Source organism: Siphateles boraxobius, unplaced genomic scaffold (assembly GCF_051911475.1).
Source record: "Siphateles boraxobius isolate OS27281-9 unplaced genomic scaffold, OSU_SipBor_1 31, whole genome shotgun sequence".
NCBI lineage: Eukaryota > Metazoa > Chordata > Actinopteri > Cypriniformes > Leuciscidae > Siphateles > Siphateles boraxobius.
Window position 1 is genome coordinate 4,343,728 of NW_027508931.1, and position 65,044 is coordinate 4,408,771.

The 65,044-nt window shown below is 40.8% G+C and overlaps 2 protein-coding genes across 2 annotated transcripts; both read right to left on the minus strand.

Moving 5' to 3' along the window:
• Positions 1-15,424: 15,424 nt before the first annotated feature.
• alx1 (ALX homeobox 1) lies at positions 15,425-20,577 on the minus strand. The gene is made up of 4 exons (XM_077193402.1): positions 20,207-20,577; positions 18,729-19,021; positions 17,258-17,386; positions 15,425-16,215 (listed from the first exon to the last, which is right to left on the minus strand). The coding sequence occupies exons 1-4, from the start codon at positions 20,409-20,411 to the stop codon at positions 15,877-15,879; spliced, it is 966 nt and encodes a 321-aa protein (XP_077049517.1). The 5' UTR covers positions 20,412-20,577; the 3' UTR covers positions 15,425-15,876.
• Positions 20,578-24,059: 3,482 nt separating this feature from the next.
• Positions 24,060-56,544, minus strand: lrriq1 (leucine-rich repeats and IQ motif containing 1). Its single transcript, XM_077193406.1, is given in 26 exon segments — positions 24,060-24,600; positions 27,616-27,733; positions 27,878-27,938; positions 28,080-28,179; positions 32,539-32,637; positions 33,768-33,856; positions 33,992-34,048; positions 34,150-34,277; positions 35,308-35,397; positions 36,030-36,149; positions 36,705-36,873; positions 37,145-37,456; positions 39,835-40,005; positions 42,643-42,736; positions 43,395-43,468; positions 43,713-43,840; positions 44,338-44,531; positions 45,002-45,152; positions 45,439-45,591; positions 45,675-47,000; positions 54,546-54,617; positions 54,714-54,931; positions 55,104-55,197; positions 55,527-55,627; positions 55,745-55,856; positions 56,209-56,544. Coding segments are annotated over 26 exon segments (4,476 nt in total). The 5' UTR covers positions 56,320-56,544; the 3' UTR covers positions 24,060-24,466.
• Between the last annotated feature and the right edge of the window lie 8,500 nt (positions 56,545-65,044).

A 65,044-nucleotide genomic window follows, 5' to 3' on the forward strand; every position in this document is an offset into this window, starting at 1 on the left:
TCTTTTTCGAGCGATTCTGTAATTTAAACTAAAAAGTAATTTGGTTCACACTTGTTTTCTTCTTCTTCGTTTTTTCATATAGGCCTACTTTTTTTTTAGCTGCGTAATAAGCTAAAGTTAATTTAATGTGCTATTTAAAGTTAAGGTTTTATTTAAAATATCATCTTTAATTGGATATTTAGCATGCTGGAAGAGAATTGAACTATATATATATATATATATATATATATATAACTCCATATTAAACTGTGTGTGTGTGTGTGTGTGTGTGTGTGTGTGTGTGTGTGTGTGTGTGTGTGTGTGTGCGTGTGCGTGTGCGTGTGTGTGTGTGTGTGTATGTAAACTAAAGTTATCATCATGATTCTGAATATTAATGAGTGCTATATTGTTTAATATACTGAAGTAATTTAATGTTGACGTCATTTGGTCCTGTATTGAGTTTGTTTGTCTCTGATGGTTAATTGTCCTGTTTATTGCCTCTGTTTGTCTTGGCATCAGTAAACATTGTTATCTCAACGGGGTGCCACCACATCTGACTATTCATGAGCACGTTACACGTCAAGCCTGACACTCACGATGACTCACCAGCCACAACAAATTAAGGTAAAGGCTTTCTGCCCACTGATTGAATGGACTACTTTGCTGCGTATTTTTGTGCTCCTTAAAACACAAAAAATTGCTTAATGCTTAATTTCTTAATCATGGGTGAGTTACAAATAAAACTCAACACTTAAAATAGTTCCAGACAGTTTATTATTTACTTGTATTTTTTATCTCCTGATCATTCTTTCTGTCCTCCTTTGTTTTCGGGTCTCAGGTATAACATTACTATTTGTTAACGTTTACATCCATCTTAGACGTTAACATTGTGGCTTCTCCTCCTGATCTATATGACTTAATGTTGCTCTCTGAAACAGCCCAACTCTGTGTGAAAAGGTAATAAAAAAATCACTTCGCACACAATAACTCACAGGGCTTCTTTTGCGCAGGAGACTGGGTTCAGGGAATGCTTTCATTAATCATGAAGCCCAGTACCGACTCTAGCACCGCTGTTCCTGAACATACATAACTGTCCTGGCAGGAAGAGCGATCGCTGGCCCCTCGCTCGGCACAGGGCTAAAAACATCACGACCCGCTGCATGCTGGGAGTTTTTGTGAATGATGGGACCCGGCTGAAATGTCCATCAGAGAGTGTATGTGGCATTTGAACAGAAAGAAAACAAGAAGTGTGACATTCTTAAGCAAAGAGCGGTGTATTCTTGTCTAGCTGGTCTTCAACTCATAGCACACGGGCCATAAGTGTCCCAGAGGTCCTTAATGTTGCATTATCCAATATTTCACAACAACCCATGTTGTTAATGATTCATATTAAGTTTAAGAACATTCAGTGCCATAAAGAGAATGAGTATCGCAGTGATCTGAGCTTATGCTGTTGTTTGCTTTATGAGCTCATTGTTTGTACTTTGTTTCTGAGAGTCGATAGAGACAGGTCTTATAATGGTAATATATGTAAAATAATATTATAATAGATAAGCAGAGAATATGATGACCAGCACACATCATCATCTAACAATACAACAGACAAGTTCTTTTTTAAACTCAAACTAACAAACATACATTCTGTGTAATTCAGCAGTCTTCAGTGTCACATGACCCTACAGAAATCATTCTAATAGACTGATTTGGTCCTGAAGAAGCATTTCTTATTATAATCGATTTTGAAAACAATTGTGTTGCTTACCGTTTTTCTGAATCGCTAAACACTAAACCCCATTCTCTGAACCAAATTCTCAATAGTCTAAACCAATCTGTCGAATAAATCACTCTTTCTGTATGTGTATGATGTGACCAAACCAACTATAATACAAGTCAGTTCAGAGTCCCAAAATTTACTCAAAATGTTGCACTGAATATTGATACCAACAATGGATGGAAACAATATAAGAGGGAGAAGAGGAAGAGGATGAGTAAGAGGTGGTGAACAAGGATGAGGAGGACGAGGAAGAGCAGGTGTGGAGAATGTTGTCAAGCCTGGATCTGCTTTAGGGTTTTTCTCTTTTCCTGCAGAGATAACATTTTCTGAGACGTGGAGAAACTCCTCCGGCCTGACCAACATGAAGACATTATACTGAAGCAGAATAAAATCTCTCTCACTGACCTTGATTCTGCAGTTGCACAACTCTTCTGAGTGTACTTTACTGTAACATGTTTACAGTGTCATTTAGAGATTTTTACTGTAAACCTTTGGGCTTTTGCAGTTGGGTCACTGTATTTTCACAGTATGCAAGTGGTGATACAGACATTCGATAGGCCTATTATTCGATATTCAGTACTGTACTATACTTGCAGTGGATACAGTATACAATTTATTCACCATACTACTGTAAGTTGTCATTACTATACATTTTTATGTAATTGCAAAAATTTGTTTATTCTGTTACAATATACTTTTTTTCTGTAACTACATGCTTTGGATTCTGTGTTCTCCATTTTTTGTTGTAGTGTCTAATGAATGATCTGAAGTGTTTTATAATTTTGACTCGCTGTGTGTATGATCTGAGAGCATTGTTTGATTTTGAGCACAGATAAAATAGTTTTGAGGCAATTGTTTGATTTTGCCAGAAGAGTCAGAGGTTCTGTGAATGTGGTTTGAAATGTGGTTTTGTGTTTAAGGTTTTGAGAAAGTGAGTGAGGGTTTCAAGAAATGTGTTTTAGCAATTCAGAAAAACTAATATTTTTGTGGAAACCGTGTTCCAAAAGAACAACATTTATTTGAAATCGAAATCTTTTGTAATAATATGAATCTCTTTAGTGTCACTTTTGATCAATTTAATTCATCCTTGCTGGATAAAAGTATTAATTTCATTTTTCAAAAAATCATACTGACCTTAAACTATATCATCATATTTTTGCTAGATGTCGGTCGGGTAAACAAGAGAACACAATAAAACCACACTGGCTTATGTTAACAGGAGTCAATTATATTAGTGAAAGTAGATTTGAAATAAAAGGTTCAGCTGTGTTCTCTGGACCAGGGCAAAATTGTATTAAAGTTTGTTATGCATTTATACAGTTTATTAAATATGAGTGAGGGAGTACGTGAGTGAGTGATTATGTGAGTGAGTATGTGAACGATTGAGTATGTGAGTGAGTGAGTACATGAGCGAGTGAGTACATGAGCAAGTGAGTATGTGAGTGAGTGAGTGAGTGAGTGAGTGAGTGAGTGAGTGAGTGAGTGAGTACGTGAGTGAGTACGTGAGTGAGTACGTGAGCAAGCGAGTGAATGAGTATGTGAGCAAATAAGTGAGCGACCACATGAGTGAGCGAGTGAGTATGTGAGTGAGTACTACTTCTCCAGTTGTGTGTGTGTGTGTGTGTGTGTGTGTCACTTCTGCAGTTGTTGTATACTGGACTTCATGATTATTCCCTACAATGCCCAGAGTGAAATGTGTAATGTGGGCGATTAATTGCACTGGCTTGCACAAAAATGACCACTGGAATATAATTGCCCCTGATACTTTTAAATCAAATATACAAATAAAAAAAACGATGTCAGAATTAAAGTTAGAGATTACATCTGACAGTGACATGACATGTCTGACATGTGCTATTTCCTTTGGTACAGCACCAGTTGGGCCTGTTGGCAGGGACGACTGAATAAACTATCCACAAGGAATACAAATGTGTTTACATGCATACTGTAATTATAAAGACCACATTGTGCTTGATTGCAGAGTTGGGCCAGAAATGTCCATCAAGTATACAGGGCACGGAAAATCTATGAGTCGTCTAAAGGAGAGCCATTCAAAGTCGAGGCATAAACTGTTGGACAGGAGGCATCACATAATTTTCCACACAAAGTCCTGTGTGCCTTGTTTTTGTTTTTGCCATTGCTCTTGCCATGCTTATCTTTGAAATATCTTTCACAAAATTCATGCCTGCTTGTACAAAGCAAGATTGTTTTTATTCTTTATGCGTTGACTGGTTAGTGAATTACAATGCATCCTTTCAATGATTTTATATAACTAAATAGTGAGCGCAAATGTAAATATGGCCAAATAATTTTTCAATACAACATAATCACAATGCCGGAAATATATTTTTATTTGATTTGATTAAAGGGGAAATAATTAATGCACGGTACATTTTTGTTATCCATAGTGTTTTAAAATGGGATTTTTTCCCCCTCCCATCTGCAGGTCTTGAGTGTTGGGCAGCAGAGACATCTCTCTTTCGCATGTTTCACTCCCCCAAGCGTGTGAGGGTCTTTATTAATGAGCGTGGCTCACCCCAGAGGGTCATTCGGACTGAGGTCTTCTGCCTCACATGTGCTACACCATCAGTCTTACTGTGAAGCTGTGGATTCAGAGAAATTATAGACCAGTGACCAAGAGATTGATACAGAGATCACAGTCTAAGGGGCCGTTAACACATTACCATTTTCAACTAAAAACGGAAAACTTTTTATGTGTTTTGGCCTTACACTTACATTATTATTTTGGGGGCCTGAATACGGAAACTTTTTAAAGAAAGTTTCAAAGTGCAAGTTTTTGAAAATTATACCGTTATTTTCTCTACGTAAACTACGTACAAAAACATGAATTTGTGAAAGCGGTGACGTCATGCACATGCATACTATGTGTTTAGTCTATCCACTTTATTTTTCGACACAGAAGTAAGGTGTTTTCTGTGAATGTGCGAGACTTCCAATTTATTATCCGCTAGGGAAATAACAAAAAAATAATATAGTAAGAAATGGAAGTTCCCTTTCGTTGTCACTTCGAGTTACGTCGGATGACGACGAATGGGGTTTCGCTTAGAAAGCCTATCAACTTCGAGTATTACAAAACGAGCCAATGGCAAAGAAATGCCATGGGTCTGCGGAATTTGCATGGCGTGAGCCAAGTGTATTCTTCTCTCCACAAGCCATCTCTGAATTGTCAGCTTTACAAACGAGTACCTCGAGTGTTGGTGTGACGGCGATCTACGGCGAGAGCGTGCTTCCTGCTGATCTGTTGCAGTGGTCTGCCAGTCGGTGCGTTCTCCCCGGGTGCTTCAACACTTGAGTCTTCTCTCACAAAAAGAGCTTACACTCGGCACGTCTTTTTAAAGATGTCTCGCCCGTGTACTTCTGGTTGCGGCAGATTGGTATCGGACTCTGATGGGCACGAGCGTTGCATAGTATGTTTGGGCATTGATCATGCTAGAGCAGCGCTCGTGGATGACTCATGTTCTCTCTGTGGGAACATGACCATCGCGTCATTACGGTCGAGACTCCGTGAACTCGCAAGAGTGAGAGTCCCCTCATCCACCCCCCGCCCTGCGGCTGGTGGCCAGGGTGACCTGAGGGTTACGGTCTGGAACAAGGCGCCGACTATGTGTCAGCGACCCCAGCCCCCCTCTTCAATGACGGTGCCCGCTAGCGAACTGCTGATTCCCGCGGGTCTACCCTCTGGTGGCCCGCGTGCTTCAGTTGAAGCTACAGAGGAAGATGCCATGTCTGTTGCAGCATCACTAGGCGTGTTTGAGTCTTCTGGAAGTGAGGGCTCGTCACAGCTGCCACCTTCCGGTGTGCATACGGCTGTGCTCGAGTCTGATCCAGAGATGACGGGCATGCTTTCACGGGCAGCCGCGAGCATCGGACTTGAGTGGAGGCCTGAGCGCTTGCGGCTGGACGATTGGTTTTTGGGTAAGGCCGCCGACCCTCGTCCTCGGCAAACCCCAATATCTTTCTTCCCGGATGTGCATGATGAGATCTCGAAGTCCTGGAAGACCCCCCTTTCTTCTCGGGACCGCTCGCTGGTCTCATCCGCCTTTCCTCCCCTCGATGAGGCAGCTGCCCGTGGGTACACTGAGCTTCCCCCGATTGAACGCTCTGTTGCCATGCAACTATGTCCTCAGAGTGCTTCTTCTCGGGGCGAGCCTAAGCACCTATCCAAAGCCTGTAGATTTTCGTCGACCCTGGTGGCGGAGTCTTACAGAGCGGCGGGACAGGCGGCTGCTTCACTGCATGCTATGGCCACTCTGCAGGTCTACCAGGCCCAGATGCTCAGAGACATGCACGAGGGGAGGACAGACCCAGGGCTCTTTGATGAGCTGCGCGCCGCTACCGACCTTGCTCTCCGGGCGACGAAGGTTACCGCGCGCTCCCTGGGTCTGGTGATGTCCACAGCTGTGGTCCAGGAGAGACATCTGCGGCTGAACCTGGCTGACATGCGGGACGCGGAGCGGACCCGTCTGCTTAACGCCCCCTTGTCCCAGGCCGGCCGGTGGAGGGCCGGGGGAGAATCTTTTGTTCTCCACTCCCCGCTGCTCACCCACGGGTGGGCAGCACCCTAATGTGGTTAAAGACAGAAACAATCCCCTCATCCCTGAGCTCACAGAGTTCTCGGGGCGACACAGAGCGCCGCCCACGAGCCGTGCTCTCCTCGCCCCCCTCTGTCCCAGAGGCGGTTGACACGGCGTGCCGTCAACGGACCGCTTCGCCCTTGTCCCCCTCTGTCGCTAGACCCCTGGCAGAGCAGGCCCCCGCGGGACGACCAGCCTGGTCCTCCCCTGGCCCCCTCTGCCAGGGCGCGGTTGCTAACTGTGCCCCCACACCGGGCCGCTATGCCGTCCACGTCTGGGCCAGTTACTCCGCTTCGCTGCCCCTCCGGGGGGACGCCTGTGGTTCGCATGGTCCCGCTGGTTCAGTTCCTGGGAGCCTGGTTAGAGCTTCCCCGTCTGTCCCGCTGGATCGCGCGGACCATCAGGCTCAGCTATGCGATTCAGTTCGCACGGTCTCCTCCCCGCTTCAGGGGAGTCCGCTCCACTTTGGTCGGTGGCAATGCCCCCATCATGAGAGCAGAGATTGCCACCCTGCTGGCGAAGGGTGCAATCGAGAGTGTCCCTCCAGCCGAGATGAGGATCCCGGCTTCTACAGCCCCTACTTCATTGTCCCCAAGAAAACCGGTGGGTTACGGCCAATCCAGGACTTGCGCGTGCTGAACCGCTCCCTTCACAGGATGCCGTTCAAGATGCTCACCGCCAAACGCGTTTTCGAATGCATACGGCCCCAGGATTGGTTTTGCAGCGATCGACCTGAAGGACGCCTACTTTCATGTCTCCATTCTTCCTCGACACAGACCGTTCCTCCGGTTTGCTTTCGAGGGGCAGGCATACCAGTACGCGGTTCTCCCTTTCGGGCTAGCCCTGTCTCCTCGCATCTTCACGAAGGTCGTCGAGGCTGCCCTTGTTCCCCTTCGGGAACACGGGGTTTGCATCCTGAGTTATATCGACGACTGGCTGATCCTAGCTCACTCTCGAGATCAGGTTTGGGAACACAGGGACCTAGTGCTTCGGCACCTAGCTCGTCTGGGCCTTCGGGTCAACTGGGAGAAGAGCAAACTTTGCCCCGTGCAGAGGATCTCTTTTCTCGGTATGGACATCGACTCGGTCGCCATGACCGCGCAGCTTACGAGCGAGCGCGCGCAGTCACTGCTGACTTGCCTGAGACAATTCAAGGGCAGGAGTGCGGTTCCACTGAAACTCTTTCAGAGGCTCCTGGGGCATATGGCATCTGCAGCCGCGGTCACGCCGCTCGGATTGCTTCATATGAGACCGCTTCAGCTTTGGCTTCGCGACCGAGTCCCGAGGTGGGCATGGCAACACGGCACGCTCCGAGTACCAGTTACTCCGACCTCCCGTCAGTTCTTCACCCCGTGGTCGAACCTCAGTTTTCTCAGGGCAGGTGTCCCCCTGGAACGAGCTTCCCGGCATGTTGTTGTCTCAACAGATGCCTCCACCACGGGCTGGGGCGCCATGTGCAGTGGACATGCTGCTGCGGGCTCCTGGACAGGACCCCAGCGGCTATGGCAAGTCAATTGCCTCGAGTTGTTGGCAGTACGCCTTGCCCTGCACCGCTTCCGGGCGCTGCTCAGGGTTCAACACGTACTAGTCCGTCAGACAATACCGCCACAGTAGCGTACATCAACCGTCAAGGTGGTCTACGCTCGCGCCGTATGTCGCAACTCGCCCGCCACCTCCTTCTATGGAGTCAGAAGCATCTGAGGTCGCTTCGAGCCATTTTTATTCCCGGAGCGCTGAACTGTGCTGCCGACGAGCTCTCACGGCTTCAGCCACTCCCTGGAGAATGGCGACTCCATCCCCAGTCGGTCCAGCTGATTTGGGACCAGTTCGGGGACGCACAGATAGATCTGTTTGCCTCCCACGACTCGACCCATTGCGCCCAGTTTTATTCCCTGACCGAGGGCACGCTCGGCACGGATTCTCTAGCGCACAGCTGGCCGCAGGGCCGCAAGTATGCATTTCCCCCAGTGAGCCTTCTTGCGCAGATCTTGCCCCCGGAGGAGGCAGACCCAGCCTTGGCACTGCTCTGTCCAGTACGCGCTCTCCGCGCCTATGTAGACAGGACGCAGTGTTTCAGGACCTCAGACCATCTCTTTGTCTGTTATGGTGGGAAGCTGAAGGGAAAGGCTCTCTCCAAGCAAAGGTTGTCTCACTGGATAGTGGACGCCATTGCTTTGGCATACCAGCAGCAAGGTCGACCGTGCCCCCTTGGTGTGACTGCTCACTCCACCCGGAGTGTGGCATCCTCTTGGGCTCTAGCGCATGGCGCCTCGCTAACAGACATCTGCAGAGCTGCAGGCTGGACGACACCTAACACATTCGCCAGATTCTACAATCTCCGAGTGGAGCCAGTGTCCTCTCATGTACTCGCTTCAACCAGCTAGTACTGGACCCGCTCAGGTGCCTTTGCTTGCTCCCCATTCCACTCCACGGACTGGATACGTGCGAGTTTCTCCTCAGGTGAGCTTCCCCGAAAGCCCTGAGTTCCTCCAGCACTCCTGACGTTGGGGCCAGTGTCTATTGCCTGTGCGTTGGCTAGGTGCCTCCCGTGTGCATGGTCCCTCCCCTGAGTGACCCCCACATGTGTATTTCCACTGTAAGCCTCTCGGAGCATGTGTCTTTCCCTTGGCAAGCCACCTTGCCACCCCTGGGGTTGAAATATTCCACCTGCGGCTGGATACCCCAGTGTTCTCCATATGCTCCTTCGGGTCATATGTGTATTCTCTAAGTCCCCCCACTTCCGGGCTGGCATTAATTGCATACTTCCCCCTGCTTGGGATATGCTTCCCAGTGTACCTTGGTATTCCTGTGTTAAATGGAGTCCTTCGTCCAGTCTCGACAGGGATCTCGATTTTCACAGGGCACTGGAAGACAGCTGAGAAGGTGGCGTGATTAGACTGGTAACCCCATTCGTCGTCATCCGACGTAACTCGGAGTGACAACAAAAGGGAACGTCTACGGTTACGTATGTAACCCTCGTTCCCTGAGTAGGGAACGGAGACGTTACGTCTGCCTGCCACTTTCCGCTGTACCGCGGGGATCGCCTGAGCTCAGTCTTGGCTCCTCAGCGAAGAAACATATCTGCTTGCTGCCGGCTTCCTCCTTTTATACCCACGAGGTGGGGCGGAGTCACGCCATGCAAATTCCGCAGACCCATGGCATTTCTTTGCCATTGGCTCGTTTTGTAATACTCGAAGTTGATAGGCTTTCTAAGCGAAACCACATTCGTCGTCATCCGACGTTACGTCTCCGTTCCCTATTCAGGGAACGAGGGTTACATACGTAACCGTAGACGTTTTTCAATATCAAGCAGCGTAACAAGCTGTTTTGTACAGCTAAAATAAACTGGAAGCGAATGACACCAGAAGCCAGACACATTAAAATAACACCTGCTCTTACCTGAAAAATAAGGTGGATAGGCACTCAGTTTCTTTACAAAGTGACATCACCAACTACTGGCCTGGCATGCATAATACAGCATTTTTAGTCATTCACAAACATGAAAATAAGCTAAAACAAATCAAGATAAGTCTTATTATTTGGTTATGTTTTATAACAAACGTACATCTTCCTATAGTTATGCCAAGCTCTAAAATATTTTATCAGGTAGAATTTGTGAGTCATTGGAGCCTTCAAATATTGTTGTAGACAGACAAGCAGTAACTGGCCTTGAAGTCAAAAAGGTTTGAGATCCAGTGGTCTAAGTAAATATACAAAATATTAACAAAGGATTAATATTTCGTAACTCTTTCGTTGTCACTCCGAGTTACGTCGGATGACGAAGAATGGGGGTTTCGCTTTGAAGCCTATCACCTTCGAGTATTAAAAAACGAGCCAATGGCAAAGAAATGCCATGGGTCTCCGGATTTTGCATAGCGTAGCTCCGCCCCACCTCGTGGGTATATAAGGAAGGACGCTGGCAACATGCAGATATGTTTTTGCTTCGGAGCCAAGAGGTCCTCTTCACTCCTACAGCCTGAATTCTCTCTGAGTGTCATCGAGTATCCTTTGAGACGAGCAGCTCTCCAGTCTGTGTTGGTGCATAGGCGATTTTCCAGCGAGTTTCACATTCCTGCCTGTTGATCTGTGCAGTGGTCTGCATCCAGCATGTGTGTTCTCCTGGCCGCTTCAGCACAGGCTGCTGAGCGTCCTTTCACAAAAGAGCTTGCACGGGCACGTCTTTTTCAAGATGTTTCGCCTGTGTATTTCTGGGTGTGGTCGTTCCGTCTCTTTATCTGATGGGCATGATTGTTGTCTTGCGTGTTTGGGCTTAGAACACGCAAAGGCAGCTTTCATGGATGAGTCATGTTCTCACTGCGGGAACATGACCATCGCTGCGCTGAGATCGAGACTCCGTGACCTTATTAAACGTAGAGTCCCCTCTGCCACACCCCGATATGTCCCCTCCATGAGAGGCGACACTTTGGCTGGTGGCCAGGGTGATCTGAGGGTTTACGGTGTGGAATTCTGCCCCGGCGATGCGTCCTCGGACCACACCCCCCTCACCAGCGCAGCAACCTGCGAGTTCCTCGGGTGCAGCCGCGGGGCCATCTAAGGATGTGCCCCGTGTCTCATTCGGTGCTCCAAATGATGAGGCGATGTCGATCGCCGCATCACAAGGCGAGCTGGTATTTTCTGTGGATGAGGATGAGGATGTGCTGCCGCCCCCCGGGGTCGTAGCATTGTCCGAGTCCGACCCGGAACTAACAGCTATGCTTTCCCGGGCCGCTGCGAGTGTCGGGGTTAGTGTGGTACTCTCCACCCTCTCCTGAACGCTCGCGTTCGGATGATTGGTTATTGGGGACTGCACGCGCTGACTCTCGGCGGCGCACCCCCCCAGTTCCTTTCTTCCCGGAAGTGCATGAAGAGGTCATGAGCTCCTCGGAGGTCCCCGTTGTCTTCCCGTGATCGCTAGGCAACCTCCTCCACCTTCTCTGCCCTTGATGAGGCCGCGGTGAAAGGGTACACTGGGGTTCCCCCTGTCGAACACTCTGTTGCGATGCAACTGTGTCCACAGAGTGCATCGATGTGGCGTGGTGACCCAAAGCACCCCTCCAAAGCCTGTAGGTTTTCGTCTACCCTGGTGGCGAATTCCCACAGAGCTGTGGGGCAGGCCGGCGCCTCTCTGCATGCCATGGCCATCTTCCAGGTCTACCAGGCAAGGATGCTCAGGGACATGCACGAGGGCAGAGCTCACCAAGGGCTCTTTGATGAGCTGCGCGCCGCCACCGACCTTGCTCTCCGAGCGACGAAGGTGACCGCATGCTCCCTTGGTCAGGTGATGTCCACAGCTGTGGTCCAGGAAAGACTCCTGTGGCTTAACCTGGCCGATATGCAGGATGTCAAGCAGACACGTCTCCTCGACTCCCCTATATCCCAGGCAGGCCTTTTTGGCGGCGCGGTCAAGGACTTCGCCCAAAAGTTCTCGGCCGCCCACAGACAGACCGAGGCTTTTAAGCATATACTGCCCCGGCGGCCAGCTGCTGCCTCCACCCAGCTGCCGGCACAGTTCACTCAGTCTGTTTGCCGTCGAGGGCGCCCTACTGCGTCTCCCGCCCCTCCCGCTCGGCCCCAGCAGCAGCCTTTACCGGGCCACGCCGTGGAGGTAGCTGCAGGAAGGTGCCCCAGTCCGCTCAGAACCCGCAGCCTGCTACACACCAGGCCAGGCGGTGCTCCTGATGTGGACAGCTCAGAGATGGCTTAAAGTTCTGTCAAGGAGGTGGTAGCAGGGCCACTCCTTCCCCTGGTGGAGGGCTGGGGGAGAATCTCTTGTTCTCCTGCAGCTGGCCGGCCGGTCAGCGGCCCCCCTATGTGGCTAAGGACAGAACTAACACCCCCATCTCTGAGCCCCCAGAGTGCGCGGATGACGGTGTGTGCCGCTTACGAGCCTCACCACTCTCGTTCCCCTCTGACCCAGAGTTCTCGGATGACAGTGCGCGCCGCTCACGAGCCTCGCCACTCGCAATCCGGGCCTAGTCATACCGCTTCGCTGCCTCACCGAGGGTATGTCTGTGGTCCCCATGACTCCGCTGGTTAAGCTTTTTGGGAACCTGGCTTCAGCTTCCTTACCTGTCCCACTGGGTCTCCAGGACCATCAGGTTCGGCTATGCGATTCAGTTCGCACGATCTCCTCCCCGCTTCCGGGGAGTCCGCTACACTATGACCGGTGGCAATGCCCCTGTCATGCTTGCGGAAGTCGCAACCCTGCTGGCGAAAGGTGCTATCGAGACTGTCCCTCCAGCTTAAATGATGTCTGGGTTCTACAGTCCCTACTTCATTGTACCGAAGAAATCCGGTGGGTTACGGCCAATCCTGGACCTGCGCGTTTTTAACCGATCCCTTCACAGGCTTCCGTTCAAAATGCTCACGGCCAAACGCATTTTCGAATGTGTTCAGCCACAGGATTGGTTTGCAGCGATCAACCTGAAGGACGCCTACTTTCATAACTCCATTCTTCCTCGACACAGACCGTTTTTTCGGTTTGCTTTCGAGGGGAAGGCATATCAGTACGTGGTTCTCCCCTTGGTGCTAGCTCTGTCTACTCGCGTCTTTACGAAGGTCGTCGAGGCAGCCCTTGTACCGCTTCGGCTACACGGGGTTCGCGTTCTGAACTATCTCGTCGACTGGCTGATCCTAGCTCACTCTCGAGACCAGGTTTGTGAACACAGGGGCCTAGTGCTCCGGCACCTAGCTCGTCTGGGCCTTCGGGTCAACTGGGAGAAGAGCAAACTTTGCCCCGTACAGAGGATCTCTTTTCTCGGTATGGAAATCGACTCAGTCGCCATGTCCGCGCAGCTTACGAGCGAGCGTGCGCAGTCACTGCTGACTTGCCTGCGTCAAATCCAGAGCAAGAGTGCGGTTTTACTGAAACTATTTCAGAGGCTCCTGGCGCATATGGCATCCGCAGCGGCAGCCACACCGCTCAGTTTGCTTCATATGAGACCGCTTCAGCACTGGCTCCGCGATTGAGTCCCGAGGTGGGCATGGCAACAGGGCACGCTCCCAGTACCAGTTACTCTCTGACCTGCCATCAAACCTTCACCCCGTGGTCAAACCTCAGCTTTCTACGGGCCGGTGTGCCCCTAGATCGAGTTTCCAGGCATGTTGTTGTCTCAACAGATGCCTCCACCACGGGCTGGGGTGCCATGTGCAATGGACATGCTGCCGCGGGCTCTTGTACAGGACCTCAGCGCCTTCTACATGTCGATTGCCTCGAGTTGCTGGCAGTACGGTTGGCTCTGCACCGCTTCCATGCCTTGCTCAAAGACCAACACGTACTAGTCCGTTCAGACAATACCGCGACAGTAGCGTACACCAACCGTCAAGGTAGTCTCGCAACTCGCCCGCCACCTCCTCCTATGGAGTCAGAAGCATCTGAGGTCGCTTCGTGCTATTTACATTCCAGGAGACCTGAACTGTGCGACTCTCCGGCGAATGGCGACTCCATCCCCAGTCGGTTCAGCTGATTTGGGAATGGTTCGGGGACACTCAGGTAGATCTATTTGCCTCCCACGATTCTTCCTATTGCAGCCTGTTTTATTCCCTGACCGAGGGCACGTTCGGCACCGATGCACTGGCGCACAGCTGGCCGCGGGGCCTCCGCGGGGCCTCCGCAAAATATGCGTTTCCCCCAGTGAGCCTTCTCACACAGACCATGTGCAAGATCAGGGAGGATGAGTAGGGAACGGAGACGTTACGTCTTCCTGCCTGTTCCGCTGGAACGCCGAGTTCAGTCTTGGCTCCTCAGCAGGAAAACATATCTGCATGTTGCCAGCGTCCTTCCTTATATACCCACGAGGTGGGGCGGAGCTACGCTATGCAAAATCCGCAGACCCATGGCATTTCTTTGCCATTGGCCTGTTTTTTCGAAGGTGATAGGCTTCTTAGCGAAACCCCCATTCGTCGTCATCCGACATAACGTCTTCGTTCCCTACTCAGGGAACGAGGGTTACATACGTAACCAAGATGTTCATTCTACAACAGTCAATACAAAATAGTTTGTATCAAGCAAGTCATAAAATAAAATAAGAAATCAATAAATCCTCATGATTATTATTTTTTAACTCATTTTAAATCTCCTTACATAAACATTTACATTTAACACTCAAATGATTAATTTGCTTTTAATTGAATTAAGATACTCTTCCAGTTAGTTCATTTTTTTAAACTCTGCATCCCTTTTATCTCGATTTAAACAAAAGTCTAAAATTTCTACAGTCTTAAACACCTCGGTGCTACTTACAAACTTGTGGACAAAAAACATGAGAACAATAATGAAAAAAAGAGGTTGTCTATTTGGCAAAAGCCACAGTTGAGTAAGTTGGTAAAGTTGTGTTAGTCTCAAAAGGAGAAATATGTCTAACTGTCAACAGAGAAGCTGAAAAAGGATCAGTACTAAACCAGGAAATTATTTAGCACTGCTTATTTTGTCAATTTACTCAGAAATATGAATATAAGATCATAACCGTTATACAAACAATTGCCAAAAACGTACACAACTGTTTAAGAGTTGCTGTTTTTAAAAAAATGAATACTTTTATTCAGCGAGGGCATTACATTGATCAAAAGTCCCAGTAAAGACTTTTACACTGTTACAAAAATATATATATATTTCATATAAATGCTGTTCTTTTGAGCTTCTGTTCATCAAAGAATTCTGAAAAAATGTATCATGGTTTCAACAAACAAATTAAAAATAAGCAGCACAACCGTTTTCAACATTGATAATAATAGTCATAAATGTTTCTTGAGCACCAAATCAGCCTATTAGAATGACTTCTGAAGGATCATGTGACACTGAAGACTGAAGTAATGATGCTGAAAATTCAGCTTTGCCATCACAGGAATAAATTATCTTTAAAAATATATTTTTAAAAACAGTATTTTAAATTGAACGGTAGTGTACCTAATTCATAAAACAACAAAAGACTGAACTTTGAAAAAAAAGAGTGTTACAAATGTGTACTCATGACATTTTTTAAAAGCAGCTAATATGATTCAAAATGACAATCTATTGCTGAATCATGTTCTATCAAAATAGAGCAGGAGCTAAGAGAGTGAAAAAAATGGAAACACATTGCTTATTTGAATGAACTTTTATTTCCATAAAATAAAAAATGTGCTCCTCTGCATGTGGCACTGCTGACTAGCCACAGCTAGAGAGCGTTAATACAGCTTTGCTGCAAAGCACACAGACATAGTGTTAGTATGTCAGCCATAACCTCTCTGTTAATGTCATGAGAGTATAATAGCTACTGTTGAGTTCTGCGCCCCTTCATATTCATGACAACAAGAGATGCTAAAACAAAAGAAGAAAAAACACTATTCAGAGATTTTTAATTAAATAATTTTTTTAAATGTCTATAATCACGGGCTGAAATCTTTGTTGTTCCAATAAAAATATATGAAGAGTAATAATATAAACTGGGCAGCCACTATTTCATGAAAGTAACTGACTGTATTATTATTATTATTATTATTATTAGGCAAAAACAGTTCCGATCATGACTATTAGACTAAGTTCAGAGTTCACATGGCCCAAGTTATGTTGGCTGCATGTTCTTTAGCCTTCATGCGCAGTACAGCAATACTGGAGGACCTCCGTTCAAACTCGGGTTTGGTTTCAAACGCGGCGTGACTGTTCGGTGAAGGAGCCAGAAGTGAGTCGGCGAAGAAGTTGTTGAGAGACACGTGATTAACTCCAAACTGATTTTGCTGGTGATTGGGGAAGCCCACGTAACCGTGCTCACCAGCCCTCGGTGAGTGGGGGTAGGGTGATGTCACGCAGGGAGGGGAACCTCGCGGGATCATGCAGGACGACACTACGGAGCTGCCTGGAGTGGGACCTGTCCATAAGTTGTTGGGAATCTGTGTGGTCAGAGAATGTGAGGCAACAAAAAAAAACACTGTTTGGTACATGTGATGAAATGGAGATGGAAAAAACAACAACAACAGGCTTGAATAATAATCAAAATAAAGAAAACCAAATGTTTGAAAATTCATGGCACATCAATATAGATTCCGATTTGGAAAGTTAATTAAATTTTAAAACATAAATGCATTTTTGTGTGCCTGAGAAAAGTTTTTGATAAACGAATGACATCATGTCAGATACACCCTCAATCTGCATTAAAATACAGTGACGATTATGTCCAAGACTTTAAATGAATCCAGACCAGGCTTTTAAAAACAAACCCTGCAGTCCACAAAAATGCATCTGTGTTCACCACAAAAATCTGAGTGTACACATGTCATGGGCATAAGACAAACACAAGCCCTGCAGTCTGGTTTACAACATGCCTAGTGCAATAAGGACCTGCTGTAATGTCAAATTAAGGCAGAGGCTTTTTTTTAAATGACTATGGAAAACGCATGAGTAAGGAATCTGCTCTCGGATGAAGGAAATTGAGGTCCCGCGGTGCCATGTAAATCTTCCTCTCCTATCATCCAAACAGGTTTTGTCAGTTACTGTGAGACGGCTCTCTGCAGCCTGACTGACCGCCCACACTCACCCTTCACAACAGATCCAAGCTCTAAAGCCTAACGCTTGCTGTCAACAATTCATGCTTTGTGTTTGGGTCAGTAAGGACCATATGCTATTTGCTGAAATTACGTCAAATGTTTTGTGACTTTTAAGTCATATTTTGTAACCAGATCAATACATACTGTCACCTTGAATATATATATATTTTTTATATAAAAAGATCATGAAATATACTTATACAATGTATGACAAATATGTGATTACTTCCGAGACATATAGTGCAAAAACACTGGATTAAAGACATTCAAACAGTGTAGAACAACAACACAGGGTTGCCAAAACAGGTAAATATGCCGATGTATTTTTAATTAACAGCCATTCATTAGATGATTATTATTATTATTATGATACAAATAAGTGAATCACCTGTGAGTAGCTGTCTGTCCGGGGCAGCATAGATATGTCATAGGTTGCTGCAAAGTGGTTTTTGGCCTGTTGGATCTGTCCATATCTTTCTCTCTTCCTCCACTTGGCTCTTCTGTTCTGAAACCATACCTTGAATAGAAAGAGGAAAGTTTAGTTATTTTTCCATGATGTTTAATGATTGAATGAATCTGAGTAGGTACTGAGTAACAATAATTAACTACTTGTACTTACTAGGATTATGGTTCAAATTAGGGTGTGTTTTAGGGTTAGTAACAAGTAATTATGCATAATTTACTGTTATTACTATATTAATGACATGTAACGTGTGTAACAAGGACACTGTAAAATAAAGTGCTACCATTTATTTTTATTTAAATATTTGTAAATGTGATTAAATGTTAAGTTATAATTAATTACAAGGCTGTGACTTTAAATTCATGAATTGTGACATAGGAAGGGTTACTAAGTTTAAATTGAAAACAAATACAGATCTAGAACTAAATAAAGGTAATAAACGCCATGGTACACAACACTTTTAAAAAATAACAGTTCTTTATTAGTATCTATGGTTATTTGAAAAAAACATTTTATATCTATGGAACCTTTCCATTGGACAAAAGGTTTTGTATATACGTTATTAAAATAGTCTTTACACAAAGAATTAAAAAATATTTATTTTAGGAACTTTTTCACTGAAAGGTTCATTGGGGAACCAAAAATAGTTATTCTAGTCTAAATAACCTTTTTCCACAATAAAGAACCTTTTGTGCAATGGAAAGATTACATGGATGTTAAATGTTCCTCATGGAACCATCAATGCCAATAAAGCACCTTTATTTAACCCCCTTTTGAAACCTTTATTTTGTATATTTTAGTGAGCACTGTAAATATGTTTTCATCAGGACAGCATCTTTATTTCCATCATTTCATTTGTTTCAATTTCTGTCCTTCCATTTCTTTTTCACGAGTTTTCAAGGATTAAGCTTGATTTTGTTAATCAGTTATTAAATTCAAAATGGTCGAAAAAGCGCAATGAACCAACACATTCTCAACCAGCAACTCGTCACATCGTTCAGATAACATTCCCGTACCCAACGCGTCTATGTATGAGGCCATAGGTTTCTCGTTGAAAGCAATGGATTATCCTGCATGTCGAAAAATGTGACGCGAGCGTCAAGCGCCAAAACCAAAGCGTATAGTTAAATGTGTTGTTGAATGAACAGGTTATTGTACCTCTGTCATTTGAACTTCAACATTTCAGCTTGAAATTCATGTACCGTTTTCAATCATAGTTTGTTTTTATTTGTTTACGTTGAGGAATGCTCAACGCAAGTTTGAGGAATCAATTTTGATTGAATGTTATATGGTGAGTAAAACGTCCTCAAACATAATGACGTTTTTCTCAGACTAAGTTCTTGAAAAGTTCCTAAAAAAAACCCCCAAAAAATTCCAAATGAAAGTGAGCCGTTACCTGAACTCTTGCCTCTGTGAGCTCTGTTCTCATAGCCAGCTGTTCTCTCACATACACATCTGGGTAATGTGTTTTCTGGAAGACTTTCTCGAGTTCCTCAAGTTGCGCGCTGGTAAAGGTTGTGCGATGGCGTCTCTTCTTGCTGCTCGACACGTTGCTGTCGCATTTTTCGCCGATGTCGTCCAGCTCAGTTTTGTCTGGTCCGGTTGTGGCCGGTGAGACTCTGACACTGCAGCAGTTCTCCATCGCGTGCAGGCTGCTGTCCTCCGTTTTTGGAGCACAGTAATTTACGCCTGTGATCATTATTAAAATAAGGGTAGTTGACATAACATTGCAGTTTCAGCATCATCTAAAACTGTATTTAAAAAAATGTTGCCACATAGAGAAACTGCATGGAATAAAGTTGTAGGCTGTAAATTTTTTCCAAATATTTTTTTACACCGTAGCCTAGGCTATATGATGATCTTAAAGGGTGTATACAAAAAAACAACAAAAAAACAAGACCTTAAATATACACTTTATTCATCATTTCTATATAAATAAATAAGAAGTTTATGTTAGTCCTGTCAACTGCCTATGTACCTTTATAGCGGAAAAAAGGATGGAATGCATAGCCCTGTATTAATGATCCATTTAGTCCACGTACAATCAGGGAGAAAAAATGGCATTCATTTATTTTCATATTGATCTTTTAATGAAAATAAATCACTTATCTGCAAGTCTGCAACATTGTTTTAAAATGACTTTTTAATGAAAAGTGTTACCAAAAGTAGCCCATTAACCGATAAAAGAGCAATGCTTTTAATAGAATAATGTATTTTTAAAGGCCAAAAATGTTTATTTAGAATTATAAGGAATTAGTCAAGGGAAAAGTTTCTTAAAAATATAGGCTATCTAAAAGAAAACAAAAGAAACAACTTTTTAGCTTTTTTTGTTAGGCCTATATTTTTAAATATTACATCATTCAAACGTTTGAATTGTTGAAAAGTTGTAACCTTTCAAAAAAAATAAAAAAAATAGGCCAAGCTAATAGGCTATTTAAATAGCCTATTAGTTAAATCTGCATATGGGCTACATATGTATTTTTCACATTTAATTCTTACATAATCTTTTTCGCTATTAACGTGTAAATAAATAAAAACATCTATCGTTGGAATATGCAAAATTTTATGTTTTACACATTTAAAAAAATGGTTTTATAGCCTGATGCCACAGGAGAACATTCTGACACAAATAATTGTTCACTTTTCACCACATAAATCGGTGCTTTAAATGAAATGAACGCACTGACCTGAAGAAACTCTTAATGACTTTACTTTTAAAACTTAATCTGAGAACCACATAGCAACTTACTTAACCAATGTGTTGCAAAGAAACACGGAAGAATCTTTAAATATTTTACAAAATGTTTTGATACATTTTACAAAAATGGGTGGGGGGGGTGGACTTTCTTATTTTTTTCTCAAAGCCAGACTTACTGTTTTGGTTATCACACGGAGACGATCTGTCCATCGTGCTGTGTTGCTCATTGTTCTGCATCGAGAAGGATTGGACGCATTTCGGTGATGTCTTGTTGTAGTACGGCACATTGTCTAAAGTCTCCATGACTTGGTCCATGTAGTAATCGCTGCCTTTAATCGCTTGACTTTTCAAGGAGAACTTGTCGCTCAAGTACTCCATCATGGTCCTCTGGCCTCTTCTCAAGCATGAAGAGCGTCAATGGACACCATAAATGTTTTAGCGATGTCAAAAATGAAGCAATGCAGACAATTATTTGTAGTTACAAGTCGTTAATTTGTCTTGTCTTATAGAGACCGAGGGCCACTCTTTATACGGCAAAGAGTGGGAGATTCAAGCAACCACCCAACTTCTGAATATGGAGAAGGTGAAACTCCACCCACCCACACAAGCACTAAATAAGATTTATGAAACTCTCTGATGACCAGAAATGAAACAGTAACACTTGCTTTCGCTTTCAGTGTGTTTGGATATCTCTAATGATCATTTAACTGATAAATCCGACTGAGCCTGATTCGCGATATTTAAAGCGTTAAACCATTTGTAAATATTAAGCATTTCACTAATCATATTAAATTTGGATGAATGCTTAAAGAACACTATAAAGTAAGTTGTCTTTATATAGCATATATACGCTTTACTCATTTTTTACGTTAGGCTATTTAATAAAACGAATAAAGTTATTAATAAATAACATCACGAGGAAAACACCAAAACGTTCGTGTAACTTTCTTATTATTTAATTCAGTATGCAAAGCGTAAAATGTTCCAGCGCATTGGCATCTAAGCTATTGTAGGCCTATAGGCCAGTCACGCATTATAGCATTTGGGATAAAAACATTTATTTTACAGTTCTGTAAATGTCATTAAATTATTTAAGAATCTTATTTGCTCTATATCATTATATGAATGGTTTAAATGTGATAATACGTTTTATTTATTAAAACAACCCTAGAAATATTTTTAAATAAATGCAAATTGCCTTGTGAAATATAATGTACATTTTCAATGAAATTATAACATACTTTTTACTTATTTTAAACGTTTTTACAATCCAGTAAAATGACAGGCTAGCCGTATGGTCTTTATTTAGGCCATAACATTTTTAACGTCATACGTTTCAGAGAACCATGTAGCCTAGCCTAAACAAACATTTGCTGCAGCACTTTTTTAAAGATAATTTTTCTTCTAATAACATTATTATAGTTATTTATATCGGCACGACAAACCTGTGTTTGCAAGTCTCATGAAACTTTAATCTGAATCTTCCAATCAATAATTCGACGAATAATATCACGACGGCACGCAGCGTTTGCTGACCGGTCACACTCATAACTTAACTGTGAAGAAATGCAGACATATGTGACCTGAATAAAAATAAAATAATCACCTTTTCCACACCATTTTAAAAGCTAGGTCTATATCCTCTCAAAGTTCAAGACAACAGATCATAAATATGCTTTAATTGTCACAAATAATCAAGCTTGATGAGAGTTATATAGTTTTCTTCAATAAAGGTGTGATATTAAAAACTATCAGAGTATTTGTTCTGTACTTTTTCGCTAAATTGGCACACTTGGCTTTATCCAAAATCCACTGACGCAAACGAAGAGCTTCACATTCCCGACAGCAACAGTTGTGACACGCGCAGAAAGCATTTGCAAGAGTCATTTTTGGATGCGAGATTATAAAGCTCGGCCTCCAAATGATTTTGCGACCACCTAAACGTTTGTATCTCAAACAGGAAAGGCGTCATCCGATACCACCCTCACTCCAAAGTGTGTGTAAGAGATCACCGTCTTCTCTCTGCCAGCAAACCTTACCACCTGCCAGGCTAGCCATATCTAAGGGTCACTTACAATGCTTGGGGTTTGATGGTGCCACTCCGAGAAAAAATGAAAATAAATAGGGGTTCTCTTAAGTAGCAGGGGTTTCTTATTAAGGCTCTGAAATGACCTTCTATTTAGACCTCTTGCTGAGGGGAAAATGTGAGAAATTCTGTGTGGTTTGTTGAAATTTTGTCTGCGCATTAAGCAAAGTACATGAAAGCGCAGAAGAAGCTATATTACTTACGATCTAATTTCACTCAAAATACACGCGATACTGCAAAATCAACTAAAATAAGTGAACATTAAAGCAATTAAGTATTTAAAACACTTGATCTGTCATTTGATCCTTTCAATACCAAATAATAATAATAAAACAACATTATGCAACATTATGGGAACATTGAGTCTTTAATTTTGTATCATTATTGTTTATTATTTTTGATGTTGCAAGCATCCATGCATTGTAGCCTACTCAAATCTTTAAAATACGTTTTAACTAATTATTAATTCAATCGTTTTAACATAATATATGAAGTCTTAATAACACACAATATTCATACTGTCACCTATAAACTGTGAGGGCCCTTGCATGTCCTTGATATACTATAATATAATATAATGTAATGTAAAAAGCAAATATATAATAACAGCACTGATATTTTAGTATCATTGATAGTTTTTATTAATATTTTGAATTACATTTTATATTTTTATATTTTTCCGTTTAATTGAATGTTCAGGTAAACTTTTATTAATTTTGTTTTGTTTTGTTAATCAAGTTTTTTATATATATTCATTTTAGTAAATCAAGTTGAACTTTAAATTAAAATGGAAAATGTTTTTTTTTAATGGTTTTAGTTTTAGTTTCAGTTATAATAATAACCCGGAATGACAGAGGGATCTCCCTAAAATGATATCTGTCAAATTGGTACATAGATGATTTTCTCTTTTATGAAGGTACATTCTTACATAATTTTAATGCTTTTGTAAATTCCACATGAGGCTTTCAGGCCAATGATATGTTTGCCATTGTTTATTGCCTCTCTCTGTTTCTCTCTATCTCTTTCTTATGTACTATAGAAGAATGAATCTCTGGTGAAAGTCAGAGTTCAGTAGAGAGTGTCAGCTGGGTTTGTGTACATACGCCTTTGCAGTCACTTAAGTAATTAAAATGATAATAAACGGTTTGTGGCCACAGTCACTTCGCTGTGATTGAGCTGCTCAGGTCAGGCCAGATGCATTGAGCTTGCAATGTGAAATTTGGTTTGAAAGGCCTTTTCATTTTAGTGTGAAGGATTATTCAATGAGTATTTATTTTCCCCATAATGCGTTCCTGGGTAGTTAAATACAACGTAGTCTATTAGAAACCCAAACAAACCAATAGGTTTTATATGGCTCTGAAGGGTTTTACTAACCTATGCAGATCTGCTCTTGCTGGCAGTTGAAAAGATTATCTCTCAGGGTTTGTCTATGTTTTCTGGGTAACAACTGGCATGAATTACCTGCTGGCATCAGTCTGCAAATTCAGTCTGTTATTCTGAGATTCAGCAGAAGTGGAAACTTGGAAATGTACTCTATATGGGACGCATATCCAAACACGATGCCAAATAAGACACCCCATTCTCAAGATTTAGGCTATTTTATAATTTCTAGGCATACAAAATGAACTCTAAGCTGGTGCCAGAAAGTTAAACTATACAGAAAGAAGGATATTATCTGTTATCTTACACTAACACTAAAGAAAAAACATCTAACTCTGATGTATGCATTTCTTTTTCACCTATTTTCAGACTGTTTGCCAGAGATGTATTTTATCAGAGATTTAAAAAATAAAATAGGTGTTTGAAGCAGAGTTGAGTACAAACCAAATACTTCATTGACAGTGATCTTTGATATATTATTTTCATTAAATGTGCATCATTTTATATTGAGCTTTAGGAACAACACAAATTCCCAGTATAAGGAAAGACAAAAGTAAATTAAATACAGGAACAAGCTGTTTTTTATTGCCTGTCATTGTCTGCATATTAAGCATGTCATTTGTAAATGGTTTCCACCCATTCCATGGCTCGCAGTGCTCATGTTAAATGGAGTGATACTTGAAAGCAATACGTATCCTGTGACCGCCTGCAGATATTTGGGCTATATCTCATCCATTGCTTCTAATTCATTTGTAGAAGAGGAAGCTGGATTTTAGTAAAAACAGCAGCTGCAAGGAATTTCAGCGGAGATCAAATGTGCATTGTAAGTCTTGTTAAGGGCTTACATCAACAAGACATCCATCACACTCGGAATATATAAATGGCCGCAAATACGAAGGGTGAAAACAAAAGAACAAACTGAATCAATATTGTCTCAGTGCAACAAACACAAGCTGATGTGGTTATCTTTTTACTTCTTCACTTTGGCCCTCTTCTTTCCTCCACCCCAGCCTCCACTGTGTCGCACTGGGTTGTCACGGAACGAGATGCGTTCCTTTAGGATAGGAGCTGAATTGACTCTGGTGGGTGATGGCACTTCTGTTTCTGTGAAGACAAAGATAATTTTGTAAAAATACACCTTCAATAATGCTAATCCATTCCAATTACCTGTTAAGACTTTGGACTGACATTTCTGGTGTTTCTAACAAGCACAGTAATTTCAAACACACAGAACAATGCAAGCTTTTTTCTGTAGCTGATCTGTTCCACGTGTAGAACCCATGGCTGCACTCAGCAAGCAGTCATACATGGCAAAACGAAACAGCAGGTAAAACTTCATAGATTCAGGAGGATACCATGCACCACATCTTTACCACACAGAATTTCATTTCATTTTAAAGATCAAATGTAGTCTGTTCTGTTCCTCGGCTCTTAATAAATTCAATGCATTTTAAGCAAACACTTTATTTTAAGGTACCAATTTCACATTACTACATTAATAACAGTAAATTATGTATAATTTCAACTAACTAACCCTAAACCAAATCCCAACCTTAACCCTATAGTATGTACATGTAGATAATTAATATTACTCACTTATTTGTCTATTTACACTGTTACGGAGTTACCTTAAAATAAAGTGTATATAAATAAATTGTTTAGCTAATACAAATTTTTGGTTTTACTACATTTGTATTCATTCGGTTCTTGTCTGTGTTGATTAAAGTGGAAAAACTAAATGTCAGCCCTCGATGGATATTAATTGCACTTCAAACGCTGGAAGTTTATATTCAAAGAGACACATGTTGTTACCCGAATTCTGTGGGCTGATATTTAATAAAACGGCCACACACTCACTTAACCGCTGTGACCAAACAAATTGTTTTCAGCCATTTTGCTCCCATTACCTTTGAAAGAGGGCAAAAAATGAGGCACCGGGAGATTTCCTCTACACACATAATGAAAACGTTTATGGCTCCCTAAACTGTTCTTTATGGCTCGGCCCCAGTAAGTAGAGGGTATCTTGTTGCATTAAAGCTAAGTAGTATTTATAGAGTCCTTACTATAATTGAACATAGTACTAAGCATGTAAACTTTGTGCCCATGACCTAATCGCTCACGCTGATCCAATTCAAATCACAAGAAGCCTATGATGGACTGGGAACATTTTTATTACGTTAGCTGATAAACAGGCTAACACGCAACGGGAATAAAACATTCTCTTTCAGAAAATGAGTACTGATATATTGTGGATTATAGAGAAATAGCTATAGCATTCAAACTGTAAAATGAATCTATAAAGGTATCTTGCATTTAAATTGTCTTTGATCTGTCGAATTAGTTTTCATACCACTATAAACTTCTCCAATAATTCACCTATAAATACATCCATGTGAAAGGCTTGATTCAGTCAGTCATTTAGACAGCCAGTCAGTCATTCAGTCGGTCAGGCTGTCAGCATCCTCGTGGATTTCATTTTCAAATCATCAGCGGAATCTAATTTGGCTTTATTAGGACAGACAGTGAAAAGCCTTCACAGCCCAACATCACTATGTTAAATGCACTGAGCCCTGCTTGTGTCACTCAGTGGGATCTTTGTCAGGGTGAGTCCTGAGTTGCACAGAGTGTGTGACAGAGCTCGCACTTAATCAGAGAGGTGTCAGGGGTCTCTCACTGACCGTTTCCTGCTGAAAGAGAGATTATTTCCCCCCCGTCCCCTCATCGACCCTGGCATCTGTCTGCTAAGCTGACACACGTGTGCACACACATACTTTATATACCATTATATATATATATGTATATATATATATATATATATATATATATAACAATTCAAAAGTTTTGAATTTCTTAATGTTTTTGTAAGAAATCTCTTATGCAAGGCTGCATTTATTTGATCAAAAATACTGTAAAACAGTAATATTGTGTAATATTATTACAATTTGAAATAACTATTTTCTATTTATTTTTAAATGGTTTTTTTTCCCCTGTCATGATGACAAAGGAGAATTTTCAGCATCAATATTCCAGTTTTCAATGTCACATGATCCTACAGAAATAATTAGAATATGGTGATTTGGTGCTAAGGAAACCTCTCTTATTATTATCAATGTTGCAAACATTTGTGCTACATAATGTTTTTGTGGAAACTGTCATGCATTTTTTTCCAAGTTCATTTGATGAACAAAAAGTTTACAGAAGAACAGCTTCAATTTTCAATTCAATTTAATTCATCCTTGCTGAATAAAAGCTAATTTCTGAGCGACATAAAAGCTAAAAACTTAGCGACAACAAACTTTTGAACGTATATATATATATATATATATATATATATATATATATATATATATATATATATATATATATAATACATAAACATGTTTGTCTAAAGGGTATCAAGCATTAACTTGTCTAAATTTGGTCAGTGGAAAAACATTCCCCAGTGGGAACAATGATAAATTTTTCCATATAACAAAAGTGCATGGTGATGTCAAGTGGTTTTAAATTGTGTGAAATCGGTTGTTGTAATAGGTTATCAAGTGAGCCAGATGATGTGTACATTCATGTCATTTTCCATCGAGCGCTTCTTGCCACACCCACTGAACTCTGTGTGCAGTATTTGATTTGGCACCTGACTGACATGATTTAACCTCACATCTTAGTGTGAAGTCCGCCGTGATTTAAAATCCTTCCTTAATTAATCCCATCCCATAACATTTCATAAATTATTACTGAGATAAATCATACAGCGATGATGTTCTGAGTACAACCTAAACGTGTAGCAGAAAAATAGATTAAAAAAAAAAAAAAGTTATATATACATTTTGCTTGCGTGATATTATTAACAATGTTAATGGCCATACATACTCCATTATCTTTTTTATTAGCAAAAAATATTTAAAAAGCAAATGGTCTTCTTAAGCAATATTTTTACGCAAAACTTAAAGCAATAAAAAAAAATGTTCACTGCATGAATATGCAGTTGGTCTCTTGTAAAAATCAGTATTACCAAATATAAACAGACCTGGCACAAACAGATATAATGTGTTTCTTATATTTTTATATTTATTTTATGTTATTTCATTTTTTTATGTTAACTCACTTAAGTAAAACACTCACTTCTGTTCTCAGCTGAGTATCTCCGAGCTTGAGTATGCTTTTTAAGAGGTGGAGAGACATCAGTGGGGTCAGCCCAAATATTTTCTCCCGAATCTACACCGTCTCTGTCCCCAATGGCCTAAGAAAAGGTACATTAAAGTATAGACAACCTCTCACACACTCAAACATTCATAAATTCACTCTCCTACGAATAAGTTAAAAGTGAGCAGTGTCATGTTAGTGAACAGTTTTAAGTACAGAAAAGACAAAAAATGGCTCTTACAACAAGCTGCACTCTCCCACCATTAAGAATACCATGGCCAATATCAGGGAGGAAATGTTCCCTGAAAAAGTAATTGAACAGATTATCTCTAACACAATTTACACCACAGCATATACACAACATGTGAGATGGTGTACGTTTACAAGTCACCACTATAACAGATCATTGATGTGAACTAATAGTTCAGAGCAGTGTGTCTCACCGTCCCGTGCCTGTAGAGTCTGTGTCGGGTTGGAGCCACTGGTAAGTTTGTTTTTCCTCTGCTTTTGGTGATTTGTAAACTTCATTCGCTGCTTTGTGAGCTGCATTTGACATAAAACAAGAAGAAAAAATACCCAAAATATTTTTTTCAGACACATCCATTGAAATATTACTGAAATAGACAGAAGAGGGGTTGTTTGCCAGACAATTCCTGATACGCACCAAGTGAATCAAAAAAGAATAGTTTTGGACTGTAGCTAAGAAGCAGAAGAAACAAGTCTGTGAGGTTGGGCAGCACATGAAAATGATGTTTGTTTCACTAACTTCTGTGGTGTATATTTAAGTCATCTGAGCAATAAAAAAAACAAATGAGTATGTAAGAAGTAGGGAAATTTATGGACAGTGTCAATATGAATCACTAAAAAGCCTTAATTCAGAATAAACGTGTTCTCGGTGGAGACAAGCATGAATTGATAACAACTTCTGACGGCCAAGTGCTGGAACTAATGAGCCATTTATTTAAGTAATTTCCATGGTTTTGCCAAAAAATAAAGAGCAGACAAGGTTTATGGGTTACAGTTGTCATGGGTTAATTGAAAATCCCATAAAAATGTCAAGTGATTAACTCCTCCCTAAGGGCTGAACAAGAAAACGGGGGGAAAGGCAATCCACATTTATTGATGCTGAAAAGTCTTACGGACAGATTTACTAAACAGGGCAAATTAGTGTGATTTTGCATATGCATTTGTAGGAGTTTCCCTTTCAGACCCAACATTTAAAGGCACACTATGCAGGAATTCCGTTTTTGTCAAACAGCGACCCCAAGAGTCGATGTGGAGTACTTGTATTTAAGTTACTGTTGTAAATACCACTCACGCATATATTACTTTATAATAATAAAGTAGCCTACCGCGTTTGATGGTTTATAACGTTTTTACATGATTGCAGCTAAATTACAAGTAAATAGCCTATAGCCTAGGCATTTACTGTATGATTTCATTTGTGTTTTTTGAGTGTAATGTAAACATTACAAAATGCCAGATAACATCAATAAAGTTACATGTACGTCGCATTATTTCATAACATTGTCCATTATTAAGTCGTTAGACATGATTATTGCAATTTATCATAACACAATTTTTGGGGCAACATGACCACCATTCAACCCGAAAAAAGTCATATAACTATTCCAATGACTCCGAAGCTGTTGATATAATTTTTAAAAAACTTGCATAGTTACTCTTTTAAGGGAGGAGAGTATTTAAATTAATCATGCTGCTGCTGCTCTTCTTTAATGTGAGCATTGTAAGTAAATCATCCACAGAACTTTCCACTCCAACGCTTGGACACTTACACTTGAACACAAAATGAATGAAATTCATTGCATTCAATAACAAAGTATTTAGCCAAATGGCCTTTTCAAAAAAATCATGCTTTTATCAAAACTAACTTTACTTAGTCAATTTTGCAATGACCTTTAACCAATTGGCCCTAAAGTAATTTTTACTTGAAAGTGGTGCTTGTGTTATTTTTCTTGAAAATAAATGTCCCCTGGTTTAATTTTGTCTAGTTTATCTAATGCAATGATAATCATACATTTTGTGACCCTTAAGTGTACAAATACTTTTGGGGCCGCTGAATTTTAAAATAAGTATTATAATAGAAAATAATTGAATATTTGGTACATAAGTTTATATGATCATTTAACGTTATTTATAATGTATATTATTAATATTTCATTTATAACATTTAGCTGGTTATAGATTCAATATAATTCTATTTTAACAAAGATAAAAAGTTACCTGAGTTCATAAAAAGTGATTCATAAAAAGGTGTGCATTAAGACAGGTTCATAATAAGTATTATTATTTGCTGAAAAGTTACAAAACTACAAGAAAAAAGGTGGTAGAAGTTGCGTGTATCATATCAGTGAACACGCAGATTTTAGGGAAGGACCTCCAAGTTAACCACAGATATTATATGATGCACATGCACATGTAGCATCCAGTAGCTCTCAAACTCGCATCCCCCCATCTATCCCACCCTCAGGACATTAGGAGGCCCAGGAGTCACGGCTGTTAGAAGGGTTCTTAAGTACATTAGGTAGTGTGGTGCTGCTATGGCGGTGGCAGGACTCAGAGAATCAGCTCTTTCATGGAGGGTCAGGATTACAGAACCGAACAGCTGGGGGTGGGATCAGAGAAGTGGGTCAACATGATTCCCTTAAGGTCACTGCGCAGGTATTTTCAGAAATCCTACTCTTCCTTCATACCAATACGGAGGCAATGACACATGGTTAGCCCTAACAAAACCAGGATAACAACTGAGAGAGCGAGAATAACAAGAGAGAGAGAAAGAAAGTACAAAAACACATTAAGATTATACTATATGCATCCTCAGAGGGAACTTTAAAATTAAAAAAGACCCAACATTTTTTTTCACAAGAAGTATTTTATCCACAATAAATCTTTCATATGTTGATTCTTACATACATTCCATTTCACAAAATAATTATCTTGTGTCTATCAAAAATGCTTCCATAGATTTTTTAGTTATTTTTGTGTCTGACTTACCAAACTGGAATTTGGTGTCCAAAATGCCTAAATTGTTTCACTGCAGTGAAGTCACCCCATGCACACACGCATAGGCTATCCACAAGAGACACTTTGCATGTGGGGGATTCTTGAGTGTATGTGTGTGTGTACGAGACATACCCAAGGGGCTTTGATTGTTTGGGAGTTCTCCGAGTAGCCTCAAAGAGGGAGGTCAGGTCTTTTATCGTGGGGTTCTGTCTCCCACTTTCCTTTACCCTGGGTCAAACCTTCACCTCCAGAGAGCAGACCACAGGCGGTCAACCAGCGGTCAACACACACATACACACACATTGTCAATCACATCAATTTGAAGCAATCAAAAAAGTACACCGAAATGGAGAGAATCTGATTATTCTTAATGTGAGATTTAAATCCTTGGTTTATCTGAACTTTTTTTAAATGTAAGAACTGATGTTTTAAAATAACCTCTCTGATTATTTTCATTTATTTTACTAAAGTGCAAAAAAAAGGAACAATCAAGTCATTTGTTAAGCTACACATACGAACCAAGACATTATATGTCAGTTAAACTCCTTCAACTGATTAAAAAAGTGGACTCTGTGGACTCTCTTGCAAGATTTCCTTGCAAAGGAATCCAACCAAACCAAAAGCATCATCTACTTGAGTAGTGATACACTGCCAAGCCCAGCAGATACAGGAGACTGGAAATACAGGACACATGGTGTAAATTAAACACAGGAGAGCAGCAAAAACTTGCAGGTTAATGCAAAGCAACTACGCTGCATTTAACACAAAGTGATTGCATTTCTTAAGATTAAAGACGTTGAAACCAACATGAGCAGGGCATCATGGGACTGTGTCCTGGCTTTGGGGTTGGGTAAGGCTACCTGCTCTTCCCCTCTGCTGACCTGCGGAAGGCACCAGCAACACAACCCCAACCCCACCAGGGACGGCCCCAAGCCTCAGGCTACAGGCTGGCCGCCGCTCCCCTGCTCTCCCCCAGCAGGGGCTTGCATTTCAGCCGAGCGCTCCAAGCCCCCTTCTGGAGGTGATTAGCCCCCCGAAGCCGTGACAGATTCTTTCCGAGATATCCGCCTCACTCGTGTTTATTTTATCCAAGCTCTCTTTTGTGGATGTGCTGGACATGAAGTAACCCACTTGAAAATGGGTATCGGCTTACATACGCCATGGGACTGGCGGAGGACTCGGAACAACAACAAAAAAGTAAAGAAAAAAAGCAACCGTTCGCTTGTAAAGAGGATATCTTTTCATTTATTTGCCCTGCTCTTTTACGTGACCCTTCATCTATCCCTTATCTCTTACGCTCGACCCCCCCCCCTCCCCCCCCTCCCTCCTCGGTAGCATCGCACTGAAAGCCCCACCCCCCTAGGGTGGCACAAGGGCTGCAGACAGCACTCTCTCTCAGTCTGGAACCCCTAAGTGCCCTACCTCCTGTACTTAACTCAATTTCACACTTCAGGTCCGCTACAAAGTCTCCTGAAATACAATCATCTTGTTTATTGTCCACCATCCCAAACAACCTAATAGCTAGCTATTTACGATCCCATCATGTGCATTCAATTTGATCGAGCGATGTGTATGTTTTTGTGTATTACACACAAGATAGATCCAAGCGTGTCCCAAATGACTGTATGGATCCAGCCCATGGGGAATAATAAAAATGGATCAGTTCTCTCAGAATTCAGGAAATTGTGCAAACTCCATCAATTGTTGTGTATTATATGACAACAACTGATTCATATAATAAACCAATTGATTCATTTGGTGAATCAGTTCATTTATACAGAGAAAAAAAAAATGATATATAGTAATTTATTTGTAATGTGATTCATTTTATAATTTATATAGTGATTTATTTGGTTTGTGGTGTATATACAGTCCTACCTTTAAAGTTGTCCTTGAAAGCAAAACGTGTTCTTTGCATTTCTGTGGAAACAAACCGGCTACTGTGGCTCCTTAATAGGGCCAGACGTAGATTTGGGTCTAGAACACATAACACAGACAGGAACGCAGCCACAAATGAGCTCATGCGAACGCAGGATTCATCGAGCAGACAAGCGCAAACAGAAAACTGACAGAAACCAAAGCTTCACTTTCCATTACGAAACGAAAGGGCCTCTGGAGCAGTGGCTGAGAGCTTGACACAGGCCCTCATTTGATGGGGCCATGATTGGATTTGTGGCATTAGAGTCACGCACTCCTGACCTTGATCAAAGCCGGCTTCAGGCCAAACCTGACCAGATCAGGGCCAGGACTACCGTGTCTGGGATTCTTCTTAGACTCACGGCCCATTGAACTTATGAGCGCGGATGTTTCCTAACTCCTAGTAATGAAGCTGATTCTGGGCCCTTGGAACTCAAAGCACGATGGAATATATGTGAGAATGTTTGCAGACAGGCCAATCGAACATGACAAGGCATGGAACTGGGTTGAGCTGCTTGCTGTTATGACAGATTAAGCTTCTCATGGAATCAAAAGATCCATGCTAAGCGTAGCACAACTGCTCACCAAAGACAGAGAGATTTCTGAGTGTCAGTACAGGTTGATTGATAGCAGCCATTTTGGTGGTAGTGATTTTAATTAGATTAAATATGCAGTATTTTAATGCAATGTAACTTTACTGACATGAATGTACTTGCACTGTCTATGCCGGATGCTAATACTGTAAGGAATCTATAGTGGTTCTCAAACTTTTTGAGAACACCATTGTCCACAACAATATTCACTGTTTCCAGTTTTGATTTACTGGATAAGGATTACGGACAAGAATTAAAAAAAATTTTATTCATTTTACTTTATAATATTTTGTAGCTTGGTCTAACTATAAAGTGTACGTATATTCATAAAAATGCACATGGAATTATATTATTTTATTGATTTAAATTACTTTCCCAGGTCTAGAGATCTTTTTTTATTACTTATTTTAAATCATTGTAAGTCATGATGAGGCCCCTTATGAAGATTTCAGAGGCCCCTAGTAGGCCCAGGCCTTCTGACTAAGATGCACTGATATAGGATTTCCAATATAGGATCTACTGAATTAAAAGTTGAATGGTTTTAAGTATAGCTCATTAGATGGATGGATGGATAGATGGATGGATGGATATGCCTACCCAATAATCGTTTCTCCTGCTGTTTCCTGCCTTTCATTTTTTTGGCTCTCTTCAGCATGAGAAGGGCAGTGGAGTCATTAGTGATGCCCCTGAAATAGAAGTTAGCAAGAGTAACTAAAATTGCCATTTTTTTTAAATGTAGAATTAAAAATCATTTATTATTATTTATTCCAATAATATTATTTATTATTGAAAGGACTCCACAAAGGAGCATAGAAACTTACCATTCATTGAGGATGTTTTCTGATTTCTCGGACATGTTGTTCTTTTTGAGGACTGATCTGGAAATTTTTGTACAGAAAACCATTGATATTACAAGAAAACATTAGCAAAATGTTTATTTGAATAATCATGAGCATTAGAAACAAAGCCAAATGATCACCTGCTACTAAGATGAGGCGACACGCTTTGCTCCAAGCAGGCTGCATCTTCACTATCTGACCAGGCATGTTTCGGTTGCCGTGGAAAAACAGATAGGGTCTTTGGCGGCATCGGAAGAAGGAGTTGAGACTGTAAGTAAAACAAAAATCAAAGATCGCATCAGTATGTCATTTCTAACACATAGGGCCCTATTTTAACGATCTAAGTGCATGGACTAAAGTGCACGGCGCAAGTGCACTTAGGGCGTGTCCGAATCCACTTTTGCTAATTTAACGACCGGTAAAATGGTCGGTTCGCCCGGCGCATGGTCTAAAAGGGTTCTCCCTATTCTCTTAATAAGTAATGGTTGTGTTTTGGGCGTAAAATGCTAGTTGCGCCATGGCGGATTTGCTATTTACATGGCTGAATTTGCAAGCGGAAAAACTGAGCGCTTTTCTAACGCGGAGTCAGACCATCTACGGGATAAGGTGTACACGCGTTGTGGACCCGCCTATAGGTGAAGATTACTAACGTGCCCTTTAAATAACAAAAACAATATTGCGCCATTGACTTTGGACCAGGTTTCAGTTGGTCAATGGCGCAGTCTATTTCAGTTGCCTCAAAATAGCAACGCGCCAACAATGCGCCTGAACACAGCCTCAAAATAGCAACGCGCCAACAATGCGCCTGAACACAGCTCGTTTTCAGACCAGCACGCCCATGGATGCACAAATGGGCGCAAATACATTTGCAATTTAAACAAAGTGGCGCAGGACGTAAAAATGATAACTGCGTTGGGCTGAAACTAGCAAAAAAACACTTGCGTTGCGCCAGGTGTATTTTTTCTTTTATTTAAGCATAGATAATATTTCTGCTGCTCAGTTTTCATCTTGGTTAAGAACATTGAAGTGCATTCAACAATCTCTACATCTCCAGAGCAGCAGCTGCATCACATCACAGCGCTGCTACCGTGATAGAAAAGGCCAACTCTTGCTAAAGAAAAGAAACCACAGGAGACAAAGCACCGTGCTGAAAAATGACATCTGCTGACGAGAAGGAAGTTTGAGGCGGCCCAGAAAGTAATTGTGTTTTTGGAGGCAATAAATTCGGCACTTAATCACCCAGAGAGACTCTGATTGTGCCGGCCCACAGACAGAAGGAGGGTTCCTAGGGCTGTTACCTTTGGCAATGGCAGTTGTTCCGAAAATGGCATCATTCTGGCCGGTGATGAATAGGAATGCAGGGTTATCCAGTCTTTCTCCTGCACTTTCTATTTACAAGAAGACGCACACAAAATTAAAAAGAGCTGGTACTGAGCTATTCTAAAATGGCATCTAATTGTATTTGCATAGTTAATAAAGTGCATCTTGATTTTTTCATTATGCCTTCAAAGCAAGTAGCAGTTCACATTAAGTTAAAAGCACTGAACTCATTTCATGTGTGTGACAAACACTTGAGAATGTATCTACTTCAAAACAGATCCCCCCCCGAAGTCGGGACAGGCAGAAATTGAAGAACCAACTTGTGAAAAACTCCCGAATTTTCAGATTTAGACCAATAATACAGATCAATTTAACATGACATCGTAATACACTGTAATAAATCGCCTAATAAGCTACACAGTTAAGGTCACTTAGTGTAATTCATAGGTTAAGCCAATGTTAATTTGAGTAAACGTGATGCAAACAGGCTGAAAATAGCAGGTGACATAAGAAAAAGAAACAAGGTTTTCCTTCCGATCTTTCCCACTCATTGACTGTTCTTTTTCAATACCTAATCACTGCTGACAGCCTCCCGCCTCACGGCTACGAGCACAAGTTAAAGGACTGTCATCGCAGTGCCCCAGTCTATCTGTCTGCCGACTTCACCGTAATGGCAGGAGAACCACGCATCTGCTCATACCTCATCAAAAATGAATTCTTCCATGTCCACCTCTTCAAAGTCCTCATCGCTTTCTGTGATCTGAGCAGCAGCTAGAGCACGGGCCAGTCTTTTCCGCAGAACGCAGCCTCTCCACACAGCCTGCAGGGGCAATACACACAGCCATGAATCACATGCAAGCATAAATATTGTGTGTTATCCCATTAGGAAGATAAAACATGTTAACCTCTGTTTAATTGCCCCGAGGTCTGCAGTTTGAACTTTCTGTGACTTTGGCTTTGTAAGACAAATGTAACACCGGGATGCCTTTAAATCTGTGTATTCCCCGCGGGAAAAAAAAGACTTAACAGATCAGAACCCTAGCGCTCCCACTCCAGCGACACATTGGAATCTGATTAATCATTTTTTTCTCTCGGTTCGAGTCCTTAGAGACTCATTACACACAAAGAGAAAGAGAAAATATCCCTTAGAAGTTACATGTGAAAGGAATAGCCTGTTTTTCAAAAGCACTACCTACCGACTCAAAACAAGCCCTTGGCAGTAATAGGTGTAATGAAGATGATTTAATTGTATTCAAGTTATTTATTGCATTCATAAAAGGAGGTATGGAAAACAAGTTTCCAGAGATATGATGCTGTAGATCAAACAATCCTTGATCAAAACCAAAATAAACATAGGAATTTTTGTGAGTCTCACCTGAATAACAACAGCAGCACGTTCCCTCTCAGGCCTCTCAATACAGGTATCTTCCACCTTATGAAGACTTGATTTTGTGTTAGTTTTTTCAATTAAGCCTGGGAGGCCCTCACGTCTCCGCAATACGCATCTCCTCCGCCAGCGTTGCTGGATCACCACAGCTGCGTCTCTGAGTGATACCACAGAAGACAATTTTATCTGATGACTCATCAAGGTCATGAGAGACTAAATGAATGTCAATGAACTCAAGCCTTGGATGATTCATCTGCGCTAAAACATCTGGAGAGAGACCCAGCAGGGTTCCGATGTCATATGAATGACTTAAACAGCTAAAATTAAATGTACCTTCAAATCATGGGAGATGTTTTCTACAAACAGATAATAAATGCTGTAAAGTTACTGCGACAAAGTAAGAGAAATATTGTGTGTGAAAGTCATACATTTTAAGGTTCAGTGCCTGAACAGGTTCCTTCTCACTTTGTGTCTCCATGCAGTCAGCAGATCGAAGCTCAAGGTCAGAATTCTGCCAATCTGCTGTATGTCGAGGTTGCTTCTCTGGACTTTGTCCATGTGAAAAAGACGCTTCAGAAAACCTACATGAAAGACTACAAGCAGCTGCGGCCAGTGCAAAATCTTCAGTGACACAGCTGTCACCGTATTCATGGGCGTAACGCTGGTCCACTGCCAATCTGAACAGGTCTGGTTGGTGACCAATGGAAAGAAGCTGGGCGTCATGTTGCGAGGGTGCAGAACTGCGTGAAAAAAAATACAAAAGGTGAGGAAAAAAATACACAAATTTCATGCATTAGGAACCATTCACACACAGCGTTTTTGCATTCCACTACGTTGCTTTTTCATTGTTATTCTCTGTAAACATGCATTGGACGGTTGAAAACCGATGTTGATGTTTGAAAGTAGTGTTTGCATCTAGTGTTTTTGCAGCATCTTGCACATGACACAGCATTTTTAAATGCAAAATTGCATATGTGTAAATGGCCCCTTAAAAGTCTTTTATGGAAAAAATACACTACAAGGTCCTATTAGATAACATTAGTTTGCATTATGCATTAACTAATATTAACTAACAATGAACAGTACATTTATTACATTATTTATTAATCTTTGTTAATGTTAGTTAATAAATATAAAATGTTAATTGTTAGGCTAGTTCATGTTAGATTAGTTCGGATTTTGATTTTAATATAATAATATTAGTAAATGTTCAAATTAACATTCAACTAGGATTAATAGATGCTTTGGAGGTACTTTTCATTATTAGTTCATGGTAATGCAGTTAAGTAATCTTAAAAGAAAACTTATTATAATGTTTTACCAACATCTGGATGAAGATTTAAACTAGCCTTTAACATATGAATTAGAATATTTTTGAGGGATGTAAAACAATAATGAAGTGTTTCAGGAAGTTTTCTACAAAGGTGTCTCAATACCCCTTTAATTACTCTATTAGCCATGGCTAGTTCGCCCCTCCTACCCCTGACCCCGTCTCTGCTGTCAACATCAGGACTCTGTCACTTTTGAGTCCCTGCTATTCTAATCCTCTGACACGGTTAAGGGGGCATCCGCAGCCCTCCAACACACACTTCAGTCCAGAACAGAGCCGTAAAAATATCCATCCAAGAGTCCAGTGCAATGTACATTTGTACTGGAAAACAAAACTACTGTCGAAAATGTTCAAATACAGCACAAGCAGAGATGTGGCTAATTTGATTACCTCATTAAAACAAATTAATGTCAAATTGCATATACAGTCAGCAATAGACATTCTGAAAGCCAAACATTATTACAAGCTGTAAAAAGCATGCCAAGGAAAATAAATACAACCCTAGACCTTACACAGTTCCCCTACTTACTGACAACTGAAGTTACCTCAGAGAAAAAAACAGGTTTTTTTTAAAAAAAAATTTATTATTTTGAAGAACTAACGCAGCTTTTGCAGTGACACAACATTCCTATTTATAATTCAGTATTATAAATTCCATTTTATTACTGTGGTTTGATGACATTAAATGAATCCCTCAGTTCAGTCTGTCACTCTAATCAACAAGGGCATTGGTTTACCATTGTATCGTGGTCAGACAGCAGAGTCTTCACCTTGCCAAAGCTGGGGACTGACACTGGGTCAGGTCAGATGTTAAACGTCTGCAGCGGTCCCCACGGGTGTGCAAAAGACCCTTTGTGCAGAGTGTGCGGCGGAAGGGTTGGGGGGGATTCTCTAAAGTCCTCCAAGCTATGAGAGACCTCAGCTTGAACCACAGGACACACAGACTTCTGCCAATCATGCTTCATGAAACATGGTGAGTGTTCTGCTTTATTTGCTGGTGGTCTGCAGCAGCGTCTAAGGCGGCTTTTGTATTGACAGAAGTGAAAGTGTAATTTTTTGTTGTTGATATTCACCATGTATGAGCTCAAAGAAATAATTAGCGCTGATGCCAAAATTAACAAATGCTAAATTTAGACAGCAATACCACAAGATTTTAAAAATAATGAAAAGCTCAGTTTAAGTTTTCTCTTCCATACCGCATATATATATATATATATATATATATATATATATATATATATATATTATAAAAATTATTATTTATTTTAGCCCTATTTTAAGTCTTTCAGGCCTGGATTTCAGATTCTCTACAAATACCCTCTGCATAAACTATGTAGTTTACCTACAGTTAAAATATGATTAAATATAAATTAACTATTAAATGCATATTTCATAGCTGAAATGGATTTCAATAGAAGTCTTTCTTAAAATAGTCCTGGTTCATACTTCACTTTATATAATTTGGGATTAGCAACCAGGGCTAACAGTAATTATTTTTTTAATTTGTAAAAAGTATTAAGTGAAGCTGGGAGAACCTCATTCAAATTAGTAGATGAAGCATAGACAAATTATCCAAAATATTTAATAAACACAAGGGGTGGGGGATGTAAAGAATCTGGGAGTCAAACTGTGGGGAAAGATTTTGTTTGGACCTGCTGATATATTGTATCAGTCACTTTACAAATATGACTATGTGCCATAATATTCTACAGGAATTACATTTTGACCAAATGGATTTTTATTAGTACTTTCCAGAGACATTTACTTGTACAGAAACCAGCTGTCTACCTGATCTCCATCTTTTGCAGCTGGATGAGTGAATCTCGCTGTTTCTGCTGTGCCTGACAGAAGGCCTGGAAAGTCCACTTCTGTTCTGGAGCATTTGGGGACGCTGCTGCTGCAGCGATCTGCTCATTATTCAACTTAATCAAACCAGGCACTGTCTCCAGAAGCAAGGACCTGAGAGAGAAAAAAAGGCATTTAAGACATTTACCTGATGAAAATGTAAGGAGAAACGACCAAACAAATGTGCTTAAAGCTCTTTGAAATTATTGGTTTAACTGTTGGTGACTGTTTATTTTATAATGTATAACAAAGCTAGACAGTCTTAGCAAGGGTTATAATTGAGAAACATAAAAAAAGGTATCTTCTAAAAAAAAATCTAGATTAAATATAAAGAGGGTGCCACAAAAAAGGCCAATCAGTTTACAGTTATGATTTAAACAGCTTCTTTTGCAAAACAATTAGTATTTCAGATGTAAGGTTACCGCATTTTCTGTCCACTTCAACCATAAAAAAGTAACGGGTAAATTTTAGTTCCAGTCCCTCCCTCTCTCCATCTCTATGGGCTTTCTATTGGAGAATATTTACATTGAGCAGACGAAATCAGTTAGGAAATGGGGATAAAACGTTTAATGGTTCTGACATTCTGGGCCCGAGAGAATCAACTGAGTGCCTGTGGATCGAGTAAGAGGTTTAGTAAGAGTCTCCCTTTCTCAGTAAGAAACTGCATGATGACACTCGGCTTGGATTAGAAGTGAAAAAGGGTTCGCTGGGCTCAATCCAGAGATGTGGCAGCCATTCAAGTGAGCATATATTGCTTTTTTGGTCATTGGTCCACAATGTGTTCCAATGTGCGAGAGTATGAGAAAAGAGAAGGAAAATGCTGAGAGAAGAAAAATGATTTTTAAGAACCAATAACAATGAAATTACTGTAGATTTATTGTAGTCACTTATTTTATTTCATCAATTATTTATTTGTTCATTCATCAATTATTATTTATATAATAAATCTTATATTTGATGTATATATTTGTTTTTGTTATACTAAATATTATTGATTTAAAATATTAAAGGAAAAATATTTAACTTTTACAAAGTGTTCTATGTTAGTTTTTTTTTAGTTTAGATTTTCAGGTGTGGTCTATTAGTTAATAATAATTCAATTAATCAGTAAAGATACACTTTCTTTTCTTTTTCTTTTTTTCTTTTTATGCTTTTATTGACATTGAAGGAGAGATGGGAAGCAATAGGAGAGAGAAACTATGCATTGATGGTTTATCAGTAGTACAAATAATGAAAAATAAAACCAAACAATATTTTTTTAAATGAGACAAAGTATTTTATTCAAGCTGATTTTTTCAATAAAGGGGGTCAAATAGGTAAAAACATTTCTAAAAGCCAACATATCCTAAAATCAAGGCTATGAAAAAAGCATTTACCAGGAAGTTACGTTATATCTGAAAAATCATAATAGCTTATGCATTTGTTATGTCACTAAAAAGTGGACATGTTCAGCTGCTTCACTTTTACAATGGTCATATTATACACAAATGGCCATCCTTTTGGTCATCTCGTGTCCAGTCGTCAGGTTCCTATTACTACCAAGAAAAGGACTCTATTCATTACTCCTGAAAACTTCCCTGTAAACAAAGAAACTTACAGCAGTTTGATTAATCTTGCTAAAGTCAGCTCTCCCAGACTCTGAGCGCTCGTGCGCTGTGTACTTCTTTGAAATATTCTTTGGTGCTTTAATTTAGGCTGTGTTATCACTGGACGGAGATGAAAGGGCCAGTGGAGAGCGAGAAAAATACTGGGTCTAATTCGGTTGTTGGCATTGAGGGTTAGACAAAGTTCAGCACAATACTGAGCCTGACTTGAGTGAACTTGCTATAAGTCATTACAGAATAAAACAGATGTAAAGAAACAACAGATATATTTCACCTCAGATTTCTCCTTGGAAGCCACATGCAAAATGTGTTAAATGAAGTTTAAAAAATAACTAACAAAATGAACAACTAAATATTTTACTGCTGAATAAGGAGCAAGTCAATTTAATAAGTAAGATTCTGTCAGAAAAAATAAATGTGTTGCCAACAATAAACCCCTGGGCCTTCTGAACTATAAAGTCGTGACAGTCAACGAACCTCTTTGGTATGTATGATGTTATTTTTTCCATTTTGACTGAATGAACTGGACTGGAAAATAAATTCCAACATGCTTCTATACTTCCCTGATCTCCTTGTTCTGTCTTTCACACATTTTTTATACCACATAAGAACAAATAATTTGCTCAATCAAAAACTCTCTGCAAACTGCTGGCACTTTAGGAGCACATTTGCTTAAAAAATATTCCCCCACTGAGCAAATATTTTCAGAATTACGAGCACTTAAGTCCACGTGCGTACAGATGTCACTGGGTAATCCAATAGCGGACACAGATACAATGGCTGGTGCAGTGATATGGGCCGGAAGCTCAGCGGTAAAGAGGAATGTTTATTCTACTTTAAACGTTTGGTGCACTTCCAGCCAATGTCCCTGTTCACATTAGTTTCACATTCTCTGACAGTTATGAAATGCTTAGTGACTTTTGGTGGAATGCACACATGACAGCTTCTGCCCAATCCAAGATAAATCTCTCCATTTTAAAAGGAGGAACCACGTTTCAATGTCTACAGTATATACTAATGTTCTCTCTCAACAATAAATATACTCCTGCACTTTGGCTTAGTAGTTGCAAGTAACATTAAGAAACAGAGAAACTAATCTAACAGTCAATGTAAAAGGTCCTAAACTGGGTATTTGGATCACACCTACCTCCAGTTGTTTTCCTGCTGTAGTGGGTTACCAGTCAGGTTAAGTTCTTGGAGACTGGTGCATTTCTGAAGATTCCGACAAACGTTCTGCAAGTCTAAAAGAGAGTCAGAACAATGTCCCCCCTCAGAAATACTCTAAGAAATGGTTATAATTTTACTGCTGAGGATGCAATTTCAAATGTTAGCCATTTTGGACTGAATGAAAACACTTAGATACTATAATTAAACATTTCTGTAAATTAGTATACACAGAACTGCTTTCCACAATGGTACTTTAAAGTACAGGTCATTAAAAATGTATGTAATTATTGACTCATTCAAATGTTGAATGTTGTTATTTTTCAGTTTTGAAAAATATTCTTCAAAAGAGTCACATGCAGAATCCATGCAGCTCTACTCAATATAACAACAAATTATAGTGACCATTATAGTGACCAGCACTACAAGAGTTCCATGTGACTTGCGCTATATTCCAAGTTTAAAAATACTGTAGTTATGTGTGAAGAAAAGACTTGAAAAGTCATTGAAAAAAGAAACAACATACAGTACATATTATAAAGGTGAGTAAATGACAGCGTTTTCATTTTTGGGTTAACTATCCATTTAAGGATAAATAAGATATGAGAAGAGAAGTTCTCTTATGAAAGCATTATTTGTTCTTTACATATGTTATCCGTCCATCGTCAAGAATTAAGACCCCATAACAGATACCACAGTCGAGTCGAGTCGATTCACCCCACTTCATAAGCTCACCTGACAGACAGTTATTACTGGCATCCAGTGTCCTCAGAGACACCAAGTCGAAGAATGGAATTAAACGAGTTACACTAAAGAAAGAGAAAAGTGAGCCATCATTTTAAACAATAAAACATCACTGTACATTTATTTTTATATTACATTTTACACAAGAATGTATTTAAACAATGCAAAGACCTTTAAGTAGGATTTAACTGTGAAACTGTGGGTTATGTTCGAAAAATGAAGAGACTGAAAACCTTTGTGCCACCAACCAATGAGTAGGAAGGCAACTTAATAGGTTGTGAGACACAGATATTCTCCATTGAGGCCTACCTGTTCTGGGCCACAGAAAGGTTTTGGAGCAAAGGTAGCCAATAAGATTCCAGATCAAGAATGGAAGATATAAGATTGTCATCCAGGTAAAGGTCCCTCAAAAGAACATGGTTCTGCAGCACAGGCAGCTATGCCATCAGCCAGAAAAAACAAACAAAAAAAACAACAACAATTCCTTCTTGACCACTTGATCACACAGAAAGACATGTTTTATGTTCCAACAATGAACACGGTCCCATCACCAGAGATGGGTGGATCAAGCCTCATCCTGAACATGACTAATATCCACACATTAAGCAAAACAGATAACGATAATTCAATTAAAGTGACGGCAGCATAGGATTTCAGTATAACGTATGCTGGTTTCATGTAATGAACACAGTCAAATTACACATTTCCTGGACACTGGGTTGGAAATATGTCTCTTTCATAAATTGTAAGTTGTTAAAGTCTATGATTTCAGTTGGGCTAATTAGAGTAAGAACATTAAACAGTTCACAATTACTGAGAAAACAACAAAGTAATGGAAAACTTTGATTATCACTATGATTTTCATATTACTTCAGAAGACATCTTGCTTCTCATCGTTTAAATTAGATTGTTTCTTTGGTTGTGTAAGATTTACCTCAGTCAGACTGTTTCCCCTGAGGTCCAGTGTGTTAAGAAGAGCGCAATTCTCCAAACCCTCAACGTGACATAGGTGGTTGTACGAACAGTCCAGATGCAGAAGGGTATAAATTTCCTTCAAACCTCTCGTGCTGAGCAGCTGGTTATGGTCCACTGATAATCGCAGAAGCATTTTCAGGGGTCCTAAACCACCTAAGAAAGCATAGATATATCATTCAGTGGAAGTGTGGGAGTGTATGAGGATAATTCTTGGCCATGGTGACAATATCTAATACCAGCCAAAGGATAATCTAATATACAAAGGCTGCATTGGCAGGACATCATCTAATACTGACAGCAAATACCTTTAAACTGCATTTATCCTCCTATTTATTATACATTTATTCATATTTATTCAATATGAGGCCATTTACTCAGAAATGAGACATCAAGATTTATTTTGCAAGGAGAATGAGGGCAAAAGGCCATTTGAAGTCACCAAACTGGAACAATGATGCCCTCTACTGGACAGTGACAACACTTAATATTAAATGCTAATTTTGTGGCATCGAGATCCAGATAGCTCCAACTGACCAACAGTCAGCTTCTCTTTCTTTAGTGCTTGCAACGAAAAATAAATAAAATACATAAAGCATAAAGGCAGTTATTGTGAACATACTCACCGATACGCAAGATTTTGTTGTTTGAGAGCTGAAGAATTTGCAGATTTTCAGCTCCATCAAAACCGTGTGTGTTCATCAGCTGGTTCTTGCCCAGCAGGAGGACCTGAAGGTTGACCAGACCTCCACAATCCACATGGGTAATTGAGTTCTCCTAAATGTGAGAAACAATGGTACATACACTACAATAATAACATTAATAATGACTCTTGAGCACCAAGGCAGCATATTAGAGTGATTTCTGAAGGATCATGTGACACTGAAGACTGGAGTAATAATTAAAAATATGACTGTTTTTCCTGTATTTTTGATCAAATAAATAAATAAAAAATTTAAACAGTAATGTATACTGTGTATAGAATGCATGACAGATTATTTAGGACACTTGGTGTAAAATAATCATGTAGACTGCATTGCACTGATAGTTTGTTATTTCTTACTTGTACATCAATGTATCTGATCTGAGCGCACTGGTTCAATCCATCCAAGGATGTGAGTCCACAGCGTCTAAGTGTCAAAGTCTGCAGGTTGTTACACTCGGACAGTGTAGACAGGCAACAACCCGGCAGGTCTTCCAGCATCACAGTCGTAACCTGATTTTGACCAGCACAATGACAATAAAGTCAGCAGGAACATTAAGACATATCTCAGCCAGGAAATGGGTTTTAATTTCTACCTGTCTGAGAGAGCTCCAAGTTCCTGTTTTGAGAATAGTGTTCACAGACAGAGGGGGTAAACTGGGTCCTCTTTTTCGTCTTGGCCCTCTTTTTTGGGACTGTTGTGCCGAAGACACTATCCTTTTATTCTGCAATGATAGTTTGGACCAAGGAGTGCAGCTCATCATCCAGGCCAGTCGTTTCTGCTCTGTGCTTTCTGGCAGACATACTGAAACTGATTCTTGGCTTTCAGGTTCATGGTCCTTAAGCTCAAAAGCTGTCGTATTTTGATGTCCTCTAGTGTTCATTTCAGGTGCTACATCGTTCAAATCAGAAGCCGGCATAGTCAAGTCTGTATCTACGCTCGGAGTCGCTTCAACACTAAGGTGATCTGCAACACTTGAGGAACCATTTAAACTAATCCCAAAGTCATTGGAAAGACCTTGATGTGCATTTATGTGGGATTCTGGAGTGGTTTTGGTCAATGTAAAGCTTTTTCTTGATTGTGAGAGATTTATCTGAGAATCAAGCTCTACGTTGCCATCAACTCTTTTCTTTTGTTCATGGTTCTTTACTCAGTCTTTATCACTCTTGGTTTGCGGTCTCATATCATCTTCTGAGTCTTCTGTGCTTATGACTTTAGTTTCGTCCTGTTTTTTAATCGCATTCCTGTCATCATCCAATGTGTTTTCCGTGTTCTTCACATGTCTTATTCTTTCATTATTATCTTCTATTTTTCTCACAATTACCTCATTGCCTTTGATCTCATTTTCCTCTCTTTCTTCCTCTCTTTTAAATTTATCCTCCACCTGGCTACTACTTTCCACTTCTGTTCTCTTCTTTTCTTTATTCTTCCTGTATGCATCCACTTCCTGTCTTCTGCAATCATCTATTACACTTGTAATGTTGTTCTGTTCCTCCTTCCTCTTCATTTCCCTCCTCCTCTCCTTATCTTCTTCCTCTTTCCTCCTCTGTTGTTCAAGTCTTTGCTCTCTCTCCAGACGATGGCGATCTTGTTCTTTCGCTCTTTCATAATCTGCTCTCCGTCTCTCCATTTCCTCCCTCTGTGCTCGCTCTTCCTCCTCGAATCTTTTTCTTTCCTCCTCCTTCTCCTTCTTCATCTTCTCCCATTCCCTCTTCTCCTCCTCATATCTTTTCTCCTCCTCTCTCCTCCTTCTCAGCTCTTTTTTGCTCCAGCGGCGAGCTAATGCTCCTCTGAAAGCAGCTTGGATCTTTGTGGCTGCTCTGCAGTGAAGCTTCTGGGTTCTCCTTTTTTCCTCCTCCTGAGCTTCCTCAAAAGCCTGTTTCTCCTCCTCAATCTGCTCCTCCAGTTTCCTGATTAAGTTCTGAAATTAACCAAAAAACCATGACTGGTACACATATATAAGCAGATATATACACATACATACACGCATGCGCACACACAAACACACACACACACACACACACACACACACACACACACACACACACACACACACACACACACACACACAGAGAGAAACACGCATACACTCACTGGTCACTTTATTAGGTACACCTTGCAAGTACCAGGTTGGCCACTCTCTTGCCTTCAGAATTGCCGTCATAATTCATTGGATAGATTCACCAAGATGCTGGAAACATTTCTCAGAGATTTTAGTTCATATTGTATTGACATGATAGCAACACGCAGTTGCTGCAGATTTGTCGGCTTCACATCCATGATGTGACTCTCCCGTTCCACCACATCCCATCTGAATGTCGCAGCAGAAATGGAGACCCATCAGACCAGGAAACAGGAAACTATTTTTTCCACTTTTCTTTTGTCCAATTTTGGTGAGCCTGTGCAAATTGCAGCCTCAATTTCATGTTTTTAACTGACAGGATTGCCACCCGGTATGTTCCTCTGCTGCTGTAGCCCATCTGCTTCAAGGTTGAACGTGTTGTGCGTTCAGAGATGCTCTTCTGCGCACCTCGGTTTTAATGAGTGGTTATTTGAGTTACTGTAGCCTTTCTATCAGCTTGAACCAGTCTGGCCATTCTCCTCTAACCTCTGGCATCAACAAGGAATTTTCGTCCACAGAACTGCAGCTCACTGGATATTTTCTCTTTTTGGACGAATTCTCTTTAAACCCTGGAGATGGTTGTGATTAAAAATTCCAGTAGATCAGCAATTTCTGAAATACTCAGACCAGCCCGCCTTGCACCAACAACCATGCCATGTTCAAAGTCACTTAAATCATCTTTTGTTCCCCATTCTGATGCTCATTTTGAACTTTAGCACATCATCTTGACCATAGGCCTATACCATGAACCCGGTTTAGGTATATTAGTCAGGTATATTTCAGTTTAGTTTGTGCCAACCCTGGGTTTTAGGCCCGGAAAGTGTCTTGGCTTTTAGCTGTGTTTATCGCTATAGTAACTTACGCTCCACATAACCTGCTCCAAGGCAGGTTATGTTCTGGGTTAGAGATTTCAAACTGAAACCAATCAGTTGTGAGCAATTAAAGTGACACATGTCTTACACAAAAAAGAAGAGTCACTCCTCCAGTTTCTCTTGCTCCAAATTAAAGGTTGCTACATATAAATAGCTCAACACAACAAATGTTTCATATGATTTCTCCAAATTCAACTGAAAGTGCAACTTTTAATGACTTCTGCGGTCTCAAAATTATTCAACCCCTTCATGGCAAGCATCTTTAGTACTTAGTAGAACACCCTTTTGCTGTTATGACCTGCTGCAATAACCAGATATATAACCAGACACCAGCTTCAGGCAGCGTTTTTGAGGAATCTTAGCCCATTCCTCATGAGCAATGGCCTCCAGTTCAGTAATATTCTTGGGTTTGGGTGCTGCAACTGCCTTCTTCAAATCCCACCAAAGATTTTCTATGGGGTTCAAGTCAGGTGACTATGATGGCCACTGTAGCATCTTCCAGAACATCTTCTGCAACCAAGCCTTGCTGGATTTGAGGTATGCTTAGGATCATTGTCCTGTTGGAAGGTCCAATGAAGCCCAAGCTTCAGCGTCCTCACTGATGGCACGACGTTTTCTCCAAGGATTTCCTGATACTTCAATGAATCCATCTTGCCTTCCACACGCTGCAGGTAACCAGTGCCAGAGGATGCAAAGCAGCCCCAGAGGTCAACCAGACACAGGAACACTTCCCATACCACCCAATGTACTTCCATTGTAAGAAGAAAGGAATCCACACAAATATTAGACTATGAACTGCTTCGTCACCATATTGAGCTGGGCTATGTTTCTCAAAAGCACCTTAAGCCTAAGTAGATCGTAGAGCCATTGCCACCAGTGGTCTCTTCAACTTAGCTCACTATGCTTTTGAGAAATGCAGCCTTGGATTATGACATCACTGTTCCCGTTGAGACACGGTGGGAACGCTCTGCGTGATTGTGTCGTGAAGCATGTGTATAATCAGTCCAATGGAAGAGCGAGACATCATAGGCGGGGGACGTCATAGACCAGGAAGCTATAAAGCACACCAGAAAACAGACCGCGACAGCTTCTGTGCCTTCAGCAAGCGATCTGTGTATTCTGTCCTTGTCATATTTATTGTTGTCTGTCAAGTTGCAATATACATATATTATGGCAAAAGGGAGCAAGCAGCTTTGTGTTGTTCCCTGCCCACGTTATATCACTGGTAGGGACACACACATCAGCTTTTTGTTACTATTTGGGAGTGGAGCATGCCACAGTCAGTTCTCGAGTGGGCTGACTGTGAGCTTTGCGAGAAGCTGTCCGTGAGGACGCTCCGCTCCCGCCGGGCGTTCTTCGAGGAGGACAGTTCGGTTTGCGCTCCCCGTGCGGGTCCCGAGGTTGCCGAGGAACGGCGGCGACTCGCATTTTGGGACGGATCTGACAGCGGGGATTGGGACGGGCTCCGCCCTATCTCAGCTTTCACCTGTCAGATCCAGTGCTGGCGATTTCCAGTTCCGAGGAATTGGTATCGTTAGTGTTTTGTTTAGAAAAAAGAGAACAAAACAAATAAAGATATTAAGAAAAAGGCAGATGTTTGAGTTTTCAATAAATAAATAAATAAGTCAGCTCATAACTCTGTTGAATAAAGAGGAGCTTTACAAGCAGGTTTATCTAGTGCTGTTGCTAGTTAAATATTTACTGGCCAGCTGAACATTATGAGAGTGAAAATAAAAAGAGTTTATTAGATTAAATATATCTAAAAACAGAAAAACTCTGTATCACAGCCTCCTCGTCGGGGACTGCTGTTTTTCCCTATCTCCACACTGAGGTGGAGGTTTCTATTTTATGTGTTTAATTCCCAAACGTCTAACTATAGTAATGCTTTGGCTATTAAGTATCATGGTATGACAGTGCCTCGGGTTAAAGAAATGCTTGCGAGCTTTCTCTCTCCCGAGTCGGCGTCATCATTTTTAACCCAAACGTTACCCACCAGCCATTTTAAATAAATAAATTTTATTAGGCAGCGCTGGTGGGTAAACTATAAGGACATGGATGAATGTGAGGGGCGACTCTCTGAGGAGGGTCGCAGCACGGCCAGTTCGGTTGTTTTCCTGCTGGTGGCCACGGAGTGATATATATATACATATATATATATATTTATATATATATATATATATATATATATATACGTTTTTCTGATTTAAAAATAAAGAAAAATAAGATAAATTATGCTCCGCTCCGCTTAAAAAAAAAAGAGAAATAAACCATTCAGTGGCGTTCCAGAGGTTTCTTCCTCACCAAACTAATGTTCCCGAGACTGCTGGGCGGGACCAGTCTCGGTCTACTAAGCTCCTCGCAGCACAGAGTGTAAAATGAGCATCACCATTTGGGCTCCTCCACAATCGAGGGGGACCTGGGAGGCGGTAGCAGTCTAGCTAGTTAGAGATAAGCAAGATCTGAGGACTGTTTTATCTCTAAAATAACTTGGACAAAGAGGAAGCCCTGACGCCGAGGCTATCAGGCTTCTAAGGGTGGTCCCCTCCGGGGTTGGGATGGTTTTGAGAAATCGTTTCTCCTCGGCGCCCTCTGGGGTGCGACTCTCTGAGGAGGGTCGCAGCGCTGCCAGTTCGGTTTGCCTGCCGGTTCGCCGTTCAGGGCACCAAGGTATCAGTGTACCCAAACGATCCTCCGAGGGGGGTCGTAGAGCAGTCAGTTTGGTTTCCCTGCCGGTTAGCCGTTTCAGGGTGCCGAGGTGCCTGCTTTTTCCAATGATCCTCCGAGGAGGGTCGTAGGAACTAAGCTATTTAGAGGTAGGCAAGATCTGAGGATTATCGCCATCTCTAATAAAATTTAGACAGGAAGTCCTGTCGCAAAAAACGAGGCTATCAGGCTTCTGAGGGCTCCTCCGGGGCAGGGAAGGTTTTGAGAAATCGTTTCTCCTCGGCGCCCTCTGGGGTGCGACTCTCTGAGGAGGGTCGCAGCGCTGCCAGTTCGGTTGTTCCCTGCTGGTTCGCCGTTCAGGGCACCGAGGTGTCAGCGTCCCCATACGATCCTCCGAGGAGGGTCGTAGAACGGTCAGTTCGATTGTTCCCTGCCGGTTCGCCACTTCAGGGCACCGTAGTGACTGTTCAACCAAATCCAGAGGCCAGTCTTGAGAGACTGGTTCCCCTAGTAGAATTTCTGGCAGCGTGGAAACTACTGCCACATATTTCTCAGTGGGTCCTGCACACTATAGGAAAGGGTTCAGAATTCGGTTCTTGTCCACCCAGATTTCTAAGGGTCCTCCCCACTGTGGTGGACCCCGAGCAGGCTTTGGTTATGGAGCAGGAAGTACTGACACTTCTGCAAAAGGAGCTGTAGAAGGGGTTCCTCCTCCCGGCAGACAGTCAGGGTTTTACAGCCATTACTTCATTGTTCCGAAAGAGGATGAGGGGTTGCGTCCTACTCTAGACCTGCGTCATTTAAACAGCAGGTTTCAGAATCTTAAGTTCAAAGTTTGCTTACGCTAAATATGTTTGTGTCACAGACTCAGTCCGAGAACTGGTTTGTCACAATTTACTTAAAGGACTCTTACTTATCTATCCATCCTCATCACGGGAGGTTCTTGAAATTTGCTTTCAGGGGTGAAGCATACCAGTATCGGGTTCTTCCATTCGGCCTAGGTTATCACCCCGCACCTTTACAATATGGGTGGATGCAGCTCTGGCTCCTCTGAGATTCCAGGGCATTCGCGTATTAAAATATATCGACGATTGGTTGATTTTAGCTCAGTCCGAGCTTTTGGCAGTTCAACATCGAGATGTCGTTCTGTCCCACATAAGGAGTTTGGGGTTGCGGCTCAACGCCAAAAAGTGTACTCCTCCCAGCTCAGAGGACCACTTTTCTAGGTGTAATATGGGATTTGACAACATGCAAGCACGGCTGTCTCCGGCACGTATTTCTGCGATTCTCAGCCGTACAGAATGTAAACTAAGTCAGTCATTCACTGCAAAACAGTCTCTGAGACTGTTGGGGCTCATGGTAGTTGCGTCCAACGTAGTTACTTTTGGCTTTCTGTACATGAGCCCCCTGCAGTGGTGGCTCGGGACCAAGGGGTTTTCTCCGAGGGGAAATCCGTTTTCGCATGATCAAGGTCACGCGGCCATGCCTTCGTGCCTAGGTCATGTGGAAGAAACCTCGGTTCCTCGCCCAGGGCCCAGTGCTGGGGGCTTCTTGTCGACGCGTCACGCTATCGACGGATGCTTCCCTCACTGGATGGGGGGCGGTCATGAGTGGCCGCTCGTTGAAAGGTCTTTGGTTGGGGCTCATGGCAGTTGTGTCCAACGTAGTTACTTTTGGTCTTCTGCACATGAGACCCCTGCAGTAGTGGCTCAGGACCAAAGGGTTTTCTCCGAGGGGAAATCAGTTTTCGCATGATCAAGGTCACGTGGCTATGCCTTCGTGCCTTGGTCATGTGGAAGAACCTTGGTTCCTCGCCCAGGCCCAGTGTTGGGGGCTTCTTGTCGACGCATAATGCTTTCGACGGATGCTTCCCTCACAAGTCGGGGGCAATCATGAGCGGTCGCTCGGCGAAGGGTCCGGACAACACACTGAGGGTCTCGTATATCAGAGCAGATATCCTGTTGAGGCAGGGGCTGTGGCCCGGGGAATTGAGACTTCACCCTGAGGTGGTGGAGCTTCTTAGGAAGAACTTCGGTCAACTCAAGTTGACCTTTCGCATCGTTTGTACAATGCATTACCCTTTGTGGTTCTCCCTCACGCATCCAGCTCCGCTTGGACTGGACGTGATGTATTAGGTGTGGTTGACGCTACACCTGTACGCATTCCCGATATCTTTGCTCCTGGGAGCTCTGGAGTTATGGATACTGTGGGCTCGGCCTCTGAGGGGGCCCAGCTCATAGATTCAGGTCTCTCGACCGAGGTCGTGGAGACCATACTCCAGTCCAGAGCTCCCTCCACAAGAAGACTAAATATGCATTGACATGGAAACTGTTCTCTGCCTGGTGCAGAGAACGCCTTCTGAATCTTGTTTCTGCCCTGTTGGTACAGTACTTGATTTCTGTAATGAATGTTTCTTTGCTGGGTTATCTCTGAGGAGAGATCCTTAATTTCGTCTTCTCCGTGGTACATGAGGCTGAGGCCTGCACGTACTTGGATTTGCACCTGGTTTGGTGGTAGTAATTCTTCACCCCCGGTCGGGTTGTATTTCTTAGTTCCCTACTAAATGTGCGGGTCATTCGTGCTCCAGGCCTTCTGCCCTCCACCTTTAATACCCCAGATCAGGAAAAACTTAATCTGTTATGCCCTTTCCGGGCTTTGGATGCGTATGTCCACAGAGCTGCTCAGTGGCGTATATCAGAACAATTATTTGTCTGCTTCGGGTAACTTAAGATAGGTTGCCCTGCATCTAAACAGATAATGAGCAAGTGGGTAGTTGAGGCTATCTCACTTGCTTATGAAGCAGCCGGACAGCATTCACCTATGGCTGTTCAGGCCCATTCTACAAGGAGTATGGCTGCCTCTAGGCTTTAATTTCGGGGGTTTCCCTTCAGGACATTTGTAATGCGGCAGGCTGGTCCTCACCACATACATTTGTCAGATTTTATGACCTAGACCTCTCCACTACCGGGGCTGGGCTGCTTGCTTCTTAGTGTGTGCAAGGACTTCACACAGAATGGGCATTTCTCATTATGGCGTAGTGGTTATAGGGTTCCCACCAAGTCTCAACGCAGCTCGAGTTCCCTTGAAAGGGAACGTCTCAGGTTACGTATGTAACCCTGGTTCCCTGAGAGGGAACGAGACGCTGCGTTCTCCTGCCATACTTCCTGCATGCCCAAATCGACTTGCTTCAGGCTTTTTCAGAAGCTGTCACGGTCTGTTTTCTGGTGTGCTTTATAGCTTCCTGGTCTATGACGTCACCTGCCTATGATGTCTCGCTCTTCCATTGGACTGATTATACACGTGCTTCACGATGCAATCACGCAGAGCGTTCCCACCGCGTCTCAACGCAGTGTCTCGTTCCTTCTCAGGGAACCTGGGTTACATACGTAACCTGAGACGTTTTCTGGAGAACTGCTTTATAGATTAAATAAACGAATTTAATAATTGATGATATTTACAACGGAACTGAATCAACACTGACCTGACATCAACTGAACAATGACACTGTTGTCGTTTAGAGCTGCTGTTCAGCTGAAATGAACTCTGTTTGCATCATTGAATTATTTATCTGTTATCACTATCAAAGCTACTTTGAAACAATCTGTATTAATAGTGCTATATAAATAAAGGTGACTTGACTCGACATACACTCAACAAATTGTCTCATTTGTGTGTTTTTACAACTCATTAAAAAATATTTATTTTTATATTACAAATACTGTATATGCATTTTTTTATTAACATTTTTTTGGCTTTTACCACATTTATTAAATAGCATCTTCAACAATTTTAGGCATATTAAACTCACCTGCTCTTTATCCAGCTGCAGTTGAAGATCTTCTGTGTGTTGAACTTCGTTTTTAATTCCAGCATTTTGAAACTGTTATTGGCATACGGAATTTAGATTTTGTTTTTCAATCAACTTTTCTCCTAATTTAAAAAAAGATTATTAAAAAGAAATGTTAGACAGTCCTACCAGAGTGGCCTCCTCTATCTTCCTCAGCTCCTTAAACTCCATCTGTCTTCTCCTCCTCCTCTCTTCTTCTTCTCTTTCCGAGTTCAAATGCAGCAGTCTTTCTACCTCCTGTGCAGCTAATTTCTGCTCCTCTTCCTCTTTGAGTCTTTTCTCTAATTCTCTCCACTCAAGACTAAGTTGCAATTCAATCTTAGTGAATGTATCACGCTCACTTACATCTAAAAACAGAGTAAAGGTATAATGCAGTGAATATAAAGAGGTTAATAAGCAATCTACAAAACCATTGAAGAGGTGTATGCAGATTTAACAGCAGTGTAACAGTTTTTTTACTAGTGTGTTAATAAACTTAAAATACAAGCCCATCTAACCACATCATTACAAAAAATTTACCTTCCATCCATGCCACATATGAAATCTCCTGCTGGGCATTCTGTGGCTCAACGTCTTTTAGAAGTCCAATTTGTTCCTCTAATTCAGAGATTATCTGACAAATACATGTGCATTTTTATAATATTCATGAACTAACAAAATACGATCTATGCAATACATCATCTGATGTATATTTGTACATCATCAGTATGCTGCATGTCTGAGGATAAACAAGGGTAATTTCTGAGAATTTACATCCTAAATTCATATTGACTGAACACAAACAAAACTGGGATATGTAACAGATCATTTGCTACTGTGAGGGACAAACTGAATTAAAGGTTAAGTTAAGGACAAAACACAGACACTCCTTTCCTCTGCGATTACTCAGATGGGATAATAATCACATTTCCATTTAACCATAAACAAATAACCATGACTCACTTTCTCTTTCCACTTTAAGGGGTCTTCTATAAAATCTGAAGCTGGCTCAGTTGTAGGATTATCTTTGTGATTAAGGTTAGACTGCTCTTGGCTTGACAAATCTATGAGGAACCAGAATATGGAAAAACAATGCAATACCTCAAGTAAGCAGTCTATAATATAAAGTTTAAGCTGTTTTAATTCAGAATTTCAATCTTATCTTTTAAAATTACTCTCACCCTTTTCTTCAACATCTTCAAGGATTAATTGTTCAAAGGCATTCATTCGATTTCTTGAAGATTCAACATATGCGAGTACTGAGTCAGGCAACCTATCTTCTGCATGTAGCTTCTGTGAAAACAGGTTATTGACAGTGATGAAAGGACAGGTAGAGTAGCCTAAACGTACAGTACATCTTTTTGGATGAACTACGTGAATTATAAATTATATCTTCTTAATGTCACAAAAGTGGAATAGATTACCATATTCGACGAAAAATCTTATGTTTGTTTTAACCCATAATTGATTTGTTCACCAGTAACGATTAAATATAATATAAATTAAATATAACTTTAAATTATAAAATAAAGTTTTCATAATAAAGTGGGTTGTAATACAATGTTGGAAAGTCGACTAAGTTAAATTCAAAATAAATTAGAGGTTTAAGAACTGAATAACAAAATAAAATAAAAAAGCCACTTACATTTACATCCAAAACAGTAAAGATGTCATCTTCTGACTCTGAATAATTTTCAGAAGGATCTAGGTTCAATTTCATCAACTCCTCATCTATTGCCTGTTCGATGTTATCCATTAAGTCCCTATTGTATTTGATCGCGAAGCAACATCAAACGCGCAGATTTGAAGTTAAAGTAAACTATATCATTGTCAACTCTTAACAACAGCATACAGTACTAATAATGATGATAGAAAAGCATCTCGTAAGTATTAAACAAACACTTTATTTTCCTGACTAGGCTATGTGTTACACAGCACTTGTTCTCTGTTTTCCTCATGTTTGTAGTTTAGCGTCCACCGCAGTTGCTATGGACAACTAAGTACAGAGTGGCATGAGGGACAAACTTCATGAAGAGAACCCATCTAATATTGTGGGAATGCTTTTTAATTTAGTTGCTAAATTAAATTTAGCTGCTGTTACACAGCAGTTTGAGCTTCCACAAGATCAAATGAGGTTCATTCCCATGTGTTACGCTGTACGTTTGAGCTTCTGTAAGAACCAAGGAGGTTTGTTCTCAAGCATCAAGCAGGTTCGGTTGAGCTTTTTATGTTCGCTGATCAATGTTTGTAACGTTATGTGAGTAAAAAGTCTAAATTCCATCTGTTTGTCATACTAAGTGATCGTGTCTCTTCCGAAAAATTGGACTAAACCTCTCAATTCAGATGGATTCGTTTTTATAATCTTTTTATAAACTTTTTGAAGCGTCAAAGTTGTAGGCTAGTTGAAGTCGTAGCTGTCAATGGAGGGATAGAAATTGCTCAATTTCATTAAAAATATCTTCATTTGTGTCACGAAGATGAATGAAAGTTTTATGGGTTTGGAACAACATGAGGGTGAGCAATTAATGACAGACTTTTCCTTTAAAAGCAGGTCCTTTTGATTAATCAAGATGTTCTATGAACCATCTTTGGGGGGGTGGGGGGGAGTAAGTAGTAACATTAAAAAAACAGATTAACATCTAACTAAAATGTTTCATAAAAACGTACCATAATAAAAATATCAGATAAATTCTGATAATGTTCCTGTTAGCTGGGTCTAAAGGGTACTTTTGCAGGGTCTATTGACCAGACAAGTCATGACAGATTGTGTTTTTTTATTTACATTTATTCATTTGACATGCAGTTGTTTTTATCCAGAGCATTCAAATGCATATTATTCCCTAGAAACCAGACACATTTTGATCATATGTTCCTCTGAGTGGCTGTCGGAGTCTGCCTTTGAAGTCAAACCAACTGTCCGTGTTTCATCAGATCCCGGAGAAGCATTCACCATGTTCAATTGCTCAAAAAGGCCCCATCAGCAAGCCTTGTCCACCTTAATTAGCGAAGAGTGGCATCAACCCCTTTGTTAGTGGGCAATTGTCCGGAGCTTTTGTCTGAGAGTATGGAACCCAGACAGGGACTAGACAGGCAATGGCTGCAGATGTACACTGCAGATTAGGACAGTCAAAGCCTGCCCAGCTCCGAACAGAGCTCAAGTTTGGATAGTGTTCCTGTGTTTGTACTGTAAAGGGTTTTCTGTTACTGGTCATTGCTCTTCAAGCTAATTGTTTCCATTCATTCTTTCAGAGGGGGTGAGAGAGAAAGAACTTGTTGAATAAAAGGTGGCTTCAGCTCTGAGTTTCTATCTGTGACTGTAGATTATAGGCTACTATTATAAACCTCTTTGGTTAAGAGTTTAGGGTACTTTGATTTTTAATCAACTGTCAAATAACCCTTTCAAAGCCACCTCATTTTTAATTTTCTTGAGCTCAACCATCCAAAACACAAACTGTCAAGACACTCTCAACAGGTTCTTGATTAATTCTTGATCAATTTTGTAACTGCTTACCTACTAATCTTATCCTTTTTCTCTTTCTCTCTTCAGTTTAACAGTGTGAGCAGCTCTGTTCAGTTGAGAATACTTCTCTCCTCTTTTCTACTAAGCGACTGACAGACAGATTGAATGTATTATTCACATTGTAGGAGTTGTAAATTATACTTCAGTGGGCATGTTTATGCATAAATAGCCTATGCCCAGTCACAAAAACATTAAAGCTACCCTATATGACTTTTTATCACTTTTCCTTTTAACATTGTAAAGAGCTCACATATCGTCCAGTCACAATGGCTACTTTTGGCCTTCACAAACTTAATTGTTTTACTTCAATAAATGGTAGATATGCCCTATGATTCTAAACTCATTTGTGTTCTGCCCAGATGGATGCTGTCACACCCCACGACCTTATCATCTGCAGAGAGAAACTGCCACTACCATATTACACCAAAATTTACAACAATAAAAAGGAAAACATTTAAATTAAAGTGAGAACTGAAAACATAAAAACGAATTCAGAATATTTATAAAAACCCAAAAGCTTAAAAACATTATATAGGCCTATATTTGTAAGTTCTTTGTGTGTTCACTGTAGTTCAATTCACTTAGCTTGGTTTGTTTGGTCTGGACCAAAAAGTCCGCTTAGCGAACTTTAGATTGGCATTTTTTGACACCGAACCTAAAGGCCTAGGGCAGGGGTAGGCAAGTTCGGTCCTAGAGAGCCGCTGTCCTGCAGAGTTTGGCTCCAACACTGAAAAAAACCTCTCCTGCCTATAGCCTTAGTAATCCTGAAGACATTGATTAGCTTGTTCAGGTGTGTTTGATTAGGGTTGGAACTAAATTCTGCAGGACAGCGGCTCTCTAGGACCGAACTTGCCTACCCCTAGGTTAAAACAAACCCTGGTGCGATTGATCTGTTAGTGCGGTTCATTTGAAGTGTGAACGCTGCCATCCAAACCCTGGTGCACACCAACCGCTGAAAAGATGGGTCTCAGTCCGCTTCAAAACTAAATCTGGTGTGGTTCGAATTAAATATGAATACAACACAGACCAAAGGCATGAATAAACCAAAACACAGGACATGATGTCAGAAGATGCGACCCTTAGAAGGACAGAAAGCTCATTCATGCCAGGTTTTTTCCCTCTGCGATGTTGCCGGTACAGGCATCAGAACCTCTTTACGCAGCATATCTTTGTTTGTGTGTGACGGAGGGATTCTTGGCTCTGATTTGACTCCTTAACAAATTTTATAAGCTCTTCACGAGTTCTCAGCTGGTAATACCATCATATGTAGTCTACGCATATACAACGGGCGCGTTTAGCCCAGCACACAGCATTGTTTTGGATGTTCGGTAAGTTCCGTCATGAAATGTATGTAACAAAAGCTGACCAATTAGATTGTGAACAAATTCCTATGCCTAGTTCGTTGTAATGTCAACCTGAGCGCTAAGAAGACCTGGTGTAACGTAAGAACTACGGAAGCAATTGCAAGTAACAATATTTATTGGAAAGCTCAGAACACAGTCCACAGACAGGCAAGGTTGAAAACTCAGTACACGATTCACAGACAGGCAGGTAAGTGGCGCAGGGACTCGATGGTCAGATGGATACAGTGCAGGTGAAGTGAGGTGAGGTGACGATCAACAAGACGAATCCAGAACATCCACAGGGAACAGACAGGAACAACGAAGGATACTGGAACGTAGAGGGATCAAACACCGGACATCACAAACAACGATCTGACAATGGAGATGAGAAATGGGTGAGATTAAATAGACCGGGATGATAGACTGCAGCTGGTGATGAGTGATTACTGAATGAGCTCTGATGAGCAGCCACGCCCCTCTAATCAGCACACACACATATGTAACAACAGAAACACGAGACATGAATGAGACATAGGATTTACCCACCGTGACACCTGGGGCCTGTACAATGGTGGTAGTTGAACAAACTCAGGGTTACAGGATTAGTTTTGAGTTGACAAAACCAAACCAATCCAACCAGGCTTTGTTGGTACCTTGATGCTGATCATGAACTTTCTCTTCGGTTTTGATCCTGAGTTTGGGTGTGACATCATTAGCGAACAGCCAATGCAGTTCACTTCTCACCTCTGCAGAATATTACGAGATTGAAAAATATTAAGAATTTAAACAAATTTACACAGCTAGAAGAAAATAGCTGTCTATGAAAGAGGACAACTAAAAGAAAAAGTATTGCTATATCAGTGCAGCTAAAAGTTGTGAAGTTACAGTTGATAAAGGTAGAGAGAGATTTGAACATTTGAGCTCACATGTAGTCATTTTCAGCATTTTATAGCTTTATCTATTGATTCTAAAGCATATTTATATTAGCCTACTTAATTTAATTTAAACTGTACGTAATAATAATTGATAAACTAAAATTGCACATGTGTGGTCGATAAAGGGTATGATAAATAATATCTAAATCATACAAAATTATTCTAAATAAGCATCACTAAAAGCCAGACGATTTTGTCTTTAAAAATAATTTGCTATGTAGTGACCTTTAATTTGGAGTAGAAACTGGTGGAGTGACTTTATCGCATCAGACATGTCACTTTGCTCACAGCTGATTGGTCCAAGTTCGGTTTACAACCTCTTACCTGGAACATAACCTGCCCTGGACCAGGTTAGCCGTGGAGCGTTAGTTACTATGGCAATGAACACTGCTAAAAGCCAAACCACTTTCATGGTGCCTAAAACCCAGGGTTGACGCAAACTAAACTGAAACATATAGGACTAGCCACCTAAACCGGTTTCATGGTATAGCGTCCAGGACTAAAGGCTTTTTTTATTATTTGTCTGGAACAAACAAACCAAGCGACAGACCAAACTAACCTGGTACAGGGCAGGTTATGTTCCAGGTAAGAGGTTGTAAACCGAACTTGGACCAATCAGCTGTGAGCAAAGTGACACATGTCTGATGCGATAAAGTCACTCCAAATGTTTCTACTCCAAATTAAAGGTCACTACATAGCAAATTATTTTTAAAGACAAAATCGTCTGGCTTTTAGTAATGCTTATTTAGAATAATACTTTTGTATGATTTAGATATTATTTATGTAATTATTGTACCCTTAATCGATCACATACAATTTTAGTTTATCAATTATTATTGCGCACAGTTTAATTGAATAAATATAATAAAGGTAATATAAATACGCTTCAGAATCAATAGATAAAGCTATCAAATGACTACATGTGAGCTTAAATGTAAAATTTTCTCTACCTTTATCAAATATATAAACTAACTTCACAACTTTTACTTGCACTGATATAGCAAGACTTTTTATTTTAGTTGTCCACTTTCATAGACAGCTATTTTCTTCTTGCTGTGTAAATTTGTTTAAATTCTTTATATTTTTCAATCTCGTAATATTCTTTAGTGAATCGCGCTGCTTCTCTCGCGAGAAATGAATCTCAGTTTCACTCTTTCTCAGAATTTGATTGGCTGTTCGCTACTGATGTCACACCTAAACTCCTAAACTCAGGATCAAAGCCTGAGTTGACAGAGAAAGTTGATGATCAGCATCATGGTACCAACAAAGCCTGCTTGCATTGGTTTGGTTTTGTCAACTCAAAACTAATCCTGTAACCCTGAGTTTGTTCAACTACCACCATCGTACAGGCCCCAGGACTAATGTTGTTGTTTTTTGGTCCGGACCAAACGAACCAAGTGAACCGAACTACAAGTGTGAACACATCCTATGTTTTAGTAGTATATGTTGCTTGTACATAAAGACAAAAATACAGTAAATATATTTAAAAAATAATATTTATGGAATTTTATTTTTATATTTATTTTATGTTTCATCAAATGTAAAATATTTCCCACCTACCTTTACACTGCATGTAAGAACTGAAAAAACAGAAAAATAACTCTTTAACAAAATCACAAGTAGGTAAGTTGTGGCTAAACTCAGTTCATACAGTTCGATCTTGATAAAATTTCTGTTCAGATTATTATTACTGAATGACTATTCCTGTTGCTGCAGTATCTAATTATGTTAACCTTAATTGTCTCTTTTCTGGATTTGCATGGGTTCATGCAAGTACCTGACACTGCCCTCTTGACCCAAATATTCAATTTCATATTGGATTCCCAACCCTCTGATTATCCCATGACTAAGTTGAACCCAATGACACATAAATATTTTCTTGAGAAAAAAGACTTTCAAGACCACATTGAAATTAATCCTCTCAATGTCAAGCATCTCCAAGATCTTGTGAAGGCACTGCTGTCCACTCCAATTCCCACATTAATTCCATTATCTTGGGACAGTTTAGATATAATAAAAGGGTACCGGACAGAGGGATATAAAGATAAAGGGAGTGAGAAAAAGCAGAGGGGAGAGTATTATCCATCTTTTTTCATCAGGATAAAGGTAACTGCAGTATGGGTGGGATTCAATGTGAATAGTGTCAGAGTGTATTAATTGCTAATTCACTCAGGGAAAGCCGCTTGCTGTCCTGTGCTTGCTGGACACTCATTCAGTACAGGTCTACAGGACTCTTTAAAATGAATATATTTGATTCAGATGCATATTTGTTTAGAATCATATCGCATTACATTAAGTATCATTTCAGTAATGGAAATTAGCACTGATCAAACTTGGAGATTGGATGCATGAAATTCCACTTTCTAGACTTTGTATTTTCATCTCCAAAAAAGCAACAGGTTATGAATTGTTTATTGAATAGCCTACTTTAAATTGTCATAATGATAGATTAATTAAACTCTTTGACTCAACTATTATAATTTGGTTGTTCTACTAAACCACAAACGTCACAATTTTAAAATGGACATCTGGTATTGGGGTAAAAAAATAAACAAATAGAGCAACATGTGACAGCAGCAAAGCATCAAGTTACTTGACTGGCATAGTTAAGAAATTAATTATTTAACAGGCAGGTAAACAACCTGCCATCTGTGACTGACTGCTTTGTGTTTGTTATCATCACATGCTGGAACCATTCTTAAAATAATGCCCTGGGAAATGCATAATGCATGTTTATGCATGCAAGTATGTATAATGAATGATTCCTAAGATGTGATATTTCAATATTACATGTAGTTCTAATAATCTATTGAGATGTCTGTGGCATAATTAGCTTTATGTTTCATCTAATGATGTCATGGATTAAACCTTATACAAGGAAACTGCTCCTGTGGCTCATCACAATGTGCTGAGTGGAATGTAATATCACATTAAGTTCCAGGAACTGACATCATGATCACCTCCAGCTATCAACAGTTTAGTCACATGTCACAAACAGACAAAAGCCTATACTGCATGGGAACAAGAAAGCAATCGAAAAGCCCTTTTAAAGAACAAGTTATAATCAATAAAGTATATTTCAATTAGTATACTAGCAGCATGTATCAGAGTCGTTTTCCAGAACCTCCTGACTGCCAGTGTTGGGAGTCACTTAAAATCTTTAAGAAATGCCAAAAGACACAAATCCACAACACACACACACACACACACACACACACACACACACACACACACACACACACACACACACACACACACACACACACACACACACACACACACACACACACACACACACATTCTAAAGTTGTTTTCACAAATTGCCTATGTTTAGCTTGTGTTTTATACACATTCAAATAAACATAATGGTAACACTTTATTTTAAAGGGGACATATGACAATAGGACTTTTCCGTGTTTAAGTGTCGGGTCCACGGTGCATCTACCAACACAGAAAACATGAAAAATGACAACCCAACTTTGTTTTGGTAAGCCTTTCTCTGCAAGCATGTCAAAAAATAAGCCGATCAGATTGCTCCCCTTCTGACATAGGAAAGGGGATCTTATTATAATATTACTGCCCCTTAATCTGCACGTTTCCACAGCGCCGCCATTTGGTTTTCGCAACTGACAACAGTGTGACTAGTTCTAACGCAATGGCAAAAGGTTGAGCAAAGCATTCAAACTTTTCTGTCGTTGGTTGTAGCCTACAGACGAGCACGGAACACTATTTGAACAAAAAATGTCACAGCCAGGGGCGGAGTGGCAATCGGGAGAGTCGGGACTTTTCCCGGTGGGCCGGTAGTGTTTCGAGGCCGCGAGGTCCGGTCTGATATTGTACAAGTTCTTAGCAACACTATCCGCTGCCCGCTTGTCAAACTGTACAGCCTCTCTGTTCAACCCGTAAATAAATGCATCGATCCGCAAATTTTGTTTGAGTTCTTAAATGATCTGGTTGTAGATCTTTTGCCAAGTGTGTCAGAGGTTACGGGTTCTAATCCGCACTCGTATATATATATTTCTCTCATCAAAACTTAATATGTTCATCAGTCTTTACAGTCTATATCAAGCAGGGACACGTTTGTGTGCCTTTTATTTTGTGATTTCACAGGAATGAATATAGTCTCCACAACGGCGATAGATTGAAGAGCGCGTCCGAGTGAAGACTGCGCGAGCCACAGAGAACACTGTATCCATGACACCGATCGCTGCAGCAACGAGCGCTCAGCTTAATTTCAGAAACAACACATTTTAGCGCAAGATCTCTTATTTAATAGCGAATTCAATGAATGCTCTGCTAGTTAACTGGAGATGTTTTATTTATTTGTAATCGGTACATCCGTGCCTCAGTGTTTCAAAATGTGGTGTGGGACAATATCGATCCTGAGAAAAAGTGTGGGACAGGACTTCACTGGATCTAAACAAATCAATGTAACCATAGATGTGACCAGTAGTGGTGGCTTTCATAATCTATTTAAAATAATTTAGCAAAGGTTCCCACTCCGCCCCTGGTCACAGCTGTCTTATAACTGTCAAACTTGTGTAAAAGTTAAGCATGACCGTACATGCAAGACAGTCGATGAGATTAATCAATGTAACTCCACAAAACTACATAAATGTATAGATATAGCCTATAGCACACTAAGCATTCAGAAATTTCCAGGGGCCTCATTTATAAAACTGT

What these genes read in the sequence shown, in the direction of transcription:
- alx1 (XM_077193402.1), bottom strand. Translation starts at nt 20,411, where the DNA reads ATGATGGAGTACTTGAGCGACAAGTTCTCCTTGAAAAGTCAAGCGATT. An exon ending in TCCGTGTGATAACCAAAACA is followed by an intron (nt 19,022 to 20,206) that starts GTAAGTCTGGCT and finishes TAATGATCACAG; the next exon opens with GCGTAAATTACTGTGCTCCA. An exon ending in TCACAGAGGCAAGAGTTCAG is followed by an intron (nt 17,387 to 18,728) that starts GTAACGGCTCAC and finishes TTTCTATTCAAG; the next exon opens with GTATGGTTTCAGAACAGAAG.